This window comes from Melitaea cinxia, chromosome 27, assembly GCF_905220565.1.
Source record: "Melitaea cinxia chromosome 27, ilMelCinx1.1, whole genome shotgun sequence".
Lineage (NCBI taxonomy): Eukaryota > Metazoa > Arthropoda > Insecta > Lepidoptera > Nymphalidae > Melitaea > Melitaea cinxia.
In genome coordinates this window covers 5,660,544-5,732,632 of record NC_059420.1, presented here as the reverse complement: position 1 = coordinate 5,732,632, position 72,089 = coordinate 5,660,544, and the positions used below count along the sequence as shown (strand labels likewise).

Genomic DNA, 72,089 nt, shown 5'->3' with positions numbered 1-72,089 from the left:
GCCGATTTTAATAATTATTCTTGCATTAGACAGTTACGCAATCTTCTTGAGACACACAGAGCACATCAGGAAATGTCCTGCTCCTGGGGGGTAAAGTTATTCGCGTCCGTAGGTACTACCTAACCACTTGCCCCTACACGTGCCCCCTGGGTGGTGCTAAATGAATAACAAGTCGAGAGTGCCTGCGCTAGCAACCTTGGGCAGTGCCGGCGCGGGCACTCCCGTAACACACTTACACACACATAATATACTCACCTAGAACACCACATTTACACTACACAGGTACACTCCCACAGGCCCCCACACGCGCAAGTGCGTACATACTAAACATGCACCCATACACCTTCTACACACAATAGACACTCACAACAAGGTTTTAACATAACACTTCTGCAGGGATGGTGTGGTCAAGTTCCTGCGGACCTTCCGTCGCAACAATAAGCGAGGGTTGGCCCCAATTGACCACCCGCGTGTTTGTGCCGTGCGCGGGGACCCGTAAGGGGGGATGAAGGAATCCTGGTGGCTGAGCCGAAAGAGCGTCGGCTGTTGTACGTCTCCAAGGCAACACTCCACTTTGGTCTGGATTTCTCCTGACACGGGAGGCCGGAGGCTAGCCACCTTCGGTCAATCGGCTGCGACGTCCCGTCAGAGGGCCGTCAGGCGAGAGCTCTGTCCCGTCGGGGGTGGACGACGGGTGGGACGGTGAAGATCATCTCGCCCAGCTCGGCCTGCTTCCTAGCGGGGTGGGGCTCTATATCCTGAGGTGACTTCTGGCGCTAACAGCGTCCCCACTTGAGGGCTCCAAGGAGGGTGGAAGCACTCTCAGGATGAACTTTATACTACCACTTATGGCTAATAATAAAAATAAAAACAAAAAACACAACACCAAGGCCGCACCCGGGGCGAACAACCCTGCTGGAGCGCCTACCACCAACCAACCGGCTGCACCTCAGGCTCATAACCTGAGTGTTGCGCCAACAATCGAACCGGCTGCACCTCGGGCTCACAACCTGAGTGCTGCGCCAACCCAGCTACTGGCTGCACCTCAGGTGCAGCACCTGAGTGAGGCTAGTACTAGTACTATTGACCTCACTTCTCTGAAGGCAGCAATGCCGACAGCCACCCAACCCTGGCAGGACGAGTCTTGCTGGAACTTGGTGACTGTTAAGAGAAGAGAGGTCAAAAAACGTGACCAGGTGTCGGCTCGCAAGGGGAAGCGGGCTGTAGTCCGTGCGGAGGCGCGGCGAACGCGACGCCCGACTGATGACGGGAGTAGGCCGCTTGAAGCTGCCGAAGGGAACGAAAGGACCCACGCTGCCCCTGTCAGTGTTGCGCTGGTCCCTGGCGAAGCCGGGTCAGCTGCACCTGTGGGGGCACCCTCGGAGGTTGTGGCAACTGCTGCTGCCTGTGCCTCCAAAACCAAACGAGCCAGACGCCGAAACAAGAACGCGACGAAGGTGAGCCACGGGGAGCATCCAAGTCGGTCGAAACCCGCGAAGCGGGACCGACCGGACGACTCCTTCACCCCCCAGGGTAGTGGCAAGCGTCGCAAGCCTACCCATACCATCGGCTCCATCAAATACGCTGACGCGTTAAAGTCTAACGACTACTGCGTCGCGATTATGATGGAACCCTACCACGACCTCTCCAAAGAGCAGGCTGAGGCAATTGAGAGGCAGTTGCAGGGGGTGATGGACGAGGAAATATTCTCGCCCACCACTTCCGCAACACCCGTCGCTGCACCGCAGTTTAGGGGGAAAGCCTTCCATAGTGAGGGCACCCTTAAGATGTGGTGCAGGGACGATTTCGCCCTTCAATGGCTTCGCCGCTCCATAGGGAGGATTTCGTCACCACGCGCGGGAACCAGACTGGTTGTAAGAAAGCAGTCCGAGATCCCGCGGCGCGTCAAAGTAGGGCTGTTGATCCCGCAGGTGGAACCGGAGGATACTCTGGATAAGATCCGCCTGCGGATCATGTGCCAGAACCCGCAGTTCCGCGTCTCCAACTGGGCGCTTTACAATGCGGTGCCAACGGAGGAGAAGGCGACGATGTATCTTCTCCTTGGCATCCCGGAGGATGACGCGGAAAAGCTGAGGGAAGGCGAGCGTAGAATTTACTACAAGTTTGGTAATATCTACGCTCGCTTCCACGATGACCGCACTACTGCACTGCCGAATCTCGGTGCGGACGAGAAGGTCCCTAGTGACCTAGGCAGTGCGAATAACAATGTGGTGGAGGGACAGCCGGGCTCCAGTAAGGAGCCTGTCGTCGACACCGGCTCGTCTGAAGTGGATCCCCAATTTGATCTGGGTGATCTTTCCAAGGATGAGCCAGGTGATCTTGACGACGCCATCCTATCCAGCGATGATGGCGCTGCCAGCTCCACCTAGTAACCAATTAAAAATCACCCAAATCAACCTCCAGCATAGCCAGACTGCGACGGCTAACCTACGCAGATTGCTGGAGGGAAAAACGAAGACCGTGGCCCTGATCCAGGAGCCGTGGATCAGGAACGGGAGAATCTGCGGTCTAAACAACATTGGAGGTAAGTTACTTCTAAATAATAACGTATACCACCCACGCACTTGTATCTATGCACACAGGGACGTGAACATCACCTTAATAACCGAGTTCTGCAGCAGAGATCTTACAACCGTTAGGCTCCAAAAGGAACCCTCTTCGGGCCTGCCTGATGTGGTGATGGCATCCGCCTACTTGCCGGGCGATGCTGACATCCCCACTCCGGAGCTGGCCGCGCTTGCTGAGTACTGCGAGCGCCAGGGTCTGGAGCTCATCATATCCGCTGACTCCAATGCGCACCATGCGCTATGGGGCAGCAAGGACAACAACCAGCGAGGTGAGGATTTTGTTTCTTTTTTACTCGCAACTAAGCTTAATGTTATTAATAGAGGATCGGAACCAACCTTTGTAACTTCGAGATCCCAAACCATCATTGATCTAACTCTGGCGACAGAGCATGTGTCCGAATATATTTCAGATTGGCATGTGTCTGACGACGTGTCGTGCTCTGATCACCGGTGGATCAAATACAACCTAGAAGTCACGCTGACGTCACCTACACCCCGCCGTAACCCTCGGAAGATGGACCGCGGCAGGTATGAGCTTCTGACAGCGGAGAAACTCAAAGGTGTCGAACTACCTGATAACCATGAAGGCACGGAGGACATTGATAATCATATCAACCAGATAACTGACTGCCTAATCACCAGCTTCGAACAAACATGCCCACTTTCATCACCTAGAGCGCGGCAGTTTTGCAAAGGGCACTGGTGGGGACCGGAGCTCGAAAAGCTACGACGCAGGGTGAGGAAGTTGTTCAACAGAGCAAAGAATACTCGTCTAGAACACCACTGGGATGCCTACAAGCAGGCCCAATATCACTACAAAAGGCGCATCAGAATAAGGAAGAAGGAGTGCTGGAGGCGCTTTTGTACCAACATAGAAACGAACAATCAGGCGAACAGAGTTAAGAATATTTTGTGCAGCGAAACGGTGCACAACCTGGGTAACCTGAAAAAACCGGATGGAACATACACCAAAACGGATCTGGAAACTTCAGAACTGTTAATAACTACACACTTCCCAGGATGCCAAATCGAAAGAATTGCGGCATGGGAGGAAGAGCCAAAGAAGACACCTGTAATGGTGGACTGGATCACCGCCAAGAAAATTGTCACACATGACAAAGTAATATGGGCCATCAACAGTTTCTTACCATTCAAGTCGGCAGGACTGGATAAGGTGTTTCCAGGTCTGCTAAGATGGAGTGATAGGAAACTTATCGACCACCTTGTCTCCATATATAGGAGTTGTTTAGCCTATTGCTACACTCCAAAGTTATGGAGGGAAGTGAAGGTAGTCTTCATACCTAAACCCGGCAAAGGAGACTACTCACAACCAAAATCATTCAGACCTATTAGCCTTACCTCCTTTCTATTGAAAGTTTTGGAAAGGCTAATAGATCGGGAGCTGAGGAGCACAACTTTGGTTGAGCAACCCCTGAATCCCAACCAACATGCCTACTCAATGGGCAAATCAACGGACTCTGCCCTACATAAGGTTATATCCTATATAGAGGGCAATCTCCATCACAAAATATCAACCTTAGGCGCCTTTATTGATATTGAAGGGGCCTTTGATAAAACTAAGTTCACCAGCATAAGCCGTGCCCTGACCAAGCATGGAGTCAATAACACGATTGCCGGGTGGATTGACAGCATGCTGAAGTACAGGGCCATCCAATTCACTGTGAATGAAATAACTAGAGGCGTTGTAGCGAGGGGGTGTCCGCAGGGGGGGGTCCTTTCCCCACTTCTGTGGAACATAGTGATCGACGAACTGATCACCTTGCTCAACGACCGCAGATTTCTCACAGTGGGCTATGCAGACGACTTAACTGTACTCATCAGTGGGCCATCTGAGAGGACAGTCTGCGACCAAATGAGGGCCGCATTAAAAGTCGTTGAACAGTGGTGTACGGACCACGAACTAACAGTGAACCCCGCAAAGACGGAACTTGTGATGTTCACAAATAAACGGAATTTAGGGAATCTTAAACTCCCTAAATTATTTGGCACCAGTCTTGCCCTAACCAAGGAGGTCAAATATCTTGGAGTAATCCTAGATAGTAAGCTTCTTTGGAACAGGCATTTAGACTCAAAAATCAACAAAGCCAGCATAATCCTCTGCCAATGCAAAAGGCTCCTCGGCAAAAGCTGGGGCATATCACCTAAAATTACTCTATGGCTTTACAAAACTATTGTCAGGCCTATAATCACCTACGGTGCGGTAATCTGGTGGCAGAGAACAGAACTTACAACCGTTAAAAACAAACTCCAGCGGTTTCAGAGAATAGCATGCTCTGCAATCACTGGCTGTATGCGTACCGCCCCCACAGCAGCTCTTGAGGTTATGCTTGACCTGGCACCGCTTGACTTGTTCATACAACAGGAGGCGGTTATGTCAGCTATCAGGCTGAAACACTTGGGCTTGTGGTGCAACCAGGAGGGTCCACACAATAGACTTTGGAGCAACCTTGTGAGCTATGAGCCACTACTTGCTGCTCCTTGTGATAGGATTCCCAAACAATATATTTTCGAAAGAAAGTACCATATACAACCGTTTGAGGCTGAAAGAGACCAATCCGGCATACGCGAGGTCCGCATCTACACAGATGGCTCCAAAATGGGGTCTGGCACCGGTGCCGGAGTGTACTCACAAGACCTCAATATCAACTTATCACTAACGCTGGGCCAACACAGCTCCATCTTTCAATGTGAGTGTGTTGCGATAACCCATGCAGCCACCGCCGTCCTGTCAAAAGGCATTACGGATTGCAATATCCGTATTCTGTCGGACAGCATGGCCGTACTTAAAGCACTAGAGAGCAATTCGACTAACTCTAGTCTTATATACGAATGTCATCAAACCCTGGAAGTATTAGCCTCACATAATGAGGTAATCCTCCAGTGGATAAAAGGACATAGTGGATCGCGCGGAAACGATGCTGCCGACGAGCTTGCAAGACAGGGGTCCAATACAACGGTTGCCGGCCCAACCATCTTATTGCCGCTACCATTTGGACAACTGCGCTCGTGGGTAAGGCAACGTACACGTGCAAATCACAATGCCCTTTGGGCAAATCAGACCGGCTGTAGACAGTCTAAATTGGTACTCACGGAAGTATCACCGCACCTAGCGTGCCGACTGCTCAGTCTCAACCGCCTGGACATCAGAATAGTTGTTGGCACGATTACCGGCCACATGGCACTCAATCACCAACTATTCATCATGAATGCAACAGACAGCCCTCTTTGCAGGGGCTGTCTGGCTGCTGAAGAAACAGCCGCCCACGTAATCCTGGAATGCGAGGGAGTGGCCGCACACCGGGCTACCATCCTTAAGGAAATAAGGACGCTCCGAGAAGCCTGTGAACGCCCCAGGAGGCTTCTGAGCTTCTGGAAGGAGCTGGGCTGGCTGAACTAGTCGGCCCACTTTTCACGCATAATGGACCACTTTTGCGTCTAAATGCGGAAAACCGAGCCCACTACAATACAATACAATACATGTCCTGCTCAAAACCTGGCCCGACTGGGGAAGCACCTCGACCTTACAGAAGATCACAGCTAGATACTGCTTTGAAGCAGTGCTGTTCCTGCGTGAGTAACGTAGAACGCTTCTGGCTCCGACGCGCTTGCAATGCTGCTAGTTTTGAAAAAACCTACTCCTTACCCCTACTGTCTGTAAGCTACGGCTAGCTACTGTTGACAGTTTATTATTGTTGCTAATCTACTATTGTAGCTGTTCTACTGCTATCGGTATATCTATATAAAATTGGAGTGTCTGTTTGTAATATTATAGTAACAGCTTTTTACTAAATGCATATGGATGTATATACGATACATATACAAAAATAACATTTTTTACAATTTTTGTCTGTCTGTCTGTCTGTTTGTTCCGTCTAAGCTCTGAACCGATTTCGACAGAACTCGGTACAGATACTGTTTTCAAGCAGTGTTGTGTTCCTGTTGGTGAGTAAGGTGACCAGAGCTCCTGGGGGGATTGGGTATAGGGTCGGCAACGCGCTTGCGATGCTTCTGGTGTTACAGGCGTCTTTAAGCTACGGTAATCTCTTACCATCAGGTGAGCCGTACGCTTGTTTTCCGACCTAGTGACATAAAAATAATAATAATAATAATAATTAGTCTGATAGTCTGACAACGTGTCTGATGTACTTTACGAGTATTTATTGTAATTAGTTTGTATTTTTTTTTGGTTTGTACATTATATTCTCCCTTAAAACAAACTTGATAACTCAACTCGTAAAAGTAAAAACATGTTAAAGTAATTAAAAAAATTATATAAACGGTTAAAATGTAATTAAAAATATCTGTTATTTAAATATCGATTTCACGCCATAAATCCTTATCTCCCAATCTCATTTATGCATGAAAGCCAATAATCCGAATGAAGGAATTAATTAATATTTTATTGGCGACAAGTTATCCTAATTCTTACTAAACAGGTGACTCTGACAATAAACAAAAAATCGTTAAATAATCTGCTCTCAATTACTAGTGTGTGGTGAGTAAGGTGACCAGAGAGGGCATTGAGGATGGGATCGGCAACGCGCTTGCGATGCTTCTGGTGTTGCAGTGTTAATCTATTGCCATCAGGTGAGCTGTAAACTTGTTTGCTTACCTATTTCTATGAAAAAAAAGTGCGTGTTTACAAAGTACACATATCAGAAGTGAAACTTCTCTGGAAAAGTAATTGAAAAAAATAAATAACCAATCAATTAAAAAGTAATTTAAAACTAAGGTGAAGCGGGACACGAGGCGGGTGACGTCTGTACTGGACGAAGTAGGCAGTATCATAATTAAATAATTGTGTTTGCTCACAAACGAAAAAAAACCGACTTCAATTTCATCGACGAGTAATACAACGTAGATCGACGAAAAAATAATCAAAATCGGTACACCCATTAAAAAGTTATTGCGGATTTTCGAGAGTTTCCCTCGATTTCTCTGGGATCTCATCATCAGATCCTGGTTTCCTTATCATGGTACCAAACTAAGGATATCCCCTTTCCAACAAAATAATAATTGTCAAAATCGGTACATCCAGTAAAAAGTTATGCGGTATAATACAACGTAGTTCGACGAAAAAAGCGTCAAGTAAAAACGCATTATTACATATAACTCGAAAAGTCGTTGTTAGATCTCAAATAAATTTAAATGGGACCAATTGACACACACCACCTTTTGATTAAAAAAATTTTGTCGAAATCGCCCGGTCAAAGTTCTGAGGTAACATACATTAAAAAAAATACAGTCGAATTGAGAACCTCCTCCTTTTTTGGAAGTCGGTTAAAAACGTTGCACATCAAAACGTCGCACATCCTCGTGACGTTTCATCCGTAAAAAAATTAGCCTCAAGCGGCTAAAGAAATTATACTGCAAAAATATAAAACTCTTAATCGATTGTTCAACTTTAAACTTGCAACTGGACAATGGCTCGCAATTGAGACAAAATATACAAAACCTGCAGCAAATTATTTAAAATTACGCGTTCACTTGAAGCACCTCGAGCGCCGGTCCACCCACGACTTTTGAGCAAAGTAGATGTTTTAATTTAAACATTCAGTGATTTTTATAAGAATTAGCGTAAAATGAGACGAGCTCATTTATTTGTTATTTCAATGATTCGGTTAAGATTGGAATTTTATTTGATCAATAACAGTTAATATTGGAAAGGAATCGATTCTCGCTTGCGGCAGATATTTGCATTTATATGGCTAATTATTTCTGGTCTGAACGCATCGTAAATTGAGTGAAGCGTTTTTGTTTTAAATTTCTAATACGTAAGTTTTTAATTTAAGTTTTTAATTACGACGCACTCCCTATGTCATAGATTTTAAAGGCTTATGTTATATGGTTATTTATTAATATATGCAGATATAATAAACAGGTGGAACTGTCTTTTCATTGTTTTTTTATTTATTTGTGCGGTTCAGCCGCACACACGTATCGCCCAGTCATCATTTTCACAATCAAGTCACAATTTATTAGCTTCATAAAATCAGTTTTTTTTATATCACTGGGCCGCAAACAAGCGTACGGCTCACCTGATGGTAAGCGATTACCGTAGCTTATAGACGTCTGCATAGCACGAAACATCGCAAGCGCGTTCCCGACCCAATCCCCAATCCCCCCCCTCCAGGATCTCTGCTCACCTTACTCACCAACAGGAACACAATACTGCTTGAAAACATTATTAGTTAGCTGTGGTCTTCTGTAAGATCGAGGTACTACCCCAGTCGGGCTGCTCCATATTTTGAGCAGGAAATTCCTGCTGTGCCCTACCTCAGTTCAGTCACTCATAATCATCACACACGCATCAGTTCACGCATAATCATCATACAGCGCATTCGTGAACTCACTCGTAGTCTTTAAATATTATAAAATACAATTATGATTCTATTTTTATTTCTATATCTTTCGTTTACAATAATCAGCGGCAGCAAGTTGTGTAACATACAAAATAGTTGTCTAAGACCTACAAATGCCCTTGCTGGGTTTTCGTTGGTATCTGAACATTAATTATTATGTTATATATATATATATAAGAATCTTTTACAGAATGAAAATGGCAAAAGGATCAATTGAAATTGATTGAAATTATCTTATTATTTGCCTCGAGTCTGGACCCACAGATTTAAAAACAATGGCGTGTGGGGTATCCATATTACAATTAGAACTCATTTCATGTTTTTTATATTTTTAACAAGTTTAAGTTATATTTTATAATATATTCGTTCTATTGTATATTTCGCTACGTGAAGGATGTTTTTTATTCTATTATTCTTTAATAAAAAGTCAGTGGCGATTACAAATATGTATATTATCATTAATTCATTCGCTTATTCATTAATTATTTAAAAAAATATATGAGAAGTAAAGAAATTGATCTCAGATGTAACGTAGTGAATCTGTGGCAGTCGAATATTAATTCGTTGTGGGGTCTACCTTCCAACTAAGACCTACCTACGACCTGCCTACCTCCTACTTACCCCCTACCAAGGCTAGACCGACGATCACCGATATAACCAATAATCAACGGACGACTTTTAAAATGCATAAGAGTATGAGCAAAAATACAGGTAGTAGAAGGAAAATAAATAAAGCAATCAATGCCCTAAATTGCAAAATATGAAGCAAGGTCAGGCTGCCACCTCCACACGTGGTAGAAGGCAAGCAAGCTGTTATCGGTGAAGAATGATAGAATAACACAAAAGTAGGTTCTCCCACCGTGCCTCCGAGAAGCACTCCTATGGAAAAAAATCTAATAAACCTCATAAAAACTTGGACAAATGCAGACCAAATTCTCACACCGAGTTATGAGAGGCTTGTACACTCGTACTCTACACCCGCGTAAGCCCTAGTAGAGGGTTAGGTAGTCATCCTTGGTAGATCACCTAATCTAAATCTATCTATATCTAACAACTCCTGTGTTGTTAACCTCCAACTCATCTATTAATAATAATAATAATAAGATTTATTTATTTTCTCACCACAATATTGCTAACAGGACATTAGGTAGGTACACACATGAGCACTAATTTTGTGGGAGACTGGTGCCTAAGATAGGCTCGAGGCCTGTGTTTCAGGACACCAGACCTCCACTGTAAGCAATATTATATGAGATAGTAACTTTATATATCTAAGGTTAGTATATTTTATGTTATTCATGGTACGAAATGGGTTAGGTGGTGTATGTATGTGTGTGTGTGTGTGTGTGTGTTTGTGTGTGTTGTGTGGGCGAAATTGTTTTTTTAATTTTTATATTATTTAGAATAAGTCTTTAGCGCAGCAATCCAACATTATGTAGCTCATCAAGCTCGCTCCAACGATTATTCGTAAAACAAGGACTCGTTAATTTTGCAAAATAATTATACGCAGACATATTATCATATTTTGATCTTTGTCCGGAAAAAATATGTACTGGACGTTGTATTCTTGAATTTCTGCCCGAGGTCTCAAGAGCGATGCCCCGAGCAAAAGCTAAGGTCGCCACTGCGTGTTTTCGAAAACAATTTTAATTATTAATTTATATTCTGCGTGGGATTATGTAACACAGGTCATAACAAAAAATAGCTTTTAAATTTTCATGGTTGTGATAATATTTTACGTGAGTATGAAAATAGTTATTTTTGTACATTTTGAGTTCCTAACATTTCCGCATTATTGCAAGCGCTATGGTGATGGCCTCATGGGTGAACTTAAGTCGGTGTGGGTGAATATTTGAACATACAAATCACATTATTAGTGAGTATTAAATTTTGAACAGAAAAATCATATGCCTCATATCGTCTCATCAGAAGAGATTTTCAGCAGTTTCAGTCTTCTCAAGGTCATCTACAGAAGAGGTTCGAAGGACTTATAACTTAAACTCCACAGTTGCTCTTTTAAAAAATAACACATCAGCCTATCGCCATCCACTGCTGGACATAGGCCTCCGCAAGATCACGCCAAAAATGACGTGAACTCATGTGTTTTGCCCATAGTCACCACGCTGGGCAGGCGGGTTGGTGACCGCAGGGCTGGCTTTGTCGAACCGAAGACGCTGCTGCCCGTCTTCGGCCTGTGTATTTCAAAGCCTGCAGTAGGATGGTTATCCCGCCATCGGTTGGCTCTTTACGTTCCAAGGTGGTAGTGGAACTATGTTATCCCTTAATCGCCTCTTACGACACTCACGAGACTCTAGAGAGGGAGTATATTCTTTTACTGTCGTAACCACACAGCAATAAAAAATTAAACTGTGTTTTATTTAATACAAAATTTTTTATATCTCTCATATTAAAAAATTTTGATATTAAAAAAATTCTCGAGCGACATTCTTCTTCTTCTTTAAAGACTAAGGCTCCATCAGCGACATTAACAAACACAAATAAAGTTGGCTGTCGCTTGAAAGCTATGCGTGTCCTCCGGTAATTCATTTTTATCTATAGAGGTTCATAAATGAATATAAATCGTTATTTGATTGACTCAGTCACTCTCATTTAAATCGGTTTAAAATATACTCCGACAAAAACTTAGGTAAATTAGATATTAACAAAAATGTATATTTTTTATCAGAAGATATTAAATTTATTAAAAAAAAATTATACATTTTAATTTCGAACGATATAAACTTGATTATTCAAATCAACTTCAAAGTAAAAACTATTTAATAAAATGGCGGAATTGATAAAATAAATTGTGCGATCATTAAACTGATAGTCAGATACATAAAACGTAAAGCCTATTATAAAATTAATGATGAAAAGGCATGGGATTGAATATATCTTGACCAGGCTATGTCTTTGATCTCAATCCGTAAATAGATATAGTTAAAATATTGTAAGCGGGTGACGTGTGGTGGTTTCGACGCACACGATTGGCTGTCTCGTGTTTGTCCTGACCATTTCATGGTCATACTGCTACTTTTTGTCTTGTATATGACTTTTAATTTTTAAAAGAGTACCGAGAGTTTTTTTCCTCCGGCTTTATTTTCTCTCGGCCTACACTAGGGACATTAGTTTATCTTATTTATTGTAATATTTAATAAAGCCGAGGACATAATAGGAAGGTAACGTCTACTGAGACATTAGAAATTTTAAGTAACAATATGTTGATTATTTTGACTATGTTAAGGTTGCACATAAGTTTGTAATGTACCCAATGTTAAGATATAAATTTTTATTTTACTGTCTGATTTTTTTGCTGCCTTAACTTTCTTTTATTATTGTCAAGTTTTTTTATTTAATTTATTTGTATTTTTATTTTTGTAATTGACATTATTTTGACTTTCGTTAAGTGTGTATATCACCTTATGACGAAATAAATCGACACCAACAATTTATACTACGCCTACTCGAATTTTCGATATAAAGTTGGTTTTCTTAATGCAACTTGAATAAATGTGCTTTTTTTGTAATAATAAAAATTGTGAAATTGCAATGAATAAATTAACTATTAAAGATACCAAATTTAAAATAAGTTTCTTAATTAATATAAAAGGTTTTTTTTTTTAAATATTATATCAAAAATTGACCGCTCTAGCGGGGTTCGAACCCGCGTCTCCGACTGACCGTCCGCGTCTCCGACTGGCTAGAGCGCCGACACGGATATTCAAAAAAGTTTAGAATTCCTAATGTGTGGGTAACAAAAAAATAAAATCGTAGATATTAATATAAAAGGTATCACGTTTTTCTCTTTATAAGCCTCAATTGTAAAGTTCACTTTTATGAGTTAGCTTAGTATAAATTGCTGGTGTCGAAATGTTTTCATTTCATTTCATTTCATAATAATGTTATCGAAAAACCTTTCGACTTTCGTATAATTCATTTTGCACTATTAATTCTGTAATCTGTATTAGTAGCTTTTTGCCTCATAAGCGAAGCGGTAGAGGTTGTGCTTTACATTACACTTACACTCGCCTTACAAAACTCAAGCATTGTTGAACTTAAATTGACTCTATTTATTTTCTATCGCACTTGCATAGCAATACTTACATGTAAACATAATAGAAAAACACTAGTTTCTACACTTGTGACATTTTTAAAAGACATTTTTCATTCATTCAGCTTAGTGGCTTCCAACTGTGCCAAATTAGAACAGATGATTTCGCCAATGTCACGTAGAATGCAGAAGACACGACATTTTTCTTTCTAAATAAATAAAAAAAATGTTTAAAAAATTATTCCGAGGACGTCCGGCTGTCAGATATATGTGCAATAATTGTGTTTGCTCGCAAACGAAAAAAAACCGACTTCAATTACATCGACAAGTAATACAACGTAAGTAGACGGAAGAAATTAGCAAACGCACTATTGTTCACTACGATTTTCGAAGGTTTCTCTCGACTTCTCTGGGATTCCATCATCAGATCCTAGTTTCCTTGTCATGGTACCACACTTGGGATACCTCCTTTCCAACAAAAAAAAAGAATTATCAAAATCGTTTTATAAACGACGAAGTATCTCCGAACCTACATAACATAAACGGTTGAATTGAGTAACCTCCTCCTTTTTTGAAGTCGGTTAAAAACTGGCGTGGTCACGATAACTGCCGAAAAACTTAACTAATCTAGTCCATTTATTTTTTATAGGCTTCAGTATGATTTAAAACTAAGTCCGAAAAGTAAGAAGTAAAGTTAATTAGCAATAAACTAAAAAGTATTAGATTATAAGGCGTGCACTTTTGGATTTCCAAACTTTTTTTGTATGCAATGTACCTATTATTTAGGACTTGTATAATTTTATAATATAATTATTTCTTAATCGTACATATTTTACATTTATATTGAGGTACTTAGGGCTCAGCAAAAAATATCTTGTTCAAAATTAGGAGCAGCGCGACTGGGGAAGCTCCTCGACCTTATAGTTACAGCTCAAGAAGTATTGTGTTGTTATGACAGTCATGACATACCGGCCTAATTAGAAATTCAATATCATAAAATACATGTTTGTCATGTATGTTTAGAATCCCTAATGTGTGGGTAACACAAAAATAAAATCGTACATATCATAAAATACTTTGAATATACATCTATTTTGATGAAAAAACATTTTTTCTAGCCGTCTTAGATGTTTATCTTATTATTATATCGTAAATGAACATTAAAACATCTGTCAGCTCAGCCTATCGCAGTCCACTGCTGGACATAGGCCTCCCCAAGTTCACGCCAGACATCCGGTTTTCCGCAATCCTCATCCTGCCTACACCGGTAATCTTACGTAGATCGTCGGTCCAACGGGCCGGAGGACGTCCCGCACTGCGTTTGCCAAGACGCGGTCTCCACTCCAGGACCCATCTGCTCCAACGGCCATCGGTCCCGCGACACAGATAACCAGCCCACTGCAACTTCAACTTGCTAATTCTGTTTGCTATGTCGATTACTTTCGTTCCCTCGCGGATAGTCTCATTTCTGATCCTATCTCTGAGTGAGACTCCAAGCATATAAAACATCTAAATAAGCATTAAAAAACTAAGTAATTGATTCGGTTTAGGATTGTCGCTAACAAGTCTATGCAAATTGGCAAAGACTTTATTTACGCAATGTAGGACACAGCAGGAAGTGTCTTGTCGGAAATTTAGCCGGAGTGGTTCTCAAGTCGCTAGTCTGATATTTCGATCGATATTTCATTTTTGTTGTGTGATAGGTTGACAAAGCTAATAACATTTTGCTCAAAATCTATAGCAGTCCGTTTAGGGAAATACTTCAACCTCAGCCTGCGGTCACCAAACGCCTGCCCAGCGAGGTGACTATGGGCAACACACATGATTTTACACAGCTGGACCGATTTTAGGTGAATGACAAATTTCACTGTCAGATAGCTGATGTAATAATGATTACTCCTTACCTTAGGCTACATTTATTTTAGACATTTATTTATTTTACAACTGTAAACTGAACAATAACTTCTTTAAATTCCACGCGGACGAAATCGCGGGCACAGCTAGTTGTAAATATAATTTTAACATTTAATATTATTGTAAAACGATTCAAACTGTTTTTACATCTTGCATCATCCATCATCATAAAATCATATAAATTAATATGCCTAATTTTAAATAATAAATTTAAAAAAATATACAGATATTAAAACCACTTTGATTTTTATTTTCAAAGTAATAGGTAACTTGTTTACGAAAATCAAAAAGAATAAAACATTCAAAATTATTTCTTGGAAGTGAATTTTAAATAGTAAATTAACAACAGTGATTCAATACACGAGGAGCTGACGTTTCAGACATTTGATTTCAACGAAGGTTATTTTGATATATTCTTTATGACGGAATTATGAGATTGATTTAAAAATCTTGAATCGTCAATTGCAGATTTTAATTTGAAATTAAACGCCTGTTCTACCGTTCGCTGATCAGGGTTGACAACGTGCTTCTAATTCTCCTTCACTCCTTGTGTTGTAAGCGTCCGTAGGTTTCGATAATCGCTTACCATTACGGTACCATTAGATGGATCGTAGGTATGTTTGTTTCACGTCAAATTGGAATTTTTAAAAAGATAGCTATCTGATATTAGGCAGTTATTTCAGATAGTTTTCTGAAGTATATATGAGTATATAGTTTTATGAAGTAAAAAATTAACAACAAATTCCACATTATCTGTCAGATATTTATATTCATAACCTGTGAAACTGAGGGCCTATTTCATCAGTTTCTGACAAAGTAATCTGACATGTAACTGTATCATAAAGCTTACAATATAGTTTTCCTTTTCACCATCAAATTCTATTTTTCCTGGCAGATTTTTATTTGCGATAAAACTGCGCCTTAAATCCTGTGTAACGTCTTGCTAATAAAGCCTATCTGAAATTTATGGGCAAGATAAAATTAATCAGAAACCGATGCTACTGGCTACAGTAGCAGTTATAGTTAACAGTTAAAGTAAAACAGGCTACTTTTTGAATGTCCGAAAAAAAAACAGAACTTTCTCAATAGTAATACCTATTAAGTATAAAGCTGAATTGGTTTTCCTCTCTTGCACTACAATAGTCGTGACCGTGAAAAAAAAAACACCCAACTTTCAAATTTTAAGTCTTGCGTCAGTAGTTTTTGTTCGACCTTTTCGACTTTTTTTTGTAACAAAAATTTTGACGTATCATTGTCAAATAGTTAAAAAATGTTCATTATAAAAATGTAGCCGTGTTCGTTGGTACGATACTTGTGAAGAGGAAGGGATATGTAATCAAGAAACAACCGAGTTTCAATAGATCTTTTAATGTTTCTGAGGTAGGGAAGAGCAGGAAATTTCCTGCTCAAAATATGGAACAGCCCGACTGGGGTAGTACCTCGACCTTACAGAAGATCACAGCTAAATAATACTGTTTTCAAGCAGTGTTATGTTTTTGTTGGTGAGTAAGGTGACCAGAGCTCCTGGGGGATAGGGGATAGGGTCTGCAACGCGCTTGAGATGCTTCTAATGTTGCAGGTGTCTGTAAGCTACAGTAATTGCTTACCATCAGGTGAGCCGTACGCTTGTTTGCCGACCTAGTTATACTTATAATAAAAAATTGAAAAAAAAACATTTGATAAACATTTCAAGTCACAAGTATCTGCATGGGTCATACAAATCTATTAATTTTCCTATTACGTTTTCCTGATCTAGGTTTGTAATTTGTGTCCAGACCCTTGAATCAGTATAAGTGCTTATTCCTAGTTTAGTAGTTCATTAGTGAATGGGTCTAAATTTTAATAGACCTCGAATTTATAAGTGTTTTTGTACTCGTAGTAAGATAGTCGGCTACCAGAGGTAATGCGGGGAGGGGCTCGGAGGCAGGGTCGGCAAGGTGCATACACCCCGGCTGGAAGAAAATCTCATGAGCCTCATAAAAACATGAATGCAGATCAAATTCCCATAGATAGTATAACCTCTCATAACTCGGTATGATAATTTGGTCTATATTGTATTATTTACAGCAATTCCAAGACTGGCTCGTCACACGTGGCTTGATGAATAAATTTTGTTTTTAAAATTAAATGTTAGCCGATATTCGTTAAATGAAAATCAATTATTTTTATACGCGAGTCTGTCGCATATTCAACAAATTAGGATATAATAAACAGCACCAAAATATATTTTTTGTACCGTTTTTTTTTTTTTTTCAAGTTTTTTGGAATGTACACTTTCTTTTTGAAAATTTACGCAAGTACTGTGATGTGAAATTACGTAAACTACTACTGGGTTCTCTAACGGCAATTTTCAATCGTCTACCAACAGTGAAACTGATTTATTACTGCCGTCTCAATGACAATTAATTTTCTCGCAACGCTAACATTAAATTTTTATATCTTTTGTTTATCTTCTTATAATCCAGTTTCTGTTTTTCATTATTATTTATAACTAGCTGACCCCGCGAACTTCGTATCGCCTAACAGTCTTTAACGTTCTTTAATTTTATTATTATTTTTTTATAATTTTTCTCTCCGTAAGAACCATCCTCGTACTTCAAGGAATATTTTAAAAAAAGAATTAGCGAAATCGGTCCAACCGTTCTCGAGTTTTGCGCTTAGCAACACATTCAGCGACTCATTTTTATATTATAGAAGATAAAATCGTTAAGATTCCAAATAAAATGTTGTACATTGAACATATTGCGTCTATTTTTCATTCACGCGCAGCGCCATCTCTCTAGTAACTACAACAACCGCACCTAGAAGTATGACGTATTTAGTAGCCATTAGATGGCGTTGAACGCAATACTAAATTGTTTTTAAAAATTAAAATAAGATAGCTATAGCGTCCAATATCCTGCTCCTACATTGAGAAAGGTCTGACGTCCAGCAGATGTAGCGGCTGAATCGTATTTACAATGTAAACGAACATTTAGTCAACTTTTTCCAAGAACACCTCTCTTGAAACTGTAATTTCTATTTGTGCCTGCATATATGCTTGTCTCCCAGATGTGTCTCAAAACACATGAAGCTCTCGGTCCCGCTGGTTATCATACACACTAGTAGCTATCGTTACTCAGTCGGCCAAGCCGCCAACATCAAAAACAGATTGACGAATTGTCTTATCTCTATACTAGTCGACCCGTGCCCACTTCGTTGGGCGTTAATTATTATTATATTAACCAAATAACATACTTAATTAAAGAACAAATTTTATAGCACGTAAATAAATATGTTGCTCCAACGCCATCTATCAAAAATCGAGAAAACGTCGTCGATAGACTAAAATAAGACTAAATTATTAACGTCGAAAGACTAATAAATTGTTCTCTAGCGATAGATGGCGCTAGTTTATTTACCATTTTGATATTATATTTTAATCTTTTCCTTAATTACTGAATTTTTTGTTCAATTACAATAAAATATAGCCTATAGCACTCCTGAACAGTGTAGCTTTCTGTTAGTGAAAGGATTTTCATGATCGGATCAGTATTTGCGAAGATTACCCCCTACATACAAACAAAGTTAGAAACTTTACCTCTTTATAATATTAGTATAGATTGTAGGTTTTTGCCCGATGATATGTTTACATGCTAATTCAAATACCTTCATAAGAATCACAAATACCAATCACAGAAGTTATACTTACTTCGGTAAAGAACAATCTCATCTTTTAAACTTTCGCGTTGCATTATTATATTTTAATGTTTACACGGGGATTAACGCGAACAAAATTTTTTAAGGTAAAATATATTACCTGCCAAGCTGCCTGCGACCACGGCTGGTGTAACCTGGCCGAAACGTCAGGCCTCAAGGTAATATATTTTACCTTAAAAAATTTTGTTCGCGTTAATCCCCGTGTAAACATTAAAATATAAGAACAATCTCAGTTTGAAATAAATGAAAAGATACTTGAGCTGTCTTTTAAAACATTTTATTTAACTAGTGTATTGACAATATCCGAACAATAACTTCAACATCCATCAATACTGTGTATAAAAAAAAATATTAAATAAAAATTAAATACCACTTGTTGCGTTACATCCAATTTATTTACCAACAATCTAAAAAGCGAGGAGAATGAAAACCAAGGGAGAATCAACTTTTTTAATTTTAATTTTTTTTTTCTTAGTATACTGTAACATGTTTATTGCAAGTTGCGGGTTGTTGCAGGTTTTCAGTAGTCGTCGATGTCGTAAAGGTTGTCGATTTCTTCGTCATCGAGCTGCATCGACTGGAAATCGACCTTGTAGCGCAGGAGACCTGTAACATGTCATATACTTGTGTTATTTTCGTCATACATATTAAAATATGCATATTTGAAAAATGTTAAAATGGAAATGTAGAAAAAAATCTAAAATCAAAAGAATATATAACAAAAAAAAATTAAATGAAATAAAATGACAAATTTTAACAAAACATATTTTTACTTAAAACTTGCAAAAACTATTTTCTAATATGTATCTTTATCGACATTTTTAATTATGACAATTCGGAAAATGTCATGTATTTTTAAAATGGAAATATGTTAAATACCTAAAGTCAGAAGTATAAATCTAAAAAATATAAATTATAATTTTATGACATTTTATTTAAAATTTAAACATAAAATTTCTGATACAAGGAAAAATTTAAATAAAAAACAAAGCATACGACTCGACCGTCAATTTGACATATAAATACAAAAATCAACAAAATACAAAAATAACGAACGTGAACCGTCAGCGAAGATAAATTTCTAGATAACGTGTACCGAGATAATTCCGTATCATATTTTAAACTAATTAACGTACAAAAAATAACATATTTAAAAATATATTATTTAATAATGACAAAACCGCAGCAATATTATAAATAAAACCTTTAAAAAAAACTTTCGACCAGATAACAAGCAGATAAAAAGCGATTAAAATCTTTTATTACTTTCAAACGGAATCCTTTGATAATATTTAACATTAAAATAAATTACTTTTTACATTATTCTTAACAAAATATTTAGAACTTGAAATTGTATACTTTTTAAGTTCATTTTCTTAACGATAATTTACTTAGGGCGTGTTCCACCGGTCGCTGGTAAGTTGCTGATCAGTTTTATCGGCTATTTCTCCTCAACTAATAAATTACAACTTTTTTTTCAGGTTGCATAGCTTATAGAGACCTGTAATACCACAAACATTCTAAGTCGTTGCCGAAACTATCCTCGACCCAGCACAAAACTTTGGCCACCTTACTCACACAGGAACGCTGTGATCTTCTGTAAGGTTGAGGAACTTCCACAGTCAGGCTGCTCTAAATAATAAGCAAGGCTTTTTCAATAAATTTATAGAGCATGTCACGTATCCTCCATATGTATTATAACTTTAGGGACTCACAAGTCGCAAATATACTGACCAAACGAATTTTAATTTTGAATAAGAAAGTTAGTGAAACTTTATATTTGAAAATAAAGCGTCAAAAATTTTTATCTACTGGATATCGTCTTGCTTTATATAGCTTTATCAACCACTGTTAAACAGGCCCTCAGCGAGTCATCATCAAAACAATGAGTATAAAAAGCACACAATATCAACTTACTTATAATCACCCGGAGCATCGACTGTACATGAGGCGTGCAACTATAAACGTTACAGGCATACGTTCGAAAGAATATCGCGACGGTCTCTTATATCTTCGAAATAATAATAAAAATATCTCAAAACGTTTTAAAACAATACGCGGATGATTAAGGCGCCGTTATCTTTACCGCCTTTTCGATTATGAAACCCTTTTGCTGAGATTTTCGAATTTCGACTTTTCCGATCGCTACTAAAATTTATCCTAAAGGCAATTAGCAAATATTTTAACTCATCCACTAAATAAATATTGGCGCCAGTGGCGTAGTGAGGAAGGGGCGCAAGGAGGGAGTAATGTCCCGGCGCTAACAAAAAAATTACTGGACATATTATATGGTTTTCGAATGGGGGGGCGCGCTAAACAGGCATTGTGCACCGAGCGCGAATTAAGCTCGCTACGCCACTCATTGGCGGACCTTTAAAAATTTCTTTCGGTAAATATTTTGTCCACACTCGCAATGGGGCTCCTAGCAAACGTATTACCCCTTAACAAACGTATCGTTTTCGAAATAGAACGGTTTTTTTTTGATAATAAGAGCCGGAGCTAATTCGAAAAATATGATTTCCTACTTTCTCTTTTTATATTAAAATATGAAATTACAAATTAAAAGTAAAATATCTCAGTGTTTATTAAAATAAATTTTCTTTGCATTTATAACAAAATGCGTTAAACCAACATATCGTAATAAACACGATGGTTACAAATAAATGAATAAAACAAAAATAAAAAGTCGAGAGGTCATTTCCAAAACTGATCAAAAGTCCACTTTTCCACAATTTCATTTACTTTCAACATTTGAAAGTAAACTTGTTAAGAAACAAATTAAGATCATTTTTCAGTGATTCACATTATATTATAATACATGAAGGGAATCTTAAAAGAATAGATTCCAATCATCAGAAGCATCAAGTAAATACGAGGTTTCAAATCGGAGATGACTACTTTTGAAAACAACCCCCTAAAGTCTTCGCAAATAAAATACACAGGCAAACAATAATGTAACTAATAAAAAGGCAAACACAAACCCTATGGAAATAAATATCATAAAACATGGACAAATACAGACCAAATTCTCACACAGGGTTATGAGAGTCTATGAGATCAGAGTGCCTAGTGCGAGTTTTATTCAGAGAAACATGACAGAAACGCGTTTATACGTGAAGATTATTTTGCATGGGAATTTAAACAGTGCAGCCTAGACGATAAAGAATAGTATACGATACAATCGATACAGAGCCATCTAGCGGCAAACGCGAGAACTAGGTTGCAATGCCGAATTTCCCATACAAAGTAAAGTTAAAATTTACGCCCGTTATTGCGAGACGGATTAAACGAAACTCGCACTAGGCACTCAGATAGATTCTTATAACTCGGTATGAGAATTTGGTCTGCATTTGTCCATGTTTTATGAGATCTTTTTCCATAGGGAACTACAAGTACAGACATAAGACACAAAGGACCATGCACTACGAGTACCTGTACCTTCCCTCCTGAGTTCGCTTGCAAGAGAGAACATTTACTGTAGATTCGTTTCATTGTATTATTATTATGAATATGAATATGTATTGTTGATAAATTAATTAATTTTTTGATTTTGATTATATGAAATGATTTTATTTTATGGTATGAGACTGCAGATAAACTGGATTTAGACCTATTTAACACTACAAATCATTGTCTAAAACGTCTTATGGCTGATCAGTTTTTTAACCATGGGTGACTGTTGGCCTAGGGAAACAATTTTTTTTTTTATTTTTTTTTTTTACTTTAGTCCTCTGGTCTTTTGTTAGCGCATTAGTGCACGTGTCTGTCCTATATTTAAGTTCACTTGTGTACCTATATGTGGAAACTTTTAATTGGCCTTTATGTGCCTACTTGTCTATCTATCTGTAATTGATATAAATCCATGTTATTTTAGCTGTAAGTTTTCCTGTGAAATAAATAAATAAATATGAAGTTCCTCGGTAAAGCTTTAGATTAGGTAAAACCGAATTTCGGGACCGTGGGGGGATGGGGGGGAGAGGGTGGGGAACGCTACCCCTGGTACCACTGTCACACCTCGGAACCCCATGGTTATAGAGATATCCATGGTTAAAGTTTTGAGGTTAGAAGAAGAATTTCGAAAGTTAGAGGAACGCTTGGCTCCGGCGCTGCGGGAAGTGCAGCCCTTCCGCCCTTGCGTGCGAGGGCTGCCCTCCCTCCGCGCCTCCGCAGCACAAAAAAAACACTCTAGGGGTAGGACAGACCAAGACCACGTGGACAGTGGGGTGCTCCGATTCGGTTTTGGGTATTTTTCGAATTTCTAAACCTATATTCTAGCACGCAATGTTACTAATTTTATTAAAATATTATGTCTGACGCGTTATTTTGTTTAAAAGTGTCGATTTGTCACACAATGCAAACAGTACGAGCTCAAAGGTATTATAATAGCTTTAAATTCTTCTTCTAACCTCAAAACTTTAACCATGGATATCTCCATAACCATGGGGTTTTGAGGTGTGACAGTGTTACCTTGTATAGATTCCCCTACACCCTACACACCCAAAAACCCCATAATTCGGTTTTTCTAATTCGGTTTTACCTAATCTAGATTATTATTATTATTTTTAGAACGAAACGATAAGTGGCCTGTCATTTTTTATTAAAACATCTATTTCTCAGTTGTTAATAAAATCGTGTAAAAACAATAACTTAACGTTTAAAATGCTAATATCAAGTGCGAAATGTGAATATAACATCTTAAAGCTACGGATCGAAGCATAGTTACCGCAAGTTGTATCGTTTGTTGATCTTGAAATCGAGATTATTTTTACGTACTTCTGTTCGAAAATAACTTATAAAGTTGCAAAACGGCGCATGGATTGCACTGCCCGCAGCGTTGGAGCTAAGGTGAAGTCAGACGCGGAGCTCAAAGGTATAATAATAGCTTTAAATTCTTCTTCTAACCTCAAAACTTTAACCATCGATATCTCCATAACCATGGGGTTCCGAGGTGTGATAGTGGTACCAGGGGTAGTGTTCCCCACCCTCCCCTCCCCCATCCCCCCACGGTCCCGAAATTCGGTTTTACCTAATCTAGATCTTAGCCAGTTCCTCTATATGCATATACTAAAACTTTAATCAGACGATGCAAACAATAATTTTCTGTCTGTATGTTTGTTTCAGCGTTACGAAAAATCTACTGCACGTAATAAAAAGCGGTTTTCTGTTGTGATCCTGAAAGTATGACTTAAAAGTGGTGTATCATGTATGGTTCATCTTGATACACCGTCTACAAGTGTAGTTTATTTGTTATTACTACAGTACATAATCTAGTAAACTGTAGCTTGTATCGGTTACTTTTAGATATAATTCATTAAAATTTAATCAAAATATTCATTTCTATGTTAAATCGCAGATTTTCGACGAAAATATTATATATATATATATATATATAATTATATATATATATCCCTTTTTACGAAAATTGCGGGAACGGAAGAGCATGAAATTTCGCACACCTATAGTTTATATAGAGAAGGAGTGCAGAATGCTAATATTTTTTAAATTATGCATAAAAATACATTAAGCATCACACACACTACTATGTATTTGACACACACACGCATATATACTCTTCTGTTTATTATTACAGAAGTCATAGTCTTTAACTAGAGAGCCTTAATAATGTTCAAACTTATAAGTTAATTATGATCGAATTTCGACCACTGACCGACCACTAGTAATTATAGATTCTTTAAATTCATTGTTCATGCAGTAATTTTAATATTATTACTATTATTACACAGTTATTTTTTTTTGATGTCACTAGGTCGGCAAACAAGCGTACGGCTCACCTGATGGTAAGCGATTACCGTAGCTTATAGACACCTGCAACACCAGAAGCATCGCAAGCGCGTTGCCGACCCAATCCCCGCCAGGAGCTCTGGTCACCTTACTCACCAACAGGAACACAACACTGCTTGAAAACAATATTATTTTGCTGTGATCTTCTGTAAGGTCGAGGTACTACCCCAGTCGGGCTGCCCCATATTTTGAGCAGGAAATTCCTGCTGTGCCCTACCTTAGTTAATTTTAATATTATTAATAGTAATTATTCATGTAGGCTAAGTTTAGATCTTTGATTGGCTTGTTATTAAACTACAAAGGGATTTTAAACATAATATTTTCAAAAACAAATAGTAATAAATAACACACGAATTTCATAATGCAAACATTTTTATATATCAGAAAAGCATACACTTATGATCCATATTACATGTTTTGCTATTCCGTACAAATTAATTAATCGTTACTTCGTTTCCAACTTACGCACTAATCGAAATTAATTTTAAATTAATTAATATCATAAAATATACCTTAATTAGAATTGCACTCAAATAAAAACTAAATCTAGTGTTGCTACGCTTGTGCCAAGTTCCTATATTCAGAAAACTAAGCGTTTTAGAATATAGGAGGTTGCTACATTAAAAAAAAAAAAACGATTCGTTTAGTCGTTCGTTTCCATTGAGAACGTGTCGTTTGACGGTTCGTTAAAAAAAACTACTATTAATGAAAAGCGATTCTATTTTGGAGTTTTACTCTTCAAGAATCGATTTTCATTTAAGACCTCCGGTATGAAAGAAAATAGGAGTGAAATCTACTGAACGAATGACCTCGTTACGTTTGTCGTAACGCCATCTATCGATGGGCGTTATTTGATTCGTTTATATTAATCTTTTACTTAGACTAGTAAGCATTTTTTGTACCTATTAGAAGGAGTAAACTCGAGTCGTGCGTCGGAGATGATATTACCTTGACTTTTATTTTTATAGTTTAATTTCGAACGTATCGTGTTAAATGTTCGTAAAACGAATAGTTTCTTAATATAGGAACGTGGCTTCAATAACCGTCGCGACGATGACGCCGCGCTACTTTTAATACGTAACTAATAATAACATCTCTCCTATGTACACTTCACACCTTGTATGCTTCTCTCTTGATTATAGTTTTACATAGCTACGATATAAACGTCTGGCAATGTGGATTATTATGACGACTTTATTAGTTTAAATGTCAATAATTGTTTGCTTCCAAACGAAAACAATCGACTACAATTTACACTACATTTTACGACAAGTCGGTACAATATTTAATCACATACGCATTACCTGAGATAACTCAAGAGTACTCTTCAAATCCCACATGACAAGCACCAGCTTCCGATTAAAGTAATCAACATAGACGGTACACCCAGTACAAAGTTACGAGGTAACACATAAGGAAAATACAATCGATTTGATAACCATCTTTTTTCGAATTCGGTTATTGACGTTTGAAACCCAACATTTTTTTACGAATTGTAACTTGAAATCGAATCAAACGCATTACTCTCCTTTTGGGCTTAAGGACAAGTAATAATCATTAAAAAAAATATATTATTTATGAAACTACCGCCGTGTGTACTTTGGTGTCGGGTCAATGAGCGAGTCGCCGAGTTTTATAGTAAGTCGATTATATACAGCCTCTTCACCGTGACCTTTCAATTCAAACTAACGTAGTAGTAATAAGTGCTTACAACTGATTCATTTTTGTTCACGTATGTCGTCTATGGTATGTCATGTCTATATGGCTCTAAACGGAAGGACGCCAGTTTAACAACAAGTTGTATACATTATTTGTAAATAATTTTGCACGGTCATCTATGTACAATCGCGAACATAAGTTACTTTTAGCTGTAGACTAATATAATAGTACTATTCAATATTTCCCCGCGAATTAAGCAATGTGTATAGTATAACAACTATTTTTGATGTATAATAGAAGGCACGAAAAACTAGCTTGCGATGCACATCAGGTACAATAACATGGCCTAAAATTTAGTGTCATATTGTGGTAAAATGTTTACTATGCAATTTTTGATTTGCTAATGGATTGTATGCAAGGAAAATGCATTTAATAAAACACTTGGACCTTGGAGTAGCAGTGATAATTTTTTTCTAAATGAGATAACTCCTCGTTCTATTGCCTCCACTGGTGACAAGAAGGCCAATGATTTGTACCAAAACTATCTGTAAATATTTAGTTCCTAAGTTGTGAATTGTAAATATGTATAATGTTATTAAACTATTGTTATTAAAAAAAATAGACGACATACAATACATAACATTTATATGATATAAGTTCACTTGTAAACCCATCTCGTGACTGTTTCTATTTGACATACATTTTGTATGTATGTATGTATGTATGTTGTAAATGGTATGTATGAGTGGTTTAATTAAGGCCCCTCGCTTGTATCGACTTGTTTATTAATATTAAAATATTTGTTTGTTCAACGCACTTATTTATTGGTTTCATTATTAATATTACGTTTTTAAAATTTAATTTTTCCATTTCACACATTTCTATAATTTAAACCGAAATTAATTATGAATACTTCCAACGCAGTATAGGATCTATGGCAGTTAATTACGTATTAGTATGTTTTGTGGTGTTTGCCCTTGTGGGTCTTTTTGTCATGGCGTTTAGCTCACACCTTAAGCTTTATTATTAATTATATTTCTTTTATAAATTTAGCGAAGTATGTTCGAATTCCGACAGTGTCTGCTTTCGAAGTAGCGATGACCTCTATGGACTTACATAACATTGTAAAGTGAGTCAAGAGTTAAGCTAAAATTATAAGCTTACTCAAATGAAATTTATACATTTTTATGGAAAATTTCTTCAAAAATATCATAGCTTAATAAATTGAGATCTTTAATTGCTGTATTATTATTTTCCCTAATTTTTAGTAAACTGTAACACGACCTATCATTTGAAGGCATTTTGGAAGTAATTTTGCAAGCCACTGCACAACATGCACTTGAGCTATACAACTTTGACATTTCTGTTTGTGTCTAGAACTTGAAACTACTCAATATCTACAACTAGCGGCCCGCCCTGGCTTCGCATGAGTGCAAATTACTGATAATTTGTATGTTGCTCTACCATATTATGACTGTATTATACATATAAACCTTCCTCTTAAATCACTATCTATTTAATAAAACCGCATCAAAATCCGTTGCGTAATTTTAAAGATCTAAACCTACATAGGGACATGCAGCGGGAAGCGACTTTGTTTTATACTATGTAGTGATACTACGAGCTGGGGACACGGGTTACTTTCAATACTAAAATTCAATACTCCAAGGGGAGAGTTGTTATTGTTTAAACACAAAACTTCGAACTACCTCCGAAAAGAACAAAGTTAACACTACAGGATTATATTTATAACATTGGCCGCGTTCCACCTAAGGCCCACAACGCCATTGAGCACGACCGCTGAAATTGCCGTTCCACTAATGTAAAAAACGCCGCGGTCGTTGTGGGCGAATTTTATATGTGAAACGCATATTTGGACGCTGTCAGGTGTCAGCTGTATGCTCGCAATATGGCGGCATGGTGAAAACATGCAGCTTGTGAGTGAATATTTCGTATGGATTGGAGTAAAACTTAATTCAACATGGATTTCCGGAAATTCATCGTTGCATTTTTGCAGAATCGAATGAGAGATAACATTCACAATTTGACATTGACAGTTGTATTTTTTTTTAAATTCCCGCCACGTTTTGATGAAAGCCAACTTTGTAGCCAACCTGTATTTTGCGGACGATGTGATCGCGAACACGTGACGTCATCTATGACGTCGAGCGAACGCTTGCGACGGCCACGAGCCTTAAGTGGAACGATAGAATGGGCGCCACGGGCGTTGTAGAGGCTTAGTGGAACGCAGCCATTATGAACATGTTACAGCAGCTCTAACAGTTAAAACGTAACTCACGTCCACAGCTCAGATGTAAATATTCAGTATTTTAATTTGTTTTTTATATTTATCGACAGTACTTTAATAAGGCATTATTTATTGCTTCTTATATTGTTAATCTTACATTATTCGCAGCTAAGGGCCGTATTAGCTTTTTCATTTTAATGCAATACTTTGCGAGGCTATTTAAAGAATCGAAAATAGTTTAGTCAGGTCGAGGTCGCTATCGATTCTCCAGTAGGCTGTATTTAATCCACATTTCCAGACGTTTATAATATTTTATATTATATTTGGTTATCGTCTCGTTTACAAGCTATTCCGACGTAATGATGGAATGATACAACATACATACCGCACATTTATCGCACTATTTAAGACCAAATAAAAATAAATTAACCTGTGTTATAAGATATTAAGCGCTTTAGATTAAAACTGTTGTTTTTTAAAGTTTTTAATACGTTTTTAAAGACAACTTCAATAAAAAATACATTTATTGAAATATTACTTTATTTAGCTTAATAAATTCAATACTTTGCGATTAATTTCAATAAAATTTCAATCTACCCGTATTATATCACGTTATTAATGCGCGTGACTCATTCTTGTTCGAGCGACCGAATTGAACGGACCTCTCTTTTGTTGTGACAGTCAAATAAAGTTGTAAAGAATTCAATATTTTGTAGGTCATTTTATTTCTAAGTAGCAATCGTTTCGAATGAATGACGTCACCAGTTAAAAAACGAGTGTGCTTCAGACCACACGACTGAAGTAAAACTTACGAAACTCTCCGACGAATTACGAATATCTCCCTCTCAACTTCCGTTCGCTTCACCCGATCACACTTTTCGTGACGCTCTCGTCACGCATTCACCAGCTTACTCCCCAAGTCAAAGGTGCGTAAAAGAGGTTTCACTTCGAAAAAATATTGGTGACGCTTCGTCATAATTAAGTCATACTGATATCATTGCCTATTTCTACTGGTGACTCTTTTGATGTTGTTTAAATATTATTTTTTAAAATACTTATTTGAAAGTTAGTGTAGAAATTGAAATTTACCCAAAGTTCAGTAAAAGAAGCTTGTTCGGGTAAAGCCGGTAAGTAAGGCTAGTGTTATATTTACGTTTAATTGTCTGTCCATCATTCCATCATTAGTAATTAAGGCGTTATACTATTGCTAAAGGCAATATTGGTGGTTGAGTTAATGAAATGTGGTGGGTTTCGGAGGGGTCGCGGGGGTCGGAGGGGGTGTAGCTAAACTAGCCACTACCCTGCGTTGCCGAAGTAGCTATAATAACGACGAAAAAATATGTTTATTGATTATTTATAGTATTTCAAGAATTTTTATACAGAATGCTTTGCGTATTGGTTTCTAACTAATGGTCTGTTCTCTATAAGTTCTTCAAAATGGTTTCAATGATTAGAATTTCTTAAACAATGTTTCATAAAAATGTTACGATTATTAAACCCATCGAAGTGAAAAATTGAAAATTGTTTTTTTTTTTTTTCAATACAAGCTTTCGTCATTTTGTAATCATCTGTGAAATTACTGAACAGATTTCATTGACGATTTAACAATAAGATAGCTACAGTATCTAGAAGTGAAATGGATTTCCACGACTTACTGCAGATGAACCCACGAGATTTTTATAATAGTGGGCTACTTGCCCAGTATTGGGACCTGACCCCCTCCGATCCCCCTAGAAGTCAAAAATTATGTGCAAGGTGTTGACGTATAAATAATAGATAAATACATGTTATAGAGAAGCGAGACAAAAATTAAAGATAGAAGTAAAGAGATAGATCAAAAGATATGAGTGTAGAGGGCGGGGTACGGGCGGGTGGACACTTAGTTCTTTATAAAATTACTATAAATTCCAAAATCACACGAAAAAATACCACTTCGTTGCTAAGGAAATTGTTAATTGATATGAATTAGTAATAAAAAACACAAACAAAACAACCAAACCTCGGTCGATACATTCGAAAACCTTTCGTTTCATTTACGGACTGTTAAGTTTCGCTTCACGAAATTCAACGGTTAGTAAGTTGTAAAACGAAACGTTTTCTGAATATAAGGGACCGGGTTTAAATCTAATAATAACAAAACAAAACCCGCAAGCTTAGTAATATTTTCCTTTACTTTCCAAGTAAATAATAAAAATTAACCGTTTTTAAAACTGCTAACTAGGCTATATAATAACAATGTGAGGAAAAACGTTTAGTACAAAAACCGTCGCGCGCCACCCGCCCGTCGACCGCTCTGAGTATTTCAGTCTGGAACAGTCCATGCAACGACTACGAGTGATCGAGTATGAGAGCAATCGATTTTGTCGAGTGTGTCGAGTGTGTCGAGTGTGACGAGTGTGACAAGTTTGTCGAGTGTGTCGAGTGTGTCGAGCGCGTCTACGTGGGGAGTATGGGAGCAATCGGGCGTGTCGAGTTAGTAGTCGTCGAGGTCGACGTCGTCGAGAGGCTCGTCCAGCTGAAGCGACTGGAAGTCCACCTTGTACCGCAGTATGCCTGATGTGTTAGTGTAGGGACGGGTCGATTATAAATCGATAAATATTCATTTTATCGTTACATCATACAATAGTTCGAGAGGCCGTGACAAAATTTAGTCCATATGTATGTATTTATCGATATCAAATTGATTGCTCACAAAATATTATCAATATTTGACACAAATATCATCAAGCGAATGGCGTTAATAAATTATAGTTAAGTATATTTATATAGTATTTGTCGATATTAAATCGATTTTCCATATGAATGCGAACGTAGATGAAATCGATTTGAATCGAATTCGATAGTAAAATCGATAATCCAGCGGCGTCCGAGCAGCGGGGAGAGAGAAATGTTACGATTAGTATCATACACTTCGCTATATTCAGAAAACGATTCGTTCCGCTCACGAACGTTTGTGAGAAAACGAAACGTTTCTTGAATACAGTACTGGGGTTAGTATTGCGCTGGGATCCTCTGTCTGTTCTTTGAACGACACTTGCCTATTAGGAATTAATATTATAACCCACACTATTTTATGGAATAGCTGAAGAGTTAAAACGCGCTCATCTTAGAAAGCAGAGTAAAGCATACAATAGGCTATATAACTTAACGCCATGACCAATCGGAGCAGTTGTAATGAAAAATGTTCCAGGAATAAATAACAATAGAACTATACATCTTTTGATATCTTATAAAATGGTATAGTATAAACATTTCTATGTGGACGAAGTCGCGGGAACGAGCTAGTACATAGTTCGAATACTAAATAGCTTTCATATGCGTTCGTTAGACGTTTGGTCTGAAATTAACTTATAAATACTTATTAACTGATGTAAGAAAAAGACCATTTACAGTAATCACATCGAAGATAAAATAAAAATGATTTTATACCTAAATATATATAAATAATTCTTATGGGATTGTAAATATACAGTCATTAAACACGAATATTAAAAACAAAATGAAAAGTTTATGTACAAAAAGTTCGTAGCACAGTTATATTTACATGTTTCAAACCGAGGGTAGTTGTAACTACGCAGGGTCCTTGGTCAGTTAGCGCTATGGGGTTGTATAGCGTACCTGGCAAGTGCGTCCTTACGTATCCCAGCACACCACTAGCTTACGACAGTCATTCGTGTGTTGTACGAAGGACAAATATATGAAATAACACATCGAAACACGGTACAATAATGTATAGAAAAAAAATATCCAAAATTTACGAATAAAATGGCGGATTAAGTTCGCCGGGTCATCTGACATCAGCAAATTCGACTTTTTTTTTTATTTTTGTCCTTCCTACAAAACATAAATATACATATTTATCAAATTCAAATATTGAAATCTAAATAAACTTTAAACTGTTAATTAAGCTTTCAATATTTTTAAGAAAACACAAAGGAGGTGTTGAATTAATTTGTTTAATCAAACATTTTATAAAAACTTAGCTATTATTTACAGTATTTTGTTGTGTTAATAAAGCCCGAAAAAACTTAACTCAATGAACCACAGTGAACCAATCGATCCACTATGATCCAAAATTAACTAATCGAGCAACTGGGATATCCATAGTGAACCAATCGGTCCATTGTTATCCAGAGGTGGACCACAGGTAGGAGGCAGGTGGTGGTGGTGGTAGGTAGGTAGTGGTAGGTAGGTAGTGGTAGGTGGGTGGTGGTAGGTGGGTGGTGGTAGGTGGGTGGTGGTAGGTGGGTAGTGGTAGGTAGGTGGTGGTAGGTAGGTGGTGGTAGGTGGTGTGTGGTACTCACCGCCGATGCCACCAAAGCCCCGCACGAACTGGGAGCCCTCCTGGCTCTTGTCGGTGATGATCTCCAGCGTGGCCCCGAAGGACTTGTAGTTGTTGGCGAGCCACTCCAGCAGCGGCTGGCACTCCACCAGCTCCAGCTCCACGCCGCTCTGAAACACGGCCACCGGTGTTCCATCACTGTCGCACTTAGTATGGCCTACTGTAACGACTCCACGCGCGGAGGTTCGATAGTCTCGAGGTGCCAAAAGCCCGTCCAATGCAAAGTATGGAACTATTTGTTTACAAAATTAACTCTTGGTGTTTCTTTAACATTATTGGTTTATCGTTGCATATAGTTAATAGAATTTTTTTTTAAGTTACTGTTAATTTTGATACTACTTAAGTAGAGCAACTTTTTTCAGATTCAAAATCAATTGTTCTCTTCAGTTGAACCCACTCACTTCACCCATCACCAACTTTTAGCAGCTTAAATGTTAAACGATTAAGTCCATACATGCAGCTATCTCGGCAAATAATAACATTAATATCTATAATAATAATATTATATAAGATTTTGCTTAAACGCACTGATCTTAGGAACAAAATTGAAAAATTGTATTGCCATTGGACAGTCCATTTACCGAGGAAGGATATCATATATATTAAATTCTCGTGTCATGGTGTTAAACATTGAACTCCTCCGAAACGGCTCGACCGATTTTAATAAAATTTTGTGGGCATATCGGGTAGGTCTGAGAATCGGCCAACATCTATTTTTCATACCCCTAAGTTATAGGGGGGGGGGGATTAAGCGGGTTAATAACATATATGGCAAAGAAACGTTTGCGGGGTCAGCCAGTAGAATATAAAATATATAAGGAAGTTTTTTCCTTAAATTAGTTAACATAAATATAGAAACAACTCACTTCCTTATCGGTGAAATGTGACTTGTCCTTCTCCTGCTCGGGCGTGAGATGAAGGATGGTCTCTTGGTTGGTGGCGTGCGACTTCAGGACATATCTGAAATTGTATAAAACCATATTATAGTGATTTCTGAATAATCGCTCACGTTACAATCACACTACTGCGTGAATAAGATTCATAGCATTATGTTAGAATAGATGAATTAATTTGTAAATCATTAAATATTACAAAACGAGTTCCCCAGTTGTATTGTCAGTCAGCCCGTTCAAAATAAACTTAAAAATCTGGGCTGAACTTAAAATGGCGCCCAGCTCCAGCGATATTACAATGAAACAGACTCAGACCCACCGCTGTATGTCGAGGTTCTCCCAGCAGATGAGCGTCTCCACGGCGCCCAGCTCCAGCGATATTACAATGAAACAGACTCAGACCCACCGCTGTATGTCGAGGTTCTCCCAGCAGATGAGCGTCTCCACGGCGCCCAGCTCCAGCGATATTACAATGAAACAGACTCAGACCCACCGCTGTATGTCGAGGTTCTCCCAGCAGATGAGCGTCTCCACGGCGCCCAGCTCCAGCGATATTACAATGAAACAGACTCAGACCCACCGCTGTATGTCGAGGTTCTCCCAGCAGATGAGCGTCTCCACGGCGCCCAGCTCCAGCGATATTACAATGAAACAGACTCAGACCCACCGCTGTATGTCGAGGTTCTCCCAGCAGATGAGCGTCTCCACGGCGCCCAGCTCCAGCGATATTACAATGAAACAGACTCAGACCCACCGCTGTATGTCGAGGTTCTCCCAGCAGATGAGCGTCTCCACGGCGCCCAGCTCCAGCGATATTACAATGAAACAGACTCAGACCCACCGCTGTATGTCGAGGTTCTCCCAGCAGATGAGCGTCTCCACGGCGCCCAGCTCCAGCGATATTACAATGAAACAGACTCAGACCCACCGCTGTATGTCGAGGTTCTCCCAGCAGATGAGCGTCTCCACGGCGCCCAGCTCCAGCGATATTACAATGAAACAGACTCAGACCCACCGCTGTATGTCGAGGTTCTCCCAGCAGATGAGCGTCTCCACGGCGCCCAGCTCCAGCGATATTACAATGAAACAGACTCAGACCCACCGCTGTATGTCGAGGTTCTCCCAGCAGATGAGCGTCTCCACGGCGCCCAGCTCCAGCGATATTACAATGAAACAGACTCAGACCCACCGCTGTATGTCGAGGTTCTCCCAGCAGATGAGCGTCTCCACGGCGCCCAGCTCCAGCGATATTACAATGAAACAGACTCAGACCCACCGCTGTATGTCGAGGTTCTCCCAGCAGATGAGCGTCTCCACGGCGCCCAGCTCCAGCGATATTACAATGAAACAGACTCAGACCCACCGCTGTATGTCGAGGTTCTCCCAGCAGATGAGCGTCTCCACGGCGCCCAGCTCCAGCGATATTACAATGAAACAGACTCAGACCCACCGCTGTATGTCGAGGTTCTCCCAGCAGATGAGCGTCTCCACGGCGCCCAGCTCCAGCGATATTACAATGAAACAGACTCAGACCCACCGCTGTATGTCGAGGTTCTCCCAGCAGATGAGCGTCTCCACGGCGCCCAGCTCCAGCGATATTACAATGAAACAGACTCAGACCCACCGCTGTATGTCGAGGTTCTCCCAGCAGATGAGCGTCTCCACGGCGCCCAGCTCCAGCGATATTACAATGAAACAGACTCAGACCCACCGCTGTATGTCGAGGTTCTCCCAGCAGATGAGCGTCTCCACGGCGCCCAGCTCCAGCGATATTACAATGAAACAGACTCAGACCCACCGCTGTATGTCGAGGTTCTCCCAGCAGATGAGCGTCTCCACGGCGCCCAGCTCCAGCGATATTACAATGAAACAGACTCAGACCCACCGCTGTATGTCGAGGTTCTCCCAGCAGATGAGCGTCTCCACGGCGCCCAGCTCCAGCGATATTACAATGAAACAGACTCAGACCCACCGCTGTATGTCGAGGTTCTCCCAGCAGATGAGCGTCTCCACGGCGCCCAGCTCCAGCGCCCGCAGCGTGTCGTCCACTCCGAAGCAGTACTTGCCCGTGTCCTGCAACACGGTCGTACAACATTCATGTCAGAAGGCGCTCGTGCTATACGACTGATTGATTCTCTAATGTTTATGTGCAATTCACTCATTATAATGAATCAACTTTCTGGATTTTATCACGGTTTATTAGGTTTATAAGATGCCCGACGTTTCGGATACTTTACAGAACCAGGGTCACGGGAGGTCTGTCGTCTCACTGATAAAATCAGTCTCGAAACATATTTTGAAGTGGAAAAGCCTATGTGGCGCCCTCTGCTGTCATCTCCATTCAACGCAAGTCATTGAATGATCGCCACGACAATTATATTTCAAGCAACGTATATTACTACAGTACATTTAAAAATTAACAACCGCTCAGGTGTAGTGATGTGAGTAGTCTCCTAAAACAACAAAGTTTTACAACAAAGTTTTGTGATTCCCGCTCGAGATGGATATTTGTACAAATATTTTTTTCGGTTTGATTCTGTCCTTGTGAGTCTCCCCTCTGTGCCTCAAAGAGCACGTTAAGCCGTCGGTTTCGATTGTTATCGCACACACCTGATAGCGATCGTTACTCCTATGCCCAGCAGTGGAATGTTACAGGCTGATTTCGAATGCGACATTTATAAATTTAAATTAAGTTAGCAGTACCTGTGAGATCTCGTCAAAGTATCTTCCGATGAGTTTCTTCTCCTGTATGAACTTGACGTTTTGCAAAGACTCTGCGGCCAGCTCAATAGCCTGGTTGAACCCGTTCTCGCCTCCATACGACACGTCCACCAGCTTGATGATTTTGGATTGGAGACGCTGGAAGGTTAATGATTGTAATAATTAGTTTACAGATTAAGTTTTTTTCTTTGTGTGAAAATTTAAATTCAAGATCTCCAGCTATCTATCTACGTACCGGGTTTCATTAAAATTGGTCCAGTAGTTTTGCGTGACATAGTATCAAACATACATACATCCCTCCTCACGAACTTCCGCAAAAAGGATACATTAACTGTTTCTGATGACCAGAAGCTCTTGTGATTGACTGACTGCATTAAACATTACATAATTACTAACTGAGTGACTTTCCGGCGTCACCCGTGTTATAGATCACGCACATCATTCAAGTTACAATAACTTCTAGTCAAATAAACCAATACAAGCATTTTAATTACATGGTTATACTTGTGTTACTTTTCACGACGTTTAGTCATGGCAAACATTTGTATTGGCCAAGGGTTGGACGTTTTTGCATAAGCAAGTATAGTGTGTTTCCGGACTCCGATGCCGGGGAAAAACCTACTGGAGACCGTGTCAAGCATTTAAATAAATAATTACTTATTGTTGTTACTTATGTTAAGTAGCTCTTACAGCAACATGAGTAACGATTGGGACCTTTTTTTTAGAGCACAAAATACATTCATTGCTTAGTGTGGTGTGGCGATATTGATGGTTTATGACATAGCTGACCACTAACTAGCTGACCCAGCAAACGTTGTTTTGCCATATATATTATTAACCCCTTTAATCCCCCTCTTGTAACTTAGGGGTATGAAAAATAGATGTTGGCCGATTCTCAGACCTACCCGACATTAACACAAAATTTCATAAAAATCAGTCCAACCATTTTGGAGGAGTTTGGCAACAAAGACCACAATACGGGAATTTTATATATTTAGATTGTTTAAATGGAGGAAAACGTACTACTGGCAGAAAGACTGGGCCATCACACATCCTCAACTGCATAACAAACGATAAATAAACTCACAGGATCGAACATATCCGACTGACTCAGCTCAGTCTTGAAGTCCGCCGAACCAGCAAGGATGAGACCGGCCACATTCGGACGGTCCGCACTGATGAAGAGCTGGGTGGCCACCTCGGCCACCTTCCTCACGTAGTTGTGACGTTTCTCCATACGGAGCCGGGCAAAACGAAGCGCAGACTGACCTCCTCGACCGTGCTTCTTGGGCAGGTCTACGGTGAACTTGTGGAGGACCTGGAACGATCGATAAGTTTAGGTTATTAACGAATTGATAACGAGGGTAGGTATGGTTTAGGTTATATTTGAGTAGTTATATAGCCTGTGACTTTCTCTGTCTGATCTGCAAATGAAAAAGTAAACCTAGGATGATATTACACATCATCGACATTTTGGATGTGGAGAAAGAAGTCGGGAGTTCAGAAACAGACACAACACAAACACCCAGGGCAAAACAAACATATATGGCATACATACAGCCTAGGTTTTAGGCGTTTAGGTAAGGTACAGTAATCTTGCTCAAAATCGGAGCAGGCCAACTGTGAGAACACCTCTACCTTACAGAGGATCACAGCTAAATAATACAATTTTAAGTGACCTCCTCTGAACCGTTTAGCATTAAACGAGATGATACAGTTATTCTCCACCTTTCTAGTAAAAAAAAGCCTGTACAAACATTTCTTTAGAGATCTGTTGAATTTGAAAGGCTTATATTTATTTAAAAAATATGCAGATTTTTTGGAAAGGAAGCAGTCAACCATATATATTAAAAATTATGTCTTACAAAATTTTAAATTAATGTACTTCTTTTCATTACAAAAATTACTAATTTGTTGTTCCCGAAACCACAAAATAAAAATAAAAAACATGGTAAATATCCCGTTTTAAATCATTTTAGTAATTATATCTCACACAAAATGTCACACTCACCTCCCGAGTATTACCCTGTAGAGTACCAAACAGAGCCCCGTTACCGTCCATGACTATGAAACCGAACTTGTTATCATCGGCTAACAGCGCCGTGAGGGCCTCCGTGTGGAACTTGTTGTCGCACAGGTACAGAGACGTGTTGATCGGCTTGAACGGCTCGAAGTCTATGTTCACTTTCTTTTCTTTGCCCTCCTCGGTGACGATCGTTCCGCAGTAGATCACGAGACCGTTTGGGGGAACTGGTGACAAATTATATTCATTCAAGTACTCAATCTCACAGAAAATCGCAGCTAAATAACACTGCTCTCATGTAATGATTCGTTCCTGTTGTAAATAAAATTGCTAGAACTTTGGGAAATGGTCAGGGTTAGGGTCAGGAAAACGCTCGCAGTCAAAATCAAAATCAAATTTATTCAAATATGCCCCATGAGCATTTTCGAATCGTCATTTTACAAATTAAAACTTGAAAAAGGATTATTATTTTTGTAAAAGTTAAGCTACCACCGATTCGGAATGTAAATTCTGTAGAGAAGAAAGATCCTGGTCTTGAAGGCATCCATAATTATTATCTGCTAACCATCAGACAGAATCGTGCACTTCTTTGCCATATTTGAAGAATAAAAAGAAGAAAAAAATAGTAATAACTTTTTTTTTAAATAATTGTGAACTTTTCTGTTATTCGAATCCATTTCGAACATTGTTCAATTTACATTTTAACGGGACAAAATGGAACAGTCAATATGTTATAGTCCACGCAGGTGATGCTGCGTGCTAAGCCAGTTGTACATAAACGTTTTTGTATTAAAATTATTTGCAGGAAACAGAATGATAATCCACATGGAGTCTCATCCCAAGTTTCCCACATCGCGCCCTCCCTTTATCAGGTCGGAAGGAAATATTCGCACAAATGCAAACATCCGCTTCGACGGATCGAATCTCCAACAGTTTTTATAATTCATTTTTTAATCTTATTATTAGAACATATTACGGAAAAGCGTAGAAAGACAAACAATAAAGCAATTTATTAAATTTCGAGTCGAAAACAATTTCAATGCCTTTACGATTAAAATATTTTCTTTACGATATTATATTTGTAGTCATAGATGAAGTAAAAAAAGTAGATAATGCGCGGCCTATGTTGTTACTGAAGCCACAAAACTCGGCTCCTTCAAGTAAACACACGCGCTCACGCACACATATGCATCAAACTACGCTCATTTTCGTTAGTATCTCACGGGGCCTCGTACAGTAACTTTGCCTTCAAAATGCCGTTCTTATGTAATTAAATGGTGCAAAAACAATACCAAAGTGAATAAAAAGTCTCAAGAAATATCGATTCACACGTAAGTATATACAAAACTTTATATTTCTTGTTATTCCAAAATAATATTGAGGTTATTCGGAACTTATAATTTCGATGTCCTGAAATGACGTACCGAGGGAGTGTTACCAGTAATTTTTATTTCCATTAGCCCAAAATGCGGGTAAGTAAATTGTAGGCAATCATAGAAAAATAATTAAGTAGAAAGTGGACATTATTATTGTGTTTTTTTTTTATCGTGTGATTTTATGTGTTATTTAAATTGAAGTCAATATGAATTTTTAACTCGTTTGTGTCTGTTTAAATTTGTGAATTAACTACTCATATTATACTACTAAATATCATGATTTTAGGTTTCCAACGAATATTTTAATAGGAGATAGATAGAATAGGTAGATGCTATACGACTGAGCTGAAATTAACTATAACGACAGCCATCCTCATCTAATGTGGTTTGTTCAAACCATTTTGATAAAGCTGACATGTACGGTACAAAACGTGGACTTGGCAGAGAACCATCACGTATATACTACTACTTACTACTACGTATTTTAATGTTGTATTTTTTGTTCTGGGACCTACCGGATGAGTCTAAAATCAGTCAATAACCAAGATTCAATCTTTGATACACCTAGAAAACATAAACTAAGAGAAAAGTTAAAAAGACAGGAACTTTATTTAAAAAAAAATTAAATCATTACAGCAAAGAGTTAGACGTCTTTAAAACAGGGACTTGCCCTTCAGAGAAATCATCAATTACTTAAAAACACAATTTTCATTGACACAGATTTATATAATTCATTAAATCAAAACATGGCTGCAATAGATTTACTTAACAATTTGAAGCGAAAAAAGGAGTAAATATATTTAAAACTATAAACAGGTTTTTATTTTCACATACCCATTTTACCTATATTAAATTAATTGTTTAATAAAAATTTTAGGGACTTTTTTTAAAAAGTGTCAACACTTCACTCACTCACACATATTTAAAAAAGTGGCTTCACTTTTTTGTTCTAAGTGCGTTATCTATATTTTTTACTTGATCTATGTTTGTAGTGTTAACTAAGACACCACAATACATTTAGTTGCACAATTAGTCAGATGAACGCCAGCAAGTCGGTCGACCGATCGAGCAACTAGTCGGACAATTGATTGTATCATTAGTCAAGTAAGTTGTTTCTTGTTTTATTCTGTTTGTCGACACCCGAGGTGTGTCCGTGTTTCATTTAAATAATTTCTTGTGGCCCTTCCCTTTAGTGTTTATTAAATTGAGGCAGCCTAGAAAATGTCACTGCAATACAAAGCCATCAAAGCATATTTAGGCTAAATATAAGCGAGTGGCATTAAAGTAAACCAATTTATACTACACATCGTTTTAAAGCTGTATACTATAATTGTGTTTGCTCGCAAACGAAAAAAAAACCGACTTCAATTACATCGACGAGTAATACAACGTAGATCGACGAAAAAATAGTCAAGTAACAACGCATTATCAAAGATTACTCAAAAAGTAGTTACCAGATCTCGATGAAATTTAAATGTGACTACATGATAATCATCGGCTTTCGATTAAATTAAAAATCATTAAAATCGGTACACCTAATAAAAAGTTATTGCGGATTTTCAAGAAGTTCCCTTGATTTGTCTGGGGTCCCATCATCAGATCCTGGTTTCCTTATCATGCTACTAAACTAGGGATATCTTCTTTCCAACAAAAAAAGAATTATCAAAATCGGTACACCTAGTAAAAAGTTAGTGCGGATTTTCAAGAGTTTCCCTCGATTTCTCTAGGATCCCATCATCAGATCCTGGTTTCCTTATCATGGTACTAAACTTGGGATATCTCCTTTCCAACAAAAAAAGAATTATCAAAATCGGTACATCCAGTAGAAAGTTATGCGGTATAATACAACGTAGGTCGACGAAAAAAGCGTCAAGTAAAAACGCATTATTAGATATAGCTCGAAAAGTAGTTGTTAGATCTCAAATAAATTTAAATGGGACCAATTGGCACACACCACCTTTCGATTAAAAGAAAATTTGTCGAAATCGCTCCACTTAGTCAAAAGTTCTGATGTAACATACATAAAAAAAAATACAGTCGAATTGAGAACCTCCTCCTTTTTTGGAAGTCGGTTAAAAAAAAATACAGTCGAATTGAGAACCTCCTCCTTTTTTGGAAGTCGGTTAAAAATCAGTCAAATCGGAAGATGAAAAATGGTCCTTATAAATTAACCTGAAGCAAAAAAAGAAGTGGGTGGCTTTAGGAGGTACGCCAAAGTCGAGAGTTAAGTCTGACCTTCATCCAAAGAAACCATGGCCTGCGTTCGGTGCGACTTGGAGAGCATGGTGCACTGTAAAATGATCTAAAGGAATGCCATCGTCAACAAGCTCTACATAACCCAGTTACCTCGCGTCAAAGAGGCTATTCAAATGATAGAACCCTATCAACAAGAACGAAACATATTCATTCACGACAATGCCGGGCCCAATGTTGCACAAGTTGTCAAAACCTCCAAGAGCTTTAATGGGAGGTCTTTCGGTATGCACCATATTCTCCAGACCTTGCAAAGACGAATTATCATCTTTTCCATTCCCTGTCGAACCATATAAGGGGTGTCACCTTCGACAATGAAGACCTTAAAAACTGGCCCAATAACTTCTTCGATGCCAAACTTTTTTATGTCACTAGGTCGGCAAACAAGCGTACGGCTCACCTGATGGTAAGCGATTACCGTAGCTTATAGACACCTGCAACACCAGAAGCATCGCAAGCGCATTGCCGACCCAATCCCCCCAGGAGCTCTGGTCACCTTACTCACCAACAGGAACACAATAATGCTTGAAAACAGTATTATTTTGCTGTAATATTCTGTAAGGTCGAGGTACTACCCCAGTCGGGCTGTCCCATATTATGAGCAGGAAATTCCTGCTGTGCCCTAACCTCAGTTAACTAAGCGATTTTTAGCAGATACGAATCGACAAATTGGTCGAGAGGTAGTAGTAGGTCTTAAACAGCAGCGGCGAATATATAATTGATTAGTTTATTGTTATAACTATTGATTTTTGTTTTAACAAAAGTCTGTGATAAAAACGCTACGAAGTTATTCCTCGACCCAATATTATCGAAGCTCACCTTTAGTGTAGAGCTTCAATCGATGTTGTACGGAGGTGATGGCTCCGAGCACGGACAGACGGTTGACACGCGACTTGATGTTGGACGCGGTGCCGAACTCGTCCGCCAACATCTTGGACACGCGCGAGATCTGGTCTTTGGGGGGGATAATCAGCGAGATCATTGATGTGCCGTTCCTGGAATGTTACATTGTTATTATAGATTAGGTTATTGTATTGTGTGGCTACGGTACTAAAGAATATAGCCACCCCTCTCTTCCCGTGGGTGTCGTAAGAGGCGACCAAGGGATAACGCAGTTCCGCTATCGCCTTGAAACTTAAAAAGCCGACCGGTGGTGGGATAACCACCCAACTTCTGGCTTTGAAATACACAGGCCGAAGACGGGCAGCAGCGTCTTCGGTGCGACAAACCCAGCCCTGCGGTCACCAACCCGCCTGCCCAGGGTGGTGACTATGGGCAAAACACATGAGTTCACGTTATTTTTGCCGTAAACTTGTGGAGGCCTATGTTCAGCAGTGGACTGTATAGGCTGTAATGATGATAATGATGATACTGATGAAATATGATTAATTGTTTCAGCTTATAATATCCTACATCTGTATTATAGCTTCTTTCTATAAACAGGAGAAAATTTGGAGCTTAATTCACCAAGCTGCTCGACTGCATATGCTTTCTCAGTCATGGTGGGGAGAATCACATGGACATACGTATATTTAGACTAGGAATTATTGTTTGGTTTATCAATTATATCAACAGGAATACAAAGTAGGTAGATGAAAAAAACAGTCAAGTAAATACGCATGTTTAGAAATAATTCAAAAAGTACTAGTTAGATCTTGATTTAATTTAAATGAGACCACATGATAAGCACCGCCTTTCTATTAAAAAATATTTTATTTATTTTTTATTTCAGAATCTATTAAATATTACAAATATAAAATTAAAAAGAAAATAATCTCTGTAATTATTTAACTCAACTTGAACACATTCATCCTTTGAGATAATTAAAGCGAGCCAGTCTATTATCTTGTTTGTGTACTTCACACAAACAAGCTAACCGTGTTTCAAGGGCGTCTTTGCAACTCATCCATCATTTTGGCAGACGCTATTTGTTTATTAGGTAATTTTTTTATAAGTCTTGTAAAAAATATGGCCACAGACGCGGAAGAGAAAAACTATACACTCAACAAGAATTTATTTTTATACCGACATGAAAAGTCATGTTGACTTCCAAGATAGAAAGTGATGACCAATCCTAAGCTACTTTTACACATAGAAAATTAATATTTTAAAATGAAATAAAAACAATGCAAACAAAAAAAACAACGTCAATTACATCGACAAGTAATGCAACGTAATTAGACAAAAAAAATTAAAACGCACTAGTCGACATTGGAATTTTCAAGGATTCCCCTCAATTTCTCTTGGATTCCTTTACCAGATCCTGGTTTCCTTATCATGGAACCACCCTTGGAATATCTCCTTTCCAACAAAAAAATAATTATCAAAATTGGTTCATAAACGACGAAGTTATCTCTGAACATAAAAAATATATGTACAGACTTGAATTGAGTAACCTCCTCCTTTTTTGAAGTCGGTTAAAAATGATCTAAGAATACTTAAAATAGTGAAGCTTGTAAATACAATAATTATTTATTTAGTTTATGGACACAATAATAACACCTTTATTCTAATCAATTTCTTAAATTATGTGTCATTCGGTAACAAACTTACATAATAGGTGGGACCTAGTCGTAAGCTTACTAGTTGAAATACAATATTTAAATAAAACCAGACAAACAACTCATTACCATTCCTGACTAATTTTTCTGCAATTTAGACTATAATAATCCATCAACACACATTGGAGCGTGGTGGATTAAGCTCTGGTCCTTCTCCTACAATGAAAGAGGCCTATGCCCAGCAGTGGAATATTACAAGCTGAAGCGAGACAATAATTTAAAATAAGCATGTGTAATAAAACTGATAATAAACACGATAGGACGTAAAAAATAGAATTTAACCTCACAGTAAATTTCCGAATGATTCAATTTTTTCTATTTATAGAGTGTAGACTCACAAAATGCTGACAGATTCAGGTGGAGCTTTAAGTGCCATCATGAAAAAACCTATTGAAATTTAAACGAACAATTTGGCCAATGACTCGGAAACTATGCACTATAGGGCAAAAGTTGTTGATAACATTATTGTAGAGAATTAAATTTCGAATATTTTATTTCCTTGTATAACATTTGTCTATTACAGCTAACACAATAGTATCATTACACATCATACAAAGGAAATACGAGTAATTCTTAAATTTGTTGCCGTATAATTCTTAAAAACACCTGGAACAGTGTTATTTTCATACATATAGCTTCTTTGTTTAGTTCACATTTATAAAGAAAGTTATGTGTAGGACATTGTCCGTCTAATATAAACATATACTGCATCTTTATTTTGATAAACAAAACATAACAATTTATTTGGTTATGTTTGAACAGTTGTTTTTTGTTTTTCTACTTTCTGTCTTTGTTATAAACAGACAAAGGACAATGACCACCTTGTTTTCAGAAGTAGAAATTTATTCTTTTAAACTATCTAATGAAAAATAGGTTTAAGCTGCCTATTGTTACATCTAATTAAAAAAAAATTAGAAATCGTAATGAGTTGGAAGAATACTAATTACATGTCAATAAGGTTCAAAATAGCTTGGCTTTAAGGTGACGTTTCTCGGCCGCAACACATGCAAGTAGTCTCGACATGTATAGAAATTTAAATATCGAATGCGAACAATGGACGTGACTTTCGACAATGCGCATTTTTCGAGCCATTGCGTTACTCTGAGGTTATACACCGCGCATGCAATTTGCGCATGTGTCCGGCCTCTGATGACGCAGCCTCGTTGGCAATTTCACCCAATCATGTGGCCATAAACTTCGCGCCGTCACAATACGAATTAAACATCACATCAAATCAAAAAAACTATGAATAAATTACGAAACAATAACTCACCCTCTCGCCATTTCCAAGCTCTTGATCAACTTTTTGATCTTCCATATTTCGACATTGCGATCCGCTGACGACTCCTCAGACATTTTGGATCGGATTAACTTTACGCTTCAAACGAACAAAACTTTAAAACGAACAAATAAATCTAGTAAATAAACTGTTTGTACACCACTGAACTCCTAACAAAATAATATAGAGGGAAAGGGAGCCTGACACTCAGTTCAAACTGCTTAAATCCAGATCGAACCGGACGGACGAGACAACTCGCGACTTCGCTCACACACTTTCTAGTTCACATTTAACTTTACACCTCTAACTCGTACTTTTCTTCTCGTTCGGGGATTCTTGGATTTCTTCTTAATTCGGTTACCCCTAAGCATGTGGGATGCAAAATTCAGACATTAGAAGCTAAAAAGATGACGTGAATTGTGACCAAGCGATCGAACGAACGCCACCACTCGTCGTCGATCGAGGAAATGAAAGAAAAAATGACGGTGCTGCCAGTAGTAATATACGAAACGCAAGTGGCAACATGATATAAATAAAAAGTATAAAAAACTATAAAAATCATCTGTAATTTAAATTAAAAAAAGAAAATCGAAACTGTATTATTTTATTAAATGATTTTTCTTGTAAAATATTTATTAACCTTTTTAAAAGTAGTAAGCATGTAGCATACATTGCAATATTATATTTTAATGTAAAATTTTCTTGTTGTTTTTTTATTATTATTTCGAAAATTAATACAAGCATTTAATAAAAAATATTTATTGATTATTTTTGATATTCCTATTAAATAATTTTTATTTAATATTAAACAGCAGGGAATAACTGGTAATAATTATTAAAAATTTAATTCAAATATAATAAATCGAATTCTTCAACGACTGGTAGGCAAATTGTTTTTAAAAACTTTCCACAACTTGAGTAAATCTTAAGTATCGTGGTTACAAAACTATATGTATACATACATACTACATACATTACACATACACATATACATACAAATGAATAAAATTAGAGTTTCTGTTTGTAATATTACAATAACCGCTTTTTCTAAATGCATATGGATGTACACGCGGTACATATATAGAAATAACTATTTTACAATTTTTGTCTGTCTATCTGTCTTTCTGTCTGTCTGTTTGTTCCGGCAATCTCTGAAACGGCTGGATCGATTTTGACAGGACTTTCACTGCCTGATAGCTGATGTAACAAGTAGTGTCTTAGGCTACTTTTATTGTAGAAATTTATTTATTTTATAACTCTGCGAACTGAACGATAATTTTTTTATAAAATTTCACACGGACCAAGTCACGGGCACAGCTAGTGTTATATAAAACTAGATTGTAGAAATGAATATTTGATATTACAATATTACAAAATACCAAGGAATAAGGTATTAAATACTAATTCGTCCTCACTATTTAATTAAATTTTTTATGGTGCATTAGGAATAAGATTACTTGCTAGATATTTAGCATGTTTCTTTGCTTTGTATAATCGATTGTCTCTTATTACAATGAATGTGCTACGAGTATGTACTTTTAACTGATAGATAATTGTGTTTGCAGGCAAACGAAGAAAAACCGACTTCAATTATATTGACAAGTAATACAAAGTAGGTAGATGAAAAAATAGTCAAGTGGTGTGAAAGTCAATAGGTGTGAAATTTAAATGTGACCACATGATAAACACCGGCTTTCGATTAAATTAAAAATCATCAAAATCGGTACACCCAGTAAAAAGTTATGCAGAATTTGGAGAGTTTCCCTCAATTTCGCTGGGATCCCATCATCAGATCCTGGTTTCTTTATCATGGTACCAAACTTAGGATATCTCCTTTCTAACAAAAAAAAAAGAATTATCAAAATCGGTTCATAAACGACGGAGTTATCCCTGAACATACATAAAAAAAACATATATAGGTCGAATTGAGTAACCTCTTGCTTTTTTTGAAGTCGGTTAAACAAAGTACAACTGTACTCGTATAGTTATAGTTCTTTATGAGGGTTCGCCAAGACTTTCGTAAATTTCTAATACATTTTAAAAAATCTTCTTATATGTATTTGAAAAGTAATTAACGTTGTATATTACTATTTGGTTATTTCTCTGGATGTTAAACATATATAATATATATTACCGCCTAGCGTCGGCATTGCCCACGTTAATGTTCGTTGTCTCATATTTCTTAAATTATGCTTCCAAATAAGAAATACAATACTTTCTGAGTGCAATTTTATCTACGTACGATGGCCTTGATGGTGAAGTAAGTTTAAAACATAAGGACCCTAATATACGAGGCTGGAATGCTTTTCCAGCTTCAAAGCGGATAAAGCTCGGTTCTGTTTACATTTACAAATAAAAATATGTCAAGGAAAATTTTATGGAAAACACGGTAGAATTGTTTATTATGGCAACATCATAACAATTTGTCAACAGTTTACTCGACAATTGTCAGGCTGAGGTTTTGCTGAGGTTATATTTCGCAATTATCGTCTACTCACGTTCACGAACTTTTACGTAAATCTAATGAGAATCACTTAAATTTCGAATGTACAATGTAATTATACGAACACCTACAATTGATTGACGAGACTAGTGTCCGTAAAAACGTGCTAATATGTCCACTATGAAATTTAGATTCATACTGAGAGACCTCGGTGTTGTGAGGTTTTGGAATTCTTGGACTCATAAATACATATTTAATAATGTTGTGAAGAGGTGTATGCGTGATCGTGGTGTTAGGGAAGTGATACAGCGCTTCAGACATACAATATTACGTCCCAAACGAACGCTGCTGTTGTCGGCGACTGCAGCGTATAAAAGTCATAACGATGACTCTTTCGACTGCAATCAAGGGATCTCTGACGATGAATTACAGGTGATAAACATTACTTTATCTCAAGTTTAGTAGCATATTTTTATGAAATAGCTTAGCAAAAGAGGTAATAAAAATAAATTACATTTGTTTATTTTGAGTAGTTAGTCATATTCTTGTTAGACAAGTTGTTTTTGCTATCAGTTTGTTAAACAAAAGACTACCATAGCAAAACTTACCATCATATTTTATGAAACAAAATAAGAAATAAATTAAAAAAAATCTACATAATACTTATTGTCATGGCAGAGGCTTATCATATTATTTTTCTTATTAAAACTAACTTATTAATTTTATTATTTTTCTTATTAAAACTAACTTATTAATTTTATAAAGTTTGTTTACTATGTAGTACAAACAATTCTCAATTTTTTATTGTATATAATAAATGAAGCACTTTAAAATCAAATATATAAGATTTAAAATATTTTACCATTTTTATTTGACTGATTGGATATTCTCATCTTCCAATTGAATTCAATTATATTAAATTTTGTAAAAAATATTTTCCTACATGTTATATTTATTTTATTACAAATAAGTTTAGTGTTTTTTTTTTTGCTAAATTTCAAAGTTACTTAATACAGCTAATTACAAATAAAACTTTTATTTCTCCCATTCAAGTAGACTAAATAAAAAAATAAAAAAAAAAAACTAATTGTTATACCTAAGAATTGAAGCTTATGTAAAAACAAAATGGAGTCCATTGTAATATTTATTTGTTGAGATCTGTCAATTCCTATAAGTTACTAACTGACCATAAACATACCATTGTTCTAATATAAAGAAAAAAATATAAAAAAAAATTGGGGCAGTCATTTGGAAATTATACTCATTATGTTGATTCATTTTCATTTACATAGATTTACCAAGCATCTATCTCAATGACGTAGTGAGGAGAGGGGGCAAGGATCAAATCAAATCAAATGGCATCAATCCCTGGCCGCTACTTCCAAAGGGATGAAAAAAGGTCCACAAAACAAAAAATTGCTGGACATATTGTATGGTTTTCGAATGAGGGGGTGCTAAAAAGCTATTGTGCCTCGGGCGCGATTTAAGCTCGCTATGTCACTGAGCTATCTAGAATGTCATACTCCTAATGGAACACTTATTTAGAAATCTGCGATGTATTCAAACGACCTGTAAATATATTTAGCATATTATTACATAGTATATGATTAGCATTATATTGTAAACATATAATGTAGCGATTAGATCTGTTATCAGTAACTGTCGCTCTTAACACTCTTATATAACGAGATAACCTTGAGTTTTTTATATAATCTTTACAAGCTATCTAAGGTTATGTAGTTTTTATAACCTTTGCTTACTTAATCTTAAGTATTAAGAAGTTGCTTTTTTTAATACATTTCCAAAATAAATTTTTTAGGCTATATTTTATCTAAAAATTCTGAAGAAATAATTTCGTATTTGCGACACAAATAATCCATATATATATATATATATATATAAACTATAAGGGTCCTTTAACCTGTTGTGGATAACGTTAATTGACGTATGACAGTATTCAATAGATAAAAGTTACACAATTACAATGAATGCAGTGGCGTGTAAAAGTTTCGGTTTGTTTTTTGTATACAATTCTTAAATTATTTTGTTTTTAAACTCATTCGTTGTTTGAATCGTTCGAAATGATCGAAATATAGATAATAACACCATATAATATGTTTTTAATAGCCATATTTTGGTTGTACTTCGGGAAATGACTTTTGTCAGTGCAAAAGTATGGGCCACTGTGATTCACACGTTTGAGCAACTTTCTGGACGAGATTTTTGAAAATTATTGTCTAATTTAAGTCTAATAAACAGTTTTTACACAGAGGTCTCAATAATTATGTACTGTTATTTCTGCCACAGTGCCGTGTGCAAATACTTATGGTTCCATAGCAGCTAAATGTTACCCATTGACCTTGAAATAATATTAACGACACGCAACGCGGAAACAAATGTAGCAGAAATTTTATGTGTACGTGCTTATACTCGTACCTATTAGTAAGTGTAATAAAAAATCAATAACAGATGTCTGTACATGAAAGATGCGCTTCAGGCTGTAATATCTCACTGCTGTAGGGGAAGGATCAGAGCTTCCACGTTGCTCCAATACGAGTTGGCAGATATATTCCCTACTATGAGTAACGATCGCTAGCAGGTGTATATGATAACAACCGGGAGCGACGGCTTAACGTGCTCTCCGAAGAAGACCTAGACCATACAAACATTTGCATGGCTAATACAAATGTTTGTCATGTGCGGGGATCGAACCCGCAACCGCCAGCGCAACAGCCACACACCAGTGCTGTGACCGTTGCGCCAACGCGTCATGTACATGAGAGGTGTTCAGGAAGAACTAATAGTAGGAGTCTATGAGATCTATACAAAACAATAGTATTGTTTTAAAGGCCTGTTTTATCGGTTGCCGTTAATTTTATAAACTTTTAGCCATTGAATACCGTCATCCGTCAAATAGGGTTATCCACAGGCCCTTCGTATTTTTCTTTTTCACAATTGAATTTCAGACTACATATTTATGTGATGTCTGTGACCGCAATTGTGAATCTAAAACTTGTAATTCATTAGTTCAGGAGAAACGGCTTCTGCTGGCCTGTTCTAAAACACAACCACTGAACCAGGCCAGGAAATTTTCTTGATTTTGTCGACGACATGCAAATAATTGGAAAAATAATTGTTTGCTCGGAAACGAAAAAAAAAACGACTTCAATTACATCGACAAGTAACAGAACGTGGGTAGACAAAAAACATAAAAGAATCATCGGAATCAGTACATCCAGTATATAGTAATGAGGTCATACAAAGATACAGTCGAAATGAGAATCTCCTTTTTTGAAATCTGTTAAAAAATAGATATACACATATATACACTTCAATAAGAAAATTGAATAAGGTATCTTTAAGATGTTTTGTAATGCAGTCTTATCAGCTCGTTTCTATAATCTATCTACGAGATAAGTCAGTGGATATAATTTTAACGTTAATACGTAGCATGATATGTCAGACCTATATCTCTAGTTAGATAACCATCAGATAGGTAGATTATAGGAAACGACCCGTGGATGTGTTGTTAGTCCAATCTGCTGATATTATTATGAAGTTTGAAACATCCTTTCTTAACAGTTTCCGTAAAAAAATCCTTTTAGTTTTGGTCTGTAATATTAAATTGAGTTTGTTTTCTCAATTGTACTGCTCGTTCTCGTTCTACGTGACATTGACGGATGACAGAGTCTACTGCACACCTTACTGGCACTACAGGAAGCGATTTTTTAGCAAATGAGCTATTTAGGAAATGAAGTAATGAAAATATATTTGAAATCTTCAGTAACCTTTTATTAAATAACTAGCGACCCGCCCCGGCTTCGCACGGGTGCAATGCTGATACTAAATATACTACAGAATGTCTTTATTTATAGTGTGAAGCTAGCTTATAGCATGGTTATTAACATAATAACAACATTCAAATATGCGTCGTTAGATTACGCGTTGTTACAGAATGCGTTGAAGAAATAAAGGTTCACTGCTCGTTTCCCGTAGGTAATAGCGTGATAATATGAAGCCTATATGTTTACCCGACTTCTTAATAATATTCGTGCCAAATTTGAAGTAAATCCATGCAGTACTTTTTGAGTTTATCCCGGACATACATACAGACAAACAGACAAAAATTCTAAAAACCATATTTTTGGCTTCGGTATCGATTGTAGATCACACCCCAAGTATTCTTTAAAAAAATATTTAATGTACAATTTTCACTTTCCTACTATTTTATTATATGTATAGATAATTTGATTATTATCCTGATTTAACAACTTTCTACCTATATGTGTATACGCCACAAAAACTTTAATAATTAGTTATTTTGTATATCAATTTCTGGGTCCGATGTCCTCGTATGTCTTTACTGCGTACCTCGAACGTAAAGCCGTCGGTCACGGTTATTGTTATACACACCTGATAGCGATCGTTATTATGTAGTATAGGCTGGGAACGTCTTTGGGAAAAGAAACTGAAGGAGGGAAGTAGGTGGCCGTAACCCATTGATCGAACGTTATAAGACCCCTCTTCCCCTCATTGAGAAGTTGCGTTACAATAATCCTTGAACTCCCCAATTTCATCTTTCTATGGACCTACTCGGTTGCCAATACAAACGACTGTACATCAATAATTATCATCATCATTACAGCCTATACAGTCCACTGCTGGACATAGACCTCCACAAGTTTACGCCAAAAATAACGTGAACTCATGTGTTTTGCCCATAGTCACCACGCTGGGTTGGTGACCGCAGGGCTGGCTTTGTCGCACCGAAGACGCTGCTGCCCATCTTCGGCCTGTTTATTTCAAAGCCAGCAATTGGATGGTTATCCCGCCACCAGTCGGCTTTTTAAGTTCCAAGGTGGTAGCGGAACTGTGTTATCTCTTAGTCGCCTCTTACGACACCCACGGGAAGAGAGGGGGTGGCTATATTCTTTAGTACCGTAGCCACACAGTACTTAATCCGATCAATAATTATATAATAGTTATATAGTGGTTTATGTCGTCCAGGTGCTGCGGTCGGATCTGGAGAACGTACAGGACCTGATGAAGATGACCATCTACTGCACGAGCTGTGGGAAGAGGCTCGTCATCGACCGGAAGCAGCCGAACATCCTGTATTGTGGGTCTGTATCATTGGCTTTTATTTAAATGATAATAAAAAAATTACTTTGCTCGAGTAGGTTTCAAAAACACTTTTAATTCTTCATTTTAAATAACTGCGTTTGATGGAAAACGAAATAAAAACCGACTTCAATTACATCGACAAGTAATTCAACGTAGGTAGACGAAAAAATAGTCTAGTAAATACGCATTATCAAAGATTACTCCAAAAGTTGTAATCAGATCTTGATGAAATTTAAATGTGACCACATGATAAACATCGGCTTTCAGTTAAATTAAAAATCATCAAAATCGGTACATGCTGTGTGGTTACGGCATCAAAGAATATAGCCACCCCCTCTCTTCCCGTGGATGTCGTAAGAGGCGACTAAGGGATAACACAGTTCTACTACTACCTTGGAATTTAAAAAGCCGACCGATGGCGGGATAACCGTCCAACTGCTAGCTTTGAAATACACAGGCCGAAGACGGGCAGCAGCATCTTCGGTGCGTCAAAGCCAGCCCTGCGGTCACCAACCCGCCTGCCCAGCGTGGTGACTATGGGCAAAACACATGAGTTAGTGAACTTGTGGAGGCCTATGTCCAGTAGTGGACTGCGAAAGGCTGCTGTGATTTGATGAACAAAAAAGAATTATCAAAATCGGTTCATAAACGACGATGTTATTCCCTAACATACATAAAAAAATATACATACAAAAAAAGTGTTTTATTATAATCTATTTATTTTTATGGTAACCCTGGGTGGTAGTTAGTGTAGATGACAGTAACTTTTTTTACAATAATCGTCAATTTGTTTCCTGTTTTAAAATTAATTCAATAAAATTCCAGGTGTAAGGAATCCAAACCGGAAAAAGAATCATCAGACGGCTGGGTCCCTTACATGGAGACTGATGACATCATTATTTGGAGGAAGGAGTATAAGGTCGGGAAGGCACAGTACGCTTACAAAGGTACTTATACAAAACTATTGTTCACCCTTGATTTCTTTCGCGGGTAAATTCTTTTGCCTATGTGTCACACTGGGGCAAGATTGGGGCGTTTGCCCCACCCTGACTCAAAACTACCATCAGAATTTTTATATTTATACTTTAAAATTTAGATCAGCTAAAATGTTCCCAAGCTATTATGAAAATAGTGTAGTTACCGTACCAACCTAGACTGTGAAAAAGGGATTTTAATTTTCTTATATTACTTATACTTATTTCATTTTTATATTTATTTGTTTTTGCCCCAAAAAATTATAAAATTCCAGATACGCCCATCATGTATGTGTCTACATCTGTCTAAGCTAACTAACTTGGCTATAATGCGTCACGCTATGACTCCCAGTGTACGGGCGCTACGGCGAGGTGTCCGCGCGCGACTTCGCCGCCGTGCAGCTGGACGGCGCCTACCGCCGCGCCTGGGACCGCGCCGTGGCCGCGCTGGCGCTGGTGCAGCGCGCCGTGCGGGGCGTGCCGGGCCAGCACGTGCTGCACTGGGAGGTGCTGTGGCCGGTGAGCGGGGGCGGGGGGCGGGGCAGTGTGCGGCGTGCCGGGCCAGCACGTGCTGCACTGGGAGGTGCTGTGGCCGGTGAGCGGGGGCGGGGGGCGGGGCAGTGTGCGGCGTGCCGGGCCAGCACGTGCTGCACTGGGAGGTGCTGTGGCCGGTGAGCGGGGCGGGGCGTAGTGTGCGGGGCGTGCCGGGCCAGCACGTGCTGCACTGGGAGGTGCTGTGGCCGGTGAGCGGGGCGGGGCGTAGTGTGCGGGGCGTGCCGGGCCAGCACGTGCTGCACTGGGAGGTGCTGTGGCCGGTGAGCGGGGGCGGGGGGGGGGGCAGTGTGCGGCGTGCCGGGCCAGCACGTGCTGCACTGGGAGGTGCTGTGGCCGGTGAGCGGGGGCGGGGGGCGGGGCAGTGTGCGGCGTGCCGGGCCAGCACGTGCTGCACTGGGAGGTGCTGTGGCCGGTGAGCGGGGCGGGGCGTAGTGTGCGGGGCGTGCCGGGCCAGCACGTGCTGCACTGGGAGGTGCTGTGGCCGGTGAGCGGGGCGGGGCGTAGTGTGCGGGGCGTGCCGGGCCAGCACGTGCTGCACTGGGAGGTGCTGTGGCCGGTGAGCGGGGGCGGGGGGCGGGGCAGTGTGCGGCGTGCCGGGCCAGCACGTGCTGCACTGGGAGGTGCTGTGGCCGGTGAGCGGGGGCGGGGGGCGGGGCAGTGTGCGGCGTGCCGGGCCAGCACGTGCTGCACTGGGAGGTGCTGTGGCCGGTGAGCGGGGCGGGGCGTAGTGTGCGGGGCGTGCCGGGCCAGCACGTGCTGCACTGGGAGGTGCTGTGGCCGGTGAGCGGGGGCGGGGGGCGGGGCAGTGTGCGGCGTGCCGGGCCAGCACGTGCTGCACTGGGAGGTGCTGTGGCCGGTGAGCGGGGGCGGGGGGCGGGGCAGTGTGCGGCGTGCCGGGCCAGCACGTGCTGCACTGGGAGGTGCTGTGGCCGGTGAGCGGGGCGGGGCGTAGTGTGCGGGGCGTGCCGGGCCAGCACGTGCTGCACTGGGAGGTGCTGTGGCCGGTGAGCGGGGCGGGGCGTAGTGTGCGGGGCGTGCCGGGCCAGCACGTGCTGCACTGGGAGGTGCTGTGGCCGGTGAGCGGGGGCGGGGGGCGGGGCAGTGTGCGGCGTGCCGGGCCAGCACGTGCTGCACTGGGAGGTGCTGTGGCCGGTGAGCGGGGGCGGGGGGCGGGGCAGTGTGCGGCGTGCCGGGCCAGCACGTGCTGCACTGGGAGGTGCTGTGGCCGGTGAGCGGGGCGGGGCGTAGTGTGCGGGGCGTGCCGGGCCAGCACGTGCTGCACTGGGAGGTGCTGTGGCCGGTGAGCGGGGCGGGGCGTAGTGTGCGGGGCGTGCCGGGCCAGCACGTGCTGCACTGGGAGGTGCTGTGGCCGGTGAGCGGGGGCGGGGGGCGGGGCAGTGTGCGGCGTGCCGGGCCAGCACGTGCTGCACTGGGAGGTGCTGTGGCCGGTGAGCGGGGGCGGGGCGGGGGGCGGTAGTGTGCGGCGTGCCGGGCCAGCACGTGCAGTAGTGTGCAGAGTGCGGGTAGCGTGAGTGCAGTAGTGTGCAGAGTGCGGAGTGTCCAAATTGATAGACCTAATGTAAATTGTCATATTATAAAAAAAGGCAATCTTCTTTCACCAGAGACTGTTCGCGAACCGCGACTACGTCTACGTAAGACGTCACCAAGAATTCGACATCACCGTCAAGGAGCCGACCAAAATACCAGAGAACCCGACGTACGAAAACAACGTCCACGCCAAAGCGAAACGGAAATCGTTGGAGAGTAACGCGAAGGAGGGGGGCGGGGAGGTGCACAACAAGCTGTACGTGATCGTGTCGAGGTCCTGCGAGCATCCGGACGTGCCGGAGACGAAGGACGCGATCCGAGTGACGGAGTACTGGAGCCACATGGTGGTCAGGAGCTTGTATGGAACGGATGAGGTAAATATATGTCTATCCAGCTTGTGAAATATATACCCTCACGTGTCATGATCATGGTTGTCTAATGAAATCTCATCCAGACAACGTTAAACATTAATTAATTAAAAGGTAAATAAATCAAATTCCTCCATTTCCTTAAAGAGAAAAATGGCATTAGCTGAGGGAATTCACTCTATTGAAGTGAAAAATTAGGGTTGCCTAATTTCCCATATTTTTCTGTAGTCGGATCTCGTATCAAATACTTCTGGTGTTCAGCTTTCCTCTCATCCTTTATCGCATCCATACCTCTTTGTTAATACGAGTACGTAGCTCATATGGGTGTGTCGCCATTGCAGCCGGGCATGGAGTTCGTGCTGACGTACTACGACGAGCCGGGCGCGGGCGGCATGCCGGGCGGAGTGGCGGCGTGGGCCTCCTCGCGCGCCGCGCCCGTCTACCTGGCGCGCATGCGCCGCGCCGCCGCCGACTACCGCGCCTGGGCCGCCACGCACCGCGCCGTACGTCACACCACACACCGCACTACACACTACACACCCGTCTACCTGGCGCGCATGCGCCGCGCCGCCGCCGACTACCGCGCCTGGGCCGCCACGCACCGCGCCGTACGTCACACCACACACCGCACTACACACCACACACCCGTCTACCTGGCGCGCATGCGCCGCGCCGCCGCCGACTACCGCGCCTGGGCCGCCACGCACCGCGCCGTACGTCACACCACACACCGCACTACACACTACACACCCGTCTACCTGGCGCGCATGCGCCGCGCCGCCGCCGACTACCGCGCCTGGGCCGCCACGCACCGCGCCGTACGTCACACCACACACCGCACTACACACTACACACCCGTCTACCTGGCGCGCATGCGCCGCGTCGCCGCCGACTACCGCGCCTGGGCCGCCACGCACCGCGCCGTACGTCACACCACACACCGCACTACACACCACACACCCGTCTACCTGGCGCGCATGCGCCGCGCCGCCGCCGACTACCGCGCCTGGGCCGCCACGCACCGCGCCGTACGTCACACCACACACCGCACTACACACCGCACTACACACTACACACCCGTCTACCTGGCGCGCATGCGCCGCGCCGCCGCCGACTACCGCGCCTGGGCCGCCACGCACCGCGCCGTACGTCACACCACACACCGCACTACACACTACACACCCGTCTACCTGGCGCGCATGCGCCGCGCCGCCGCCGACTACCGCGCCTGGGCCGCCACGCACCGCGCCGTACGTCACACCACACACCGCACTACACACTACACACCCGTCTACCTGGCGCGCATGCGCCGCGCCGCCGCCGACTACCGCGCCTGGGCCGCCACGCACCGCGCCGTACGTCACACCACACACCGCACTACACACCGCACTACACACTACACACCCGTCTACCTGGCGCGCATGCGCCGCGCCGCCGCCGACTACCGCGCCTGGGCCGCCACGCACCGCGCCGTACGTCACACCACACACCGCACTACACAGCGCACTACACACTACACACCCGTCTACCTGGCGCGCATGCGCCGCGCCGCCGCCGACTACCGCGCCTGGGCCGCCACGCACCGCGCCGTACGTCACACCACACACCGCACTACACACCGCACTACACACTACACACCCGTCTACCTGGCGCGCATGCGCCGCGCCGCCGCCGACTACCGCGCCTGGGCCGCCACGCACCGCGCCGTACGTCACACCACACACCGCACTACACACTACACACCCGTCTACCTGGCGCGCATGCGCCGCGCCGCCGCCGACTACCGCGCCTGGGCCGCCACGCACCGCGCCGTACGTCACACCACACACCGCACTACACACTACACACCCGTCTACCTGGCGCGCATGCGCCGCGCCGCCGCCGACTACCGCGCCTGGGCCGCCACGCACCGCGCCGTACGTCACACCACACACCGCACTACACACCGCACTACACACACCGCACTACACACCCGTCTACCTGGCGCGCATGCGCCGCGCCGCCGCCGACTACCGCGCCTGGGCCGCCACGCACCGCGCCGTACGTCACACTACACACCGCACTACACACCGCACTACACACTACACACCCGTCTACCTGGCGCGCATGCGCCGCGCCGCCGCCGACTACCGCGCCTGGGCCGCCACGCACCGCGCCGTACGTCACACCACACACCGCACTACACAGCGCACTACACACTACACACCCGTCTACCTGGCGCGCATGCGCCGCGCCGCCGCCGACTACCGCGCCTGGGCCGCCACGCACCGCGCCGTACGTCACACCACACACCGCACTACACACCGCACTACACACTACACACCCGTCTACCTGGCGCGCATGCGCCGCGCCGCCGCCGACTACCGCGCCTGGGCCGCCACGCACCGCGCCGTACGTCACACCACACACCGCACTACACACTACACACCCGTCTACCTGGCGCGCATGCGCCGCGCCGCCGCCGACTACCGCGCCTGGGCCGCCACGCACCGCGCCGTACGTCACACCACACACCGCACTACACACCACACACCCGTCTACCTGGCGCGCATGCGCCGCGCCGCCGCCGACTACCGCGCCTGGGCCGCCACGCACCGCGCCGTACGTCACACCACACACCGCACTACACACCGCACTACACACTACACACCCGTCTACCTGGCGCGCATGCGCCGCGCCGCCGCCGACTACCGCGCCTGGGCCGCCACGCACCGCGCCGTACGTCACACCACACACCGCACTACACACCACACACCCGTCTACCTGGCGCGCATGCGCCGCGCCGCCGCCGACTACCGCGCCTGGGCCGCCACGCACCGCGCCGTACGTCACACCACACACCGCACTACACACCGCACTACACACTACACACCCGTCTACCTGGCGCGCATGCGCCGCGCCGCCGCCGACTACCGCGCCTGGGCCGCCACGCACCGCGCCGTACGTCACATCGCACTACACACCGCACTACACACTACACACCCGTCTACCTGGCGCGCATGCGCCGCGCCGCCGCCGACTACCGCGCCTGGGCCGCCACGCACCGCGCCGTACGTCACACCACACACCGCACTACACACTACACACCCGTCTACCTGGCGCGCATGCGCCGCGCCGCCGCCGACTACCGCGCCTGGGCCGCCACGCACCGCGCCGTACGTCACACCACACACCGCACTACACACCGCACTACACACTACACACCCGTCTACCTGGCGCGCATGCGCCGCGCCGCCGCCGACTACCGCGCCTGGGCCGCCACGCACCGCGCCGTACGTCACACCACACACCGCACTACACACTACACACCCGTCTACCTGGCGCGCATGCGCCGCGCCGCCGCCGACTACCGCGCCTGGGCCGCCACGCACCGCGCCGTACGTCACACCACACACCGCACTACACACCGCACTACACACTACACACCCGTCTACCTGGCGCGCATGCGCCGCGCCGCCGCCGACTACCGCGCCTGGGCCGCCACGCACCGCGCCGTACGTCACACCACACACCGCACTACACACTACACACCCGTCTACCTGGCGCGCATGCGCCGCGCCGCCGCCGACTACCGCGCCTGGGCCGCCACGCACCGCGCCGTACGTCACACTACACACCGCACTACACACTACACACCCGTCTACCTGGCGCGCATGCGCCGCGCCGCCGCCGACTACCGCGCCTGGGCCGCCACGCACCGCGCCGTACGTCACACCACACACCGCACTACACACCGCACTACACACTACACACCCGTCTACCTGGCGCGCATGCGCCGCGCCGCCGCCGACTACCGCGCCTGGGCCGCCACGCACCGCGCCGTACGTCACACCACACACCGCACTACACACTACACACCCGTCTACCTGGCGCGCATGCGCCGCGCCGCCGCCGACTACCGCGCCTGGGCCGCCACGCACCGCGCCGTACGTCACACCACACACCGCACTACACACCGCACTACACACTACACACCCGTCTACCTGGCGCGCATGCGCCGCGCCGCCGCCGACTACCGCGCCTGGGCCGCCACGCACCGCGCCGTACGTCACACCACACACCGCACTACACACCGCACTACACACTACACACCCGTCTACCTGGCGCGCATGCGCCGCGCCGCCGCCGACTACCGCGCCTGGGCCGCCACGCACCGCGCCGTACGTCACACCACACACCGCACTACACACTACACACCCGTCTACCTGGCGCGCATGCGCCGCGCCGCCGCCGACTACCGCGCCTGGGCCGCCACGCACCGCGCCGTACGTCACACCACACACCGCACTACACACCGCACTACACACTACACACCCGTCTACCTGGCGCGCATGCGCCGCGCCGCCGCCGACTACCGCGCCTGGGCCGCCACGCACCGCGCCGTACGTCACACCACACACCGCACTACACAGCGCACTACACACTACACACCCGTCTACCTGGCGCGCATGCGCCGCGCCGCCGCCGACTACCGCGCCTGGGCCGCCACGCACCGCGCCGTACGTCACACCACACACCGCACTACACACCGCACTACACACTACACACCCGTCTACCTGGCGCGCATGCGCCGCGCCGCCGCCGACTACCGCGCCTGGGCCGCCACGCACCGCGCCGTACGTCACACCACACACCGCACTACACACCGCACTATACACACCGCACTATACACACCGCACTATACACACCGCACTATACACACCGCACTACACACACCACACTACACACCGCACTACACACCACACTACACACACCGCACTACACACTCGTCTACCTGGCGCGCATGCGCCGCGCCGCCGCCGACTACCGCGCCTGGGCCGCCACGCACCGCGCCGTACGTCACACCACACACCGCACTACACACCGCACTATACACACCGCACTATACACACCGCACTATACACACCGCACTACACACACCACACTACACACCGCACTACACACCACACTACACACACCGCACTACACACACCGCACTACACACTCGTCTACCTGGCGCGCATGCGCCGCGCCGCCGCCGACTACCGCGCCTGGGCCGCCACGCACCGCGCCGTACGTCACACTACACACCGCACTATACACACCGCACTACACACACCACACTACACACCGCACTACACACCACACTACACACACCGCACTACACACTCGTCTACCTGGCGCGCATGCGCCGCGCCGCCGCCGACTACCGCGCCTGGGCCGCCACGCACCGCGCCGTACGTCACACTACACACCGCACTATACACACCGCACTACACACACCACACTACACACCGCACTACACACCACACTACACACACCGCACTACACACTCGTCTACCTGGCGCGCATGCGCCGCGCCGCCGCCGACTACCGCGCCTGGGCCGCCACGCACCGCGCCGTACGTCACACCACACACCGCACTACACACCGCACTATACACACCGCACTATACACACCGCACTATACACACCGCACTACACACACCACACTACACACCGCACTACACACCACACTACACACACCGCACTACACACACCGCACTACACACTCGTCTACCTGGCGCGCATGCGCCGCGCCGCCGCCGACTACCGCGCCTGGGCCGCCACGCACCGCGCCGTACGTCACACTACACACCGCACTATACACACCGCACTACACACACCACACTACACACCGCACTACACACCACACTACACACACCGCACTACACACTCGTCTACCTGGCGCGCATGCGCCGCGCCGCCGCCGACTACCGCGCCTGGGCCGCCACGCACCGCGCCGTACGTCACACTACACACCGCACTATACACACCGCACTACACACACCACACTACACACCGCACTACACACCACACTACACACACCGCACTACACACTCGTCTACCTGGCGCGCATGCGCCGCGCCGCCGCCGACTACCGCGCCTGGGCCGCCACGCACCGCGCCGTACGTCACACTACACACCGCACTATACACACCGCACTACACACACCGCACTACACACACCGCACTACACACCACACTACACACACCGCACTACACACTCGTCTACCTGGCGCGCATGCGCCGCGCCGCCGCCGACTACCGCGCCTGGGCCGCCACGCACCGCGCCGTACGTCACACTCACTACACACCGCACTACACACTCGTCTACCTGGCGCGCATGCGCCGCGCCGCCGCCGACTACCGCGCCTGGGCCGCCACGCACCGCGCTGTATGTCACATCGCACTACACACACCACACTACACACCGCACTACACACACCGCACTACACACACCGCACTACACACACCGCACTACACACCACACTACACACACCGCACTACACCCCGCACTACACACACCGCACTACACACACCACACTACACACCGCACTACACACACCGCACTACACACCCGTCTACCTGGCGCGCATGCGCCGCGCCGCCGCCGACTACCGCGCCTGGGCCGCCACGCACCGCGCTGTATGTCACATCGCACTACACACACCACACTACACACCGCACTACACACACCGCACTACACACTCGTCTACCTGGCGCGCATGCGCCGCGCCGCCGCCGACTACCGCGCCTGGGCCGCCACGCACCGCGCTGTATGTCACATCGCACTACACACACCACACTACACACCGCACTACACACCGCACTACACACACCGCACTACACCCCGCACTACACACCGCACTACACACCGCACTACACACACCGCACTAGACACATCGCACTAGACACACCGCACTACACACCGCACTACACACCGCACTACACACCGCACTACACACCCGTCTACCTGGCGCGCATGCGCCGCGCCGCCGCCGACTACCGCGCCTGGGCCGCCACGCACCGTGCCGTACGTTACACCGCACTACACACCGCACTACACACACCGCACTACACACCACACTACACACCGCACTATACACACCGCACTACACACACCGCACTACACACCACACTACACACCGCACTACACACCGCACTACACACACCGCACTACACACCACACTACACCCCGCTCTATACACACCGCACTACACACACCGCACTACACACCACACTACACACCGCACTACACACCGCACTACACACACCGCACTACACACCACACTACACACCGCACTACACACCGCACTACACACCGCACTACACACCCGTCTACCTGGCGCGCATGCGCCGCGCCGCCGCCGACTACCGCGCCTGGGCCGCCACGCACCGCGCTGTATGTCACATCGCACTACACACACCACACTACACACACCACACTACACACACCACACTACACACACCACACTACACACCGCACTACTCACTCGTCTACCTGGCGCGCATGCGCCGCGCCGCCGCCGACTACCGCGCCTGGGCCGCCACGCACCGCGCTGTATGTCACATCGCACTACACACACCACACTACACACCGCACTACACACACCGCACTACACACTCGTCTACCTGGCGCGCATGCGCCGCGTCGCCGCCGACTACCGCGCCTGGGCCGCCACGCACCGCGCTGTATGTCACATCGCACTACACACACCACACTACACACCGCACTACACACACCGCACTACACACTCGTCTACCTGGCGCGCATGTGCCGCGCCGCCGCCGACTACCGCGCCTGGGCCGCCACGCACCGCGCTGTATGTCACATCGCACTACACACACCACGCTACACACCGCACTACACACCGCACTACACACACCGCACTACACCCCGCACTACACACCGCACTACACACCGCACTACACACACCGCACTAGACACATCGCACTAGACACACCGCACTACACACCGCACTACACACCGCACTACACACCGCACTACACACCCGTCTACCTGGCGCGCATGCGCCGCGCCGCCGCCGACTACCGCGCCTGGGCCGCCACGCACCGTGCCGTACGTTACACCGCACTACACACCACACTACACACCGCACTATACACACCGCACTACACACACCGCACTACACACACCGCACTACACACCACACTACACACCGCACTATACACACCGCACTATACACACCGCACTACACACACCGCACTACACACCACACTACACACCGCACTACACACACCGCACTACACACCGCACTACACACCACACTACACACCGCACTATACACACCGCACTACACACACCGCACTATACACACCGCACTACACACACCGCACTACACACCGCACTATACACACCGCACTACACACACCGCACTACACACCACACTACACACCGCACTACACACACCGCACTACACACCACACTACACACCGCACTACACACACCGCACTACACACCGCACTACACACCACACTACACACCGCACTATACACACCGCACTACACACACCGCACTACACACCACACTACACACCGCACTACACACCGCACTACACACCGCACTACACACACCGCACTACTCACACCGCGTCTGCCGCCCCGGTGTACAGCAGTAAGACCGTCCGCGTGTTGCAGGAGCTGCCGGACTTCGTGCCGTTCGGGCCGGAGCGGGTCAGCCACGAGCAGGCGCTGCAGGAGCAGGACATGGAGGTCAGGCTCGCCGGCTCTAACCAATAGTTTGTTTTCTCGAAATAAGAGAAATTTTGCATTTGTATTTTATATAACTTTCCACGATAAAAAGGTAAAAATTTAAAATGATTCGAGAATTATCACGAATGTTTTCTCTGTTGATGGTATATTTTCTATTTTCAACAGTTATGTTTTTGGCCGAAGACGGGCAGCAGCGTCTTCGGTGCGATAAACCCAGCCTGTGAAGCGTGGTGACGATGGGCAAAACACACGAGTTCACGCCATTTTTGGCACGAACTTGTGAAGGCCTATGTCCAGCAGTGGGCTGTGATAGGCTGTGATGTTTTTTTTTTAATTATGGTAGGCTATATTAAATGTTTTTTTCAAAATTAAACACTTCGGTGAGTTTTTACTCACTCTTTACTTGAACATAGCAACTGGGCTTTAATCATTCGTAGCTTCGTCTTGTAACTCCATTCCATCAAGTCGATTCGGCGTGCTAAGTTTTAAAGATCATTTTCTTCCCACTGTCCCCAGTCGTCTAAACAAGGACCAGAGTTGGAAAACGGATCACCAACTAGCGACAAAGCCGTACAAACAGACGACTACCTCATACAAAACTATTCTACCAAAGAAAGCGGAAAAGGCGATGAACCGAAGGATGATGGACCCAAAGAAAACGGAAATGGGAACAGCGCTCCCGCTCCCGAAGAGGGGGGTGGGGAAGAGAGAAAAGAAGAGAAAACTGAAGTCGCGCAAACGAAAGAGTTGAGTCAGAAGCAGGTACACCATCGATTTATTTATTTTATTTATTTACACTCTTTATTGTACACCAAAAAGAATTTACATATAAACAAAATAGAGACTTGTTTTCTTTATCTTATGCGAAAAACTAATAGTCCTAACTGTACCGTCTGTGGCTCCCATGAGGATCTTTACCATGTACTCATGGAATGTACCAGAAATGAACCCTTGAGACAGGAACTCTTAACAGAAATTGATTGTGGCCGGGAAAACCTCTTTTTCTTTTTCCATAACGTTTTTAGCTCTAAATTTACAACAACTTTCAGCGATAGAACCCTCAGCTTCATATTTCACTCTATGTTCCTCAGACAATCAGACTCAGACGACCAGACTATGTAAATAATTGTATACAGATCTAGTATTTAAGACTTATGAGCCGACTTAGCCTTTATGGCTGTATGGCTATAATAAAGAATAAAAAAAAAAAAAAAAAAAATAGCCACCCCCTCTCTTCACGTGGGTGTCGTAAGAGGCGACTCAGGGATAACACAGTTCCGCTACCACCTTGGAACTTAAAAAGCCGACCGGTGGCGGGATAACCATCCAACTGCTGGCTTTAAAATACACAGGCCGAAGACGGGCAGCAGCGTCTTCGATGCGACAAAGCCAGCACTGCGGTCACCAACCCGCCTGCCCAGCGTGGTGACTATGGGTAAAACACATGAGTTCACGTTATTTTTGGCGTAGACTTGTGGAGGCCTATGTCCAGCAGTGGACTGTATAGGCTGTAATGATATATATATATATATATAATTGTCTTATTTAATGAATATAGTAGAAAGAAGATCTAATAATGTAACTGACTGGCTCGTTATCGCAGTTAGCAGTAACCGTATTCTTTCCAGCGTTGTGGGTTTGAATCCAGTTCTGAGTTTTGGTGTGTATATCAGTCGGTTTTCACCAAAAAGTCGGATATATAGATGGGTGGATACAGGAATATAGGAATGAACAGATCCCGAACTCATTTTGTATTTTTGAGGTAGAGCACAACATGAATTATCTTGTTTAAAATCTCAAGCAGGCCGACTTGGGAAGTACCTCAGCCTTACAGAAGATCACAGCTAAATAACACTGCTCCCAAGCAGGGTTGTGTTCCTCTGTAAGTTAGAGAACTCCTGGGCTTGTTTTGTGTTGTAAAGGCTTCCATAGAACACGGTAATCGCATACCAATAGGTGGACCGTATGTCAGCAGTACGGTGTACAGCGGCATAAAAATATTTCATAAATTCCTTTCTTTACATGCATAATTTTTTCTCTTCCAGGAAATGATTGAAGGGGAAAGCGATAAACCGGAGGAAGAGAACAATGGAGGCTGGTGGCGGTATCTCTACCCCTTCTATTACTTCGTCTGATCCACTCAACCGTTGCCTCATAATGTGAGACAACCGTGATCCCAATGAGCCAAACATTGAGTTACTGTGAGACTCGAACCATACAGGATCAATAATGTATTTCAGTGAATAGAAACGGTTGTTTGAAATTGTTGTTTCAAAAAAGAGCAATTGTAACAGCCATATTAATTAGTTGTGGCGATTCGTTTGCCATATTATTGGTATGCCATTTGATAAAAATATGATAATTTAAAAATCTGTTTTGTATTTTTACTTTTAGTATATTTTAATTGATGTGTAGCTCTGCAGAGAACTGGTGAGTTACTCATCAGTTACTCCTTTACAGAATGTCGACACGTAATAATATGTAAATACAAAATATACGCTATCATATGTCGGCATTAAATTTATAAATAGTTTTGATAATTTTATAATGAATTTTCTTATATATTAATATTATAGTACATCAAAGCAATACAACCTCAATAGAAATAAATAACGCAAATGTCTGAAATGTTTTGAACAATATGGCAAAAAAAACTTTGCCATATTTGGTTCACATACTGTTTACTAACATGGCGTCTCTATATTTTATAAGTATATAATTATTATTAAAAATAATTGTATACTTATTGCACTAATATGATAACAAATTAGCCAAAAATTATTGTAAATAAGTAAAAAGCAATTACAAAATTAGTAGTTAATATTTATTATGGCCCGTTACTGCCATGTTACAGTGAATAATGAGAAACATTTGTTAAAATCCTGCGATGAACGTCTAAAATAATCGGTTATGTCATATGGCGAATAAAATTCGCCATATTTAATAATATACCAGTCCAAAAACACTTCCTTAGGAAATTTTAATAATTAATTGTATTAGACTTAAAAAAAATAGTCTATTATAATATACTTATTTAATAAATAAATAAATTGTAACAAAAAGCAATTTCTGATGATTGCTTGCATCACGTATTGTAATTTATTCTTGATATCGAGACAATTTATAAGTTTCCGTCGATCACCACGTGATGTTTAAAAGCCTAGAATTTTTAGATACTTAGGATAATATAACCTCTAATTAACATTATTAGACTGTTGTTTCTGATTTCGGCGGTAAAATATTTTTGTATATTTACTTAGTCAGCTTTTGTCGGTCATAATAAAATGTTTTATAGCCTATAACCTCTTAATAAATAGGCTGTATTATAACACATACTTTAAATTATTTAACTGGTGTTTTTTTTGGCACTGAAACAAGTTGGAATTGTCGTGATATTGTGTTTATGACATATTTTAAAATCATTAAAAAATCTTTAATTTTATTCTCAATGTCGTAGAATTTATAAATTTTGAATGTCATAATAACATTACAAATATGTGTGCAATACAAACCTATAAAACTACTGCTATATCACCAAAATATCTTCAACATCAGTCTACGTAAGATGTATCTGTTGCAAGCCGTGAGATCGTATTGAACTGTAATTTGTCATTATAACACTTTGTAAGATGACAAACGGAAATACTGTCAGTTGTAAGTTTCGTTCAAATTAACAATTCGACAATTTGTAATAGATAAATGACAAAATAGTGACAAGTGTACACAAATACATACATTCATATTGTGTTATCACTACGTTTTAGTTAACACTAGAAAACTTAACGTTTCCAACTCAAACTCAATATTAATTTATAATGTTATTTAAATCAACCCCGTTCACTCGTTTGTCTGTGCGTTGTGTTATATATTAATATGAGTTTGACGCAAAATATGACTTATGAAAACATAAATGTGCTTTGAAAGTCATTATAAGTAACTCCTGGCTAGTCGAGTTAACAATGTCTTAAGTAAATTCAGTCAATTGTAACTCTTTTTATGGAGAAAATATCAAATATGGCATGGTGTTGAGATATGTTATCAATGTTTTATGTAATGGTTGTTATAAATTTTGACAATTAATCAATCGAATGCTAACTAAATTGTTTATATAGTCATACAATAATTGTTTTATAAACTAACACATAACAAAGATCTAGATTATTTAGTTGCGTTACATAGTGTTGGAAGATTGTTTATACTGTAACATTATTACTTTGAAACAATGACATGTTTGGCAGATTATGTCACAACTCACTTATGGCAAACAAAAACTTTAAAAGTGGCAAAAATGTTGCCATGTTTCAGGTACAATTTACTGATATAGCGTCACTATATTTTATAAGCACAATAATTATTAGAAAAGCTATGAACTTCATGGACTTATATGATAAATTAGTTGAAATTTTTTGTATTTTTTGAAATATTAGTTTACGATTTCATGTGCTAGTAACAATTGTTAATGATATTTATAATAAATAACAATTAAATTCCGGCAGACTGATGTCGACACGAGAGATGTTTAGGGAAATCAAATTATAGAAGTATTTCTAGCAATAAAAGTCACAAGACAAAAATTTCTTTTTGTTTAAGTAGTAACCATTTATCAATTTTTGGTTGTTGTAATCATAATCTGTTAGATATCATAAACTGAAGCATGTTTTACATTTCTACCTACACATAGTTACCTAATCCTAAATCCAAAGCAAACGAAGTCGATGAAAATACTTATTTTAAAATAGTTATTTTACCGTCCTCGTGCTTCCCCGAGCTTTGATAAAATTAATAATATCCATACATTTTAAAATCGCATTTATTTGCAAAATATTAATGCATACATTTTTATATCAAGTCTATTGAAGTGTATCAAGAACTGCTTGTTAGTTTTTGATAAAAGACTAGAAGTGATTGTATGTGTTGAAATTATTATGGGGGGGGGGGGGCATGGTTCAGCAGTAAGTTGAGCATTTCAGCGAAATTATACCAAGCATAATAACCATAATAACCTGAGAATTGTTGTAATCTAGTTCCTTTATACAAAAAACGGTTCGTTTTGTTAACTTAAGCCCGGTTGCTATATTTAGAACGTTCTGTTTTGAACATGTCGCTAACAAACTTAATTTTTAACATCGAAATTATCGGTCCGTCAGTAAAACGAATCGTTTTTGAGCATATGAACTGGTTTTACAGTGTTCCATATGAGGAGAGATATTGGGTCATACGAAAGAGTGCCAGGAAATACGATAAGTGAAGAAGTCCAGACAGACCTTTATTTAATTATTATTAATTTACTTAAAATTTATGTTTGTGTTTTTCTTATAATGAAATATTTTATAGACTCCGTCAATTTTAAGAAATATGATTTTGGAGTTATTTACGTAAGCTGCAATATTTGAAATAATAAGTATGTATATTGTATTCTGGACTGTAATAGAAAATAAATTATTTAATAGTTGTGTTGCGAGGGGCGATCGAGGGCTGTTTTGCGTGGGTTTTGTTATGAACTCGAGTGAATGTCTCGCCGAGTGTTCCAAGTGCTGTAGATATTTGTAGAGATTATTGTTGATATGATGTAAATCGATTGTTAGATAATAAACGTTTTATTGTTTTAACGTTATTTTATTTGATTGTCGCTTATTAACTAACCTTTCGACTGCTCTTTGGCGCAGAAAATGTTTATACAAAAACTGTGTCCTGTAGTGTCACCCGTAAAATGTTACATAGCCTATACACCTATAGCCTTGCTCGGTAAGTAGACTATACTATTAGTATCGATATACAATGCTCGACATCGAGAGAATCATAATTCTCGACATGGAGAGAACGACACTGGGCAGGTTTCTTGTGTACGTATTCCAACGGTGTTTTATATATTTCTAAAAATACATATTTTTTCGGGATATGGGGACCTAGTTAAGAAGAATTTTTACATCTCGCAAAATTATGTTGAGGCTTGTATACACAGACAGCGCCATCTATCAAAAAGTATTAGAAAGTAAAAATGGATTTGGGGCAGCAACGATCAGTCAAACTACGGAAATCTTCTAATAAAACAACGTAGACTAATTTGAACTACGTTTAATGTCGCGGTTTACAATATTTTTAATTATTTATCGTTGTGTCCACTTGTTATAAGTATTCTTTGACGGTTAGCAGGAAAGTGGACATAAGGTGCCAATCAAACCACCAATTGCAAATTCATGCGACGTTTCGATCCTTTATTGGACCATAGATGTAGTAGATGCCTGATGATGGTCCAATAAAGGATCGAAACGTCGCATGAATTTGCAATTGGTGGTTTGATTGGCACCTTATGTCCACTTTCCTGCGAACCGTCAAAGAATATTTTTAATTTTGTGCAAAGAGAAATGTTCGGAGCGTTTACTTTTAATTTCGAAATTATTTTTTCTAGTCACCGTCTAAATGAATTTACACAAACATAATTCGAATCGATCGCTTCAGCGCCACAGTGGACAATGGTGGCAACCATTCAAAACTTCACGTGTAGCCCCACCATCTGCACACTAGATGGGGTTGCTGCAAAATAACCATTCAAGCCCGTCTGTGGATCCCATTACAGGACTTTCCACCTGGGCTTGGTAACATTATTAATTGCCAACATATACACATAAAGGTATACAACGTTATAGTATAATCTTTACATATAATAAAATGGTAAGAAAGTCAAAACTGTACATTGAATATTTTTTTAAGGAATACTTGAGGTGTGGTCTACAATCGATACCGAAGCCAAA

General features: G+C 41.7%; 1 protein-coding gene across 1 annotated transcript; it reads right to left on the bottom strand.

Annotated features, from left to right (window-relative positions):
• Positions 1–18,896: 18,896 nt before the first annotated feature.
• On the bottom strand, positions 18,897–45,995 carry LOC123667087 (eukaryotic peptide chain release factor subunit 1). The gene is made up of 9 exons (XM_045601075.1): positions 45,787–45,995; positions 42,772–42,947; positions 38,312–38,550; positions 37,388–37,618; positions 36,283–36,438; positions 35,552–35,652; positions 33,553–33,646; positions 32,649–32,796; positions 18,897–19,241 (listed from the first exon to the last, which is right to left on the bottom strand). The coding sequence occupies exons 1-9, from the start codon at positions 45,867–45,869 to the stop codon at positions 19,156–19,158; spliced, it is 1,314 nt and encodes a 437-aa protein (XP_045457031.1). The 5' UTR covers positions 45,870–45,995; the 3' UTR covers positions 18,897–19,155.
• Positions 45,996–72,089: the final 26,094 nt, after the last annotated feature.

What these genes read in the sequence shown, in the direction of transcription:
- LOC123667087 (XM_045601075.1), bottom strand. Translation starts at nt 45,869, where the DNA reads ATGTCTGAGGAGTCGTCAGCGGATCGCAATGTCGAAATATGGAAGATC. An exon ending in GAGAACCTCGACATACAGCG is followed by an intron (nt 33,647 to 35,551) that starts GTGGGTCTGAGT and finishes ATACAATTTCAG; the next exon opens with ATATGTCCTGAAGTCGCACG. An exon ending in GGGCTTTGGTGGCATCGGCG is followed by an intron (nt 19,242 to 32,648) that starts GTGAGTACCACA and finishes GACATGTTACAG; the next exon opens with GTCTCCTGCGCTACAAGGTC.